A 71,386-nucleotide genomic window follows, 5' to 3' on the forward strand; every position below is an offset into this window, starting at 1 on the left:
TCCTTAGTTTCAGGATGAGGAAATCAAGGCTAGGAGTGGTATTTCTCAACAGGTTTGTTACCAAGAGCCCCTTTTAATATTTTACTACCATGCATTCCCCTGTTTTGCAAGCCGTTGCCAACTAAATACTTGCATTTATCAAGTAGAAATTCATCTCTGTTTTTCTTAAAGTCACCTATGAATGCCAGTTCTGCACAAAAGGACTAGCGCTACCATTAAGCTCACTGCCAAGAATTGCAGAATTTAATGCGGGAGACCTCCTCAAAGATAAAGGCCTCATTTTCACCAGACTTTTTTAAATTTTGAAAAGACCTCCTCTTCATAGTATCTGGGGACCCGGGCTGAGAAGTCCCCAGAGAGATCAAGTGGCTTGTGAAAGATTCTGTGGCTAATGGTGGGGCCAGGACCAGACCCAGGGTCTTGATTCATATAGGCCAGTGCTCCAGCCAACCAGACCACTTGGCAGAAAGGGCTTGTGTACACACTCAGCCATACAGATACATGGCATGCACATGCAAGATGGCAGCCCAGACAAATGTGGGGGTCATGAAACAATGATGCTAAGGGCTCAAACCAGTAATAGGTTCCCCTCAGTACAGGAGGGAGCAGCCAAAACCAAGCCTGAGATTGGCAGAGTGCAACAGTTCGGTTCAGGCTGCTTTTGCAGAGTTGCAAGGGTGGGAGATGTGTTTATTCTGCCACCTGCCTGCACTTTGTGTGACTCTTCTGTAATTTATGCATCATTTATGTAGGCAGAAGCATTTTCATCCACTCTGGGAGCATTCAGACCACTCCCCCGGGCACCTGCCTCTTTAAGAGCATGAGACCGGGGTGGGGAAGCTGAGCCCTTGAAGCTGGGGATGGCAACGGCAAATTGGGCACCCTGGGAGAGTGGAGACAGAGATGGAGAACTCAGGGAGGTCTGGCTTAGTGGCCTGGAATGTAAGTAGGGGAAGAGCTGCAGGACTCCAGGTGCCTCAAAGCTTCCCCCTGGGTCTCCCCCGCCTCTTCCCCAGGGCTCCTGCAAATATGCTCATCTGTTGAGCCCTTGGCTCCATCCCAGTGGATCAGTGCTTTCATCCCATGGCTCAGAGGCATCAAGTCGGCCTGTACCTTTGGAAGAAGGCCGAGGGCTTAGCTTTATGGCTTCAGAATCCGAGGCTCCACCAATCCCCAGCACGGCCAGGGGCCAGGGCAGGGTCTCTGGGGGCCTGTTGCCCAACAGCTGTTCCCTGGGTTATTTTGGTCTAGTGGGAGTCTGTCAGTTCCAGGGCTTTTGGACCAAAATAGCCAACAGCAGGACAATCTCTTGGTAGCTCTGTGGGGACCCCTCTCCATACAGAAGTTTCTAGAATGAGAAGGAAAGGAGTTTGGCATGGGAGTGCTGAAGAGGGAATTTTCCTGCCAGTGTTGGAAACTGATATCAGCAGTTCTTCACTGTCCTTTCATCTCAGCCTTGGCACGTTCCCAACTGCCTCCCTAGGCTATCCAAGGTGGGGTTTTGAGGGGAGAGAGGAAAAGATAATTTTGAACTTTGTTTTGACTTCTTGGTCCTCCCTCAAAGCTGGTGAGATATATATTACCCTTTCCCATTTCACAAATGGAGCTACCAGGTTCAGAGAGGCAGAGGCACTGGTCTGAGGCCACACAGCTTGGAAGCCAGACCTGGTGACTCCAGGCCTCAGAGCCTCAGCGGCTGGACCTGTCAGACCGGCAGCTGATCCTTGCGTGGATGCCGGTTCCATCCAGAAGTTCGGGGCCAGCATGGAAAGTGCTGACTGGCCCTGGCCTTCCTTTGGGCCACAGCGGGGGCCCTGGCAACCACCTGCCTCACTCACCCTCCGGCCTAAGATGGTTCAAGTGCAGGTGGGGCAGGGAAAAGGGAAGACCAGCCACTATCTGTCTCTCCTTGGAACCCCGCCCATATTCAGACCAGCAGCCCCTGGCGCGGCACCCAAGAGACTGCGGGGATTGCCCCCGGAGCAGAGTCAGAGTGACCCAGGTCCCACTCCCTTTGGCGACATGGAGTGGCGTGCAGGGAGCGTGCTTTGGCACCAGGCGGGCGCGAGGGGGCAGGGCGCACGCCCGGGACACGCCTTACAGAAACCGCTCCTGGGCTTGGTAACTGAACTTAGACGTCAAGTGCAGCCGGCCCAGTGCACGCGGCGTCTTACTTCCCGATCTCGGAAATCAGCTGCCAGGGTGGGGCCGCGTTTTGGCGACGGCCCCCGGACCCCTCTACTGCTCCTGCCTCTCCCAAGGGATTTTTCTAGCGGGTTAATTTCCTGTCCGGGGAAATCCTTTGGTGAGTCCCTCGCCCCTCCCTCCCCGCCCCTCCTCTCTCCATCCCTACTGTCCGGGCTCCCACAGTCCTGCGCCGCGCACCATAGCCCTCGCGCGCCCGGGCGCACGCCCTCCCCGCCCGGGCCGCCCTCCGGCTCCTGGCGCCCGCAGCCAGTGCTCACTGCGCCGTCTCGCGCCCGCCCCGGCCAGGACTCGCGTCCGAGAGCGCCTCAGTGTCCGCCGCGGCCGGCGCGGGCCCCCCGGCATGCGCCCCAGCGCCCCAGCCTGCCGCCGCCGCGGCGCTCGGGCTCTGCAGCCTCCTGCTGCTGCTGGCGCCCGGGCACGCGTGCCCCGCAGGCTGCGCCTGCACCGACCCGCACACCGTGGACTGCCGCGACCGCGGGCTGCCCAGCGTGCCCGACCCCTTCCCCCTGGACGTGCGCAAGCTGCTGGTGGCCGGTAACCGCATCCAGCAGATCCCCGAGGACTTCTTCATCTTCTACGGCGACCTGGTCTACCTGGACTTCAGGAACAACTCGCTGCGCTCGCTGGAGGAGGGCACGTTCAGCGGCTCGGCCAAGCTCGTATTCCTCGACCTCAGCTACAACAACCTGACCCAGCTGGGCGCCGGCGCCTTCCGCTCGGCCGGGAGGCTGGTGAAGCTTAGTCTGGCTAACAACAACCTGGCGGGCGTGCACGAGGCCGCCTTCGAGACCCTGGAGTCGCTGCAGGTGCTGGAGCTCAACGACAACAACCTGCGCAGCCTCAGCGTGGCTGCCCTGGCCGCGCTGCCCGCGCTGCGCTCCCTGCGTCTGGACGGGAACCCCTGGCTCTGCGACTGTGACTTCGCCCACCTCTTCTCCTGGATCCAGGAAAACGCATCCAAACTGCCCAAAGGTGAGCCGGGCCGGCTGGGCTGGGGGAGGGAGGGGGCCAGGGAGAGGCCACCCCAGACCCCAGTCTGGGTGCGAGGAGCCTTGGGTTGAGTTTGGAAGAGGAGGCTTGGGGGATCCTGAACTTTTCCTGGGTCTCCGCTGAGGAAGTGGGTGGAGAGGGACACATCTGGAATTCTTTGGAGTTTCTGAACCCCGAGGCTGGACTTCTTCCCCTGTTTCTCCAGTAACTCACTTTCCCAAGTTAGGGACCTTCCCGTTCTCGGGATGCCCCGGATCATCTCCCTGGGCTTTGGGTCCTAGGACTGGCGGGTGTGGATCACTTGTAGGTCTCTGGTAAGCAGAACGCAGCCTACTGTATGGAAAAAGGCCCTATTCTCAGTACCGTGCACAGGGAGTCAGCCAGTTCCAAGGGCTCTCCAGCAGCCTTCCGAGCCTAACCTGGCCTCTCAGCTTCTCTGCTCCAGTTTGCTCTTCTGTCTAATATGGGTGAGGAAGATTTCTGATGAGGAATAATGGCAGCCCATTAAGAGCCAATGATGCAGTAATGATTTGTATTTCTCTGTGGCTTTTCAGCCAGATGTGAAAAAGCTGAACCAAAATGTAGGGGGCTGATGCCCCCTTTGCTTTCCTGGTGCACCCTTCCAATGGCAGCATGGGCATACATACTCGCTTGGCAGACGGGAACACCAGGGCAGAGGGAGTTAAGGGGCCCCATTAAGGCCCAGAGGAAGGAAGCAGGGGTGGAGCTGAGAAGGAGGGGACCCCAGGTCATCCACAGGGATGAGTACCCAGAGTGAGGTGGCAGGTGGGTGTCCTTCCCCCAAGTGGATTCCAGCCTTCCACTTGTGACCCTGTGAGCACCAGTGCCCGCAGTGACCTCTCAGAGCTGAACTCTGTCTCCCACCTTGCTCCCAAGATTTCAGCAGAATTGGAACCACAGCTGCAAGGCACACATCACCAAAGGTGACATACATGCAGATTTAGCTTCAGAATATATTTTTCCCCCATTTATGGAGAAATCAAGGATGCTGTTCATCTGTGTGCTGAACTCCTATCTTCATTCGTATCTTCATTCCCAACTGTCATCAAACACACCCCATGCTTCGGGGTGCTCACTCCTCAGCAAATGCAGGCCCCTGAGCCAGCACTTTCAGCCCAGGCTGGCTGAAATTCCGAAAACGATCTGGCCTGCAGGGTGCAGAGTCCCCACCTTTAAACTGTGTCCTCATCCACTTGTCTGGCTCCCCAGACCCTCCCCACCAGTAGACTCAGTCCTGGAGACAGGAGTGATCGGATGAAGAGCTCATGGTGGGATGGGGTGCACCTCAATTCTGCTTGCTTCTGCCTTTCGTTTTCAGCGGGGTTGGAACCATTCACCCCTGTTGTTGGTTGGGTTGGTTTATCGGCTCCAGTTGTCTTCCAAGTGAAGGCAAGGTGTTATGAAGTCAGGAGCTGTGGGTTTGTCTCAGTTCTGCCATGGTGGCTGTGACCTTGAACAGACTGCTTGTCCCATCTAGGCCTCAGTTTCCTCATCTCTGGAATACTTGAGTTGACCTCTAAGATCTCCAAAGAGCCCTGGATTTGGAGTCTGAAGACATGGGTTTAAGTCCTGGCCTAAAATCTGGGGGACTCTGGGTGGGTCACTCAGTTTTTTTTTTTTTAGACAGAGTCTCGCTCTGTCACTCAGGCTAGAGTGCAGTGGCATGATCTCGGCTCACTGCAAGCTCTGCCTCCCGGGTTCGAGCCATTCTCTTGCCTCAGCCTCCCGAGTAGCTGGGACTACAGGCGTCTGCCACAATGCCCAGCTAATTTTTTGTATTTTCAGTAGAGACGGGGTTTCACCATGTTAGCCAGATGGCCTCGATCTCCTGACCTTGTGATCCACCCACCTCGACTTCCCAAAGTGCTGGGATTTCAGGCGTGAGCCACCGCACCCAGCCGGGTCACTCCACTTTTTTAAGCTTCACCTTCCCTTTGAGTGAAATCAGGATATGGGTAATGCTGTGTAGTCCATCCGACCCAGTGGTTGTTGGGATCCAAACAAGGTGATGTGGGTGAGAGTAATAAGAGCAGTGGAAGCAAAATGTTCCTCCTCTTGCTCTCTGTGATGTGGGGAAGAAACTGGACTAAGATGGGAAAGACTGGAGGAAGGATGGACAGGTTCAGAGCAAGGAGCCGTGTCCAGGGCCCTGGAAACAGGGGTTGGGGGTGTGGCTTTGTCTCAGCCAGTAGGGAGAGGATAGACGCAGCTCCAGGGCACCTCACAGGGTGCAGTGCCACGAGCAGCTCTGGTCTCACTGCCACTGTCCACGCTGTGTGGCCCGAGAGTGTCTCCTAAACTGTGAGCCAGATGCAGGGTGGGTGGTGGAGGTCCCAGCACATACCTTGAAGTGAGACCCACATTCAGGTTTGGACTCAGGTTTATAATCCTAGGCAAGTCCCTGACCTCTCCAAGCCTCAGCTTCTCTGCATCGGGATTCAGAATGTGGTAATGGTGTCCTCTGCCGTGCTTGCTGTGAGATTTAAATGAGATCACCTCTGTAAAGGACACTGTCTTGTTTAGCGTGCAGTAGGTGCTCAATAGGTGTTCATCGCCCCCTCCCTCCTCCTCCTGCATTTGTGCTTTTGCTACTTTTCACAGAGACAGCTCAGAGCCCAGACCGGCGCCAAGCTGCTTGCCTTCAAATCCTGCCTCTACTTCTTACTGATTGTGTGATCTTTTTGTACCCGTTTCCTCACCTGTAAAATGGGGCTGATACAGTACCCACCTTCTAGGCTTGTTAGGAGGGTTAAAAGGGCATTATTTATAAAGGACCGAGAACAGTGCTTGGCTTACAGTGTGCACTATATCAGTGTTTTAATTGGCGCTGTTGTTATTATCCTGTTTTGACTAAAGAAGTGATGTAGTTTGCCTTAGATCACACAGAGAGTTAAACCCAGAGCTGGGGGTGCACCAGGATCTCCTGGCTCAAAGCACCTCCTCCATGAGGACCACCCACTTCCTGACAGAGAAAACCAGGCTCCACTAGGGTACAAGTTCCAGGGCTTTCTAGGCAGGCCTTCTGCCTCTTCCAGGGGAGGAAATTGAAGGAAGGAGCAAAGAAGGGCCTGCCCTTGCTTTCCCTTGCCTCCCTGCCCCCTTGTCCCCCAGATAAGCAAGACAGAGCCCAGAGCGTTCTCCCTGTGACCTTGTCTAGCTGTGACAGTTGCAGACATTGTGCTGTCTGCCAGGTGAGCCTCCCCCTGTGGCCACAGGGCTGATGGGGAGCACTCAGCCCCAGAGCATGCAGCAGAGGGGAGGAAGAAAAGGCTGTCAAGGCCCAGTGGTACCCTCCATCCAGGCTCTTCCATGGTCCAGGGGCTGGGGGAATCTGAGTCTGAGGACTGAGGAGGAACTGCCTTGCTGGTGGGAGGAGGGCCAAGGGATGCCAGAATACCCAGCAGCCAATCAGCAAAAACCAAAACACAACAATGCAACAAACCAAAACACCCAAGATGCCCAATTAATGTTGAATTTCAGATAAATGACAGATAATATTTTAGTATAAGTAGGTCCCATGTAATATTTGGGATGTATCCAAAACATTATTTATTGTTTTTCTGAAATTTAACATGAATTGGGGATCCTGTATTTTATCTGGCAACCCTACCACCCTACCTTATGGGTACAAGCCGCCTTGTAGTTTACAAGTGCTGTCTCTTTTAATACAACAGCAGTGCCTAGCAGATACCTTTACCTACGGCCTACCCAACAAGAAACAAAAGAGGTACAAAGAAGTGAAGAGGTTTGCACAGGTTACATAGTGGCTGAGGTGAGCTTGAATTCAGGAGTGTTGAACCCACACCCAATTCTTTCTGATAGGCATAGAAAACGAGAATGAGGCCAGGCGCAGTGGCTCATGCCTGTAATCTCAACATTTTGGGAGTCCTAGGCACGCAGACCACTTGAGGTCAGGAGTTCGAAATGAGCCTGGCCTACATGATGAGGCCCCCGTCTCTACTAAAAAAATACAAAAAAAGTTAGCTGGGAATGGTGGTGGGCCCGTATAATCCCAGCTATTTGGGAGGCCGAGGCAGGAGAATTGCTTGAACCTGGGAGGCAGAGGTTGCAGTGAGCCGAGATTGTGCCACTACACACCAGCCTGGGTGGCAGAGTGAGACTCTGTCTCAAAAAAAAAAAAAAAAAAAAAAAGAGGGGAAAACAGAGTATCTCCAGCACGCCCTGCCCCCGACATCACTGATCCATTTGGGTGACAGTGGCCTAGTCTGGTGGTTCTCCTGTGAGACAGTGGGGTTCCAGGCAGTTTAGGACAGTGTATCGCCAAAAGGACAGTGATGATCTCTTTTTTTTTTTTTTTTTGAGATGGAGTTTTACTGTTTTTGTCCAGGCTGGAGTACAGTGGCGCAATCTCGGCTCACTGCAACCTCCGCCTCCCAAGTTCAAGCGATTCTCCTGCCTCAGCCTCCCGAGTAGCTGGGATTACAGGCCTGTGTCACCACACCCGGCTAATTTTGTATTTTTAGTAGAAATGGGGTTTCACCACGTTGGTCAGGTTGGTCTCGAACTCCTGACATCAGGTGATCGCGCCTCAGCCTCCCAAAGTGCTGGGATTACAGGCGTGAGCCACCATGCCCGGCTGATCTCTTTTTAAGTATTAGAAAGGGCTCCAGATCTGGAAGCCAAGGCAGAGCAGGAGAGTGAGGAGGGCTCAGAGGAGACCAGGAAGCAGTACAAGGACACTGTCTTCACCTGGCAGTGATCTTCAAAGCCTTTCACGTCGTCACATTATCTTCTCTGCATAGCAGCCCAGCGAAGTGGGCAGGAGATAAAGACACAAAAGTCGGGAGCACCATGGTGTTTCTCAAAGTGTCACCCGAGAACCACCTGCATGAGAATCTCCAGGGGAGCTTGTGTGAAGTACAGATTGATTCACAGGCCCCTAGATCTACGACTGAATGAGGGCTTGGGGGTAGGGGGCTGAGGCCTGGGGATCTGCATTTTAGCAAGCTCCACACCTCCAGGGGATTCCTGTGCATGAGAGAGCGGGGGCTTTTCCCTGGCTCTGTGGTGCAGTAACTCACTCACTGGGGGACTGTGGATAAGCTGCCTGTCCTCTGTGCCTTAGATTTTTCTCTTATAAACAAAGAGTGTAGGTAGGAAGACCATAAGGCTCCTTCCAAGTCTGAAGTTCTACAGTTTTAGGGAAGGGGAGATTGACCTGGTTTTAAAAGTTAGGAAGTCGAGGGCCCCAGGGGAGGTGACCTCAAAGACCCCTCTGCTGGAGTTTAGGGGGCCGTAGTCTCTGTGCATTTGGGAGGGCAGAGCTCTTGGGTGCACTGGGGCTCTGGGCTCCTGGGCCTGAAATGCTGTCACAGTGTGGAAGGACTTTATACATGCTGTCCCTAGCCCTGGTCCTGGGCCATAGGGAGAAAATGCCGCTGGGTTTGAGAAACCGAGGCCAGTGGGCATGAGGCTTGGTAGGGGTCATTAGACTCTGGGCTTGGCTTTGGAGGGGCACAGAGCAGCTGACAAGCCCACAGCATGCCTGGGAGTGTATCACAGGAGGGGCACTTGGCATGTGTCAAGGTGGGAGGCTGCATTCACCCAGGCACCCTCTGGCACCTCCCTTTCTAGCCGCAGCCACGTGTAGCCTGAAGGTCACAGCCTACAGCACTAGGAAAGAGATTCGAGCTGATTCTCTTGCTTTACGACCTTGAAGCATGGAGGTGTAGGGAGGGCAAGGCTGGGAGGAAGGATGGACTGGGGCGGAATTAAACAGAACCACATGTCATGCCTTGGGTCTGTGGTGAACCCTGCCTCCTGGGTGGAGACAGCTTCCCAGAAGAGATCCACTAAAGAGCGTCTGGAGCATCTGAGCATTCAGGGGCTTGGGTGCCCCATGAGGCAGACCCCGAAGGCACCATCCTGTCTAGGAAGGGCATCATGGCAGGCAGGTCACATCATTTAACCCCATCAGCTTACCAGGCCTGACTTGGGGCTTGCTGGGGGAGCCGCTCCCCATCTCCCCGAAGCTCCACTTCTGTTTTCTGATGTCGGACCCTGTGAGGGCCTGGGTTGGTCAGAGGAACGAGGAGTTCTTGTCATACTGACAGCATAAATGGTATTTCAGCCTAAGGGACAAACCCGGTGCTTGCCTGAAGGTCACACTGGTCCTTTCTCCCGGGTGACTCTATTTCTTTTTCTTCTTTGAGAAAATAAAAGCAGCTTTATGTTCCTGTTGATAAAAATAACAGGCTCCTGTTATTAAGCTGGGGAAATGCCAAAAGTATCATGAAGAAAATAAAAGGTATCCAGAATCCCCTTGCTATTAAAATTTTGCTGTATTTTATTCTAGTTGTATTCTTACATAGATGTATATTTAAACAGATTGTTATTATACTATACATTCGCAAAATGATTTTTTTCTGTTACTGGATTGGGAGCATTTCCTGTCCTTAGAGTTGTCGGAGGATCTAACTTGAAATGGCCTTGAGAATAGGTCGTTTGATAGATTTATGAATTGGACCCATCCCCTGTTGCTAGAAGCGTGGGTTGTTGCCTTTTATTTTTGTATGTAGGCGGTGCTGAGCTGAATATCCTTACACACGGAAAGTCTGTGGAAACCTCTGGCTATTTTATTTGGGGTGGAAACACAGGGTATAAGTCTATGCTTTTTTTATATTTTTGAGACGGAGTCTCGCTCTGCTGCCTAGGCTGGAGTGCAGTGGCGCGATCTCAGCTCGCTGCAACCTCCGCCTCCCGGGTTCAAGCTCTTCTCCTGCCTCAGCCTCCACAGTAGCTGGGATGACAGGCGTCTGCCACCACGCCCAGCTGATTTTTGTATTTTTAGTAGAGATGGGGTTTTACCATGTTGGCAAAGCTGATCTTGAGCTCGTGACTTGAGGTGATCTGCCCACCTTGGCCTCCCAAAGTGCTGGTATTACAGGCGTGAGCCGCTGAGCCCAGCCAAGTCTATTCTTTTTTTTTAACCCCCTGAATGCCTTAATGGTGCCAGCTGCCTGGTACCATTAGCAGAGAGGACAGGTGCAGCCACACCTTCCCCATTGCTTTTGTTTGTTTTGAGGTGGAATTTCGCTGTGTCACCCAGGCTGGAGTGCAGTGGCACGATCTCAGCTCACTGCAACCTCCACCTTCAGGTTCAAGTGATTCTCCTGCCTCAGCCTCCCAAGTAGCTGGGATGACAGGTGCATGCTACCACACCCGGCTAATTTTTGTGTTTTTAGTAGAGATGGGGTTTCACCATGTTGGCCAGGCTTGTCTCAAACTCCTGTCCTCAGGTGATCCGCCCACCTCGGCCTGGCAAAGTGCTGGGATTACAGGCGTGAGCCACCGTGCCTGGCCCCCAACATTTTTTATTCTCATTTTAAAAAAAATGTTTTTCAATTTGCTGGGCAAAACAACATCTCCTTATTGCTTTAATTTGCGTTATTTGCTTACCGGTCAAGTGAACATTTTGCGTGTGTTTATACCTGAGAGAGCCGTGTTCCTGGGCAGAGGCTTACTGAGGTCTCAGTTTTCATGCAAGTGAAAACTGTCCTGCTGTTGATGAGTCGGTGCATGTCCTGTGTGCCACAGTTCACTGCATGTTTAACTTGTCTCTTAGAGTTGAGTCACTGGGGTGTCACCTTTCTCACCATTATCAGTGTCCAGGAGCCAGGTGCCAGCTCTTATGGGCACTGTGGTCTGGCTTTCTGGTGCCAAGCCAACTGCAAGTTTCACCTAAGGCAGCCTCACCGAGGGGTCTGCCTTAGGTGCTCCCTGGAGAGCCCCCACAGGGTCATCCTACTCTGGCCTCAAAAACCAGATCTTTCTGAAAATGTTCCACTCGTCCAGTTACTCTATCAATGAACTCAAAGGGAACCCTTTTTGCTGAACAACATAAGACAGTGGACAGATAGCCCCAGGGGGACCCAGGAGGGGATTTGGTTTGGAGAGGACAGTATCACCAGTAGGTACAGCAGGCAAGTTCCAGCCGACTCAGTTACCCAAGGTGTTAAGCCCTTTAAGCCAAGTGGCTGTGTGGTTCCTACTGTCCTAGCATCTTGTGGTCTGGAACACAGTTTGCAGGGATGAGGTGCTTGCCCAGCCTTATCAACCTTTGGGTTGGTGCGGGCTGTGAAAATGCATCAGGGCCAGGCGTGGTGGCTCAAGCCTGTAATCCCAGCACTTTGGGAGGCCGAGGCGGGCGGATCGCCTGAAGTCAGGAGTTCAAGACCAGCCTGGCCAAGATGGTGAAACCCCATCTCTACTAAAAATACAAAAAACTAGCCGGGTACAGTGGCACACGACTGTAATCCCAGCTACTTGGGAGGCTGAGGCAGGAGAATCGCTTGAACCTGGGAGTCGGAGGTTGCAGTGAGCCGAGATCATGCTACTGCACTCCAGCCTGGGCGACTGAGTAAGATTCTGTCTCAAAAAATAAACCAACCAACCAACCAACCAACCAACCATCAAAAGCCTCAGGACCTCCAGCCTGCTGCTGTTAGCCACACCCTGCGTAGGAGATTAGGAGGGTCTCAGTGGGGCTGTGGGAGTGAGTGAGCCAAGGAATGCACATTCCTAAGGGTCATCCAGGGACGGGCCCAAATCACTGGACTTTGTTTTTGTTTTCAGCAAATACCCCTCGGTGACTTCAGTCGGCAAAGCATATCCGGATTGCCTTCAGCCAAGGCAGGGCCCAGAATGCACATTCTCAGGGTTTCTTTCCGAGATTGGGTTGTTGTGATCTTGGTCAAATCCCTGGTAGCCTCCTGCTATGCAGGAGGGAGGGAGCGGCTACTCTGCCCCCATCTGCGGGAGTGGTGCTAGGAGGGGAGAGGAGTCCTGGAGAGGTGCTGCAATGTTCTTCCCTCCTCTGCTAGGCACAGTGGGGAGTGGTGATGGACAGAGTTCAGGATGCCGAGGCCACAGGTCTCAGTTTAACCCCAGCTGAATTGGACAGCTTTGCTTATCAATTCACAGAAACAGAAACCAATGTCATCTGGAGTAAGCAAATAGGAGAGTTACCCTTAAAGACACAGGTTTGGCCAGGAACCCTTGGTCCTCAACAGCCAAACCCCAGGAAGTCGTGGGAGCAGAACTGGGGCACAGGAAACACAGCACCCCCTTTCCTCGCTGATATGCTTGTCTCTGCTTCTCATACTGTTTTTTCTTTCTTTCTTTGTTCCTCTTTTCTTTTCTTCTTTCTTTCTTCTTTTCTTTTTTCTTTCTTCCTTTATTTCCTTTCGTTTCTTTTCCCCTCCCTCCCTCTCTCTCTTTTCTTTCTCTCTCTCCTTCTCTCTTTCTTTTCTTTTTCTTTCTTTCTTCTTTTTCTTCCTTTTCCCCTTCCCCTCCCTTCCTTCCTTCCTTCCTTCCTTCCTTCCTTCCTTCCTTCCTTCCTTCCTTCCTTCCTTCCCTTTCCCCCTCCCTTTCCCTCGCCTCCCCTCCCCCTCTCCTCTGTCTTTTGACAGAGTCTCGCACTGTTGCCCAGGCTGGAGTACAGTGGCACAATCTCGGCTCACTGTAACCTCTGCCTCTCAGGTTCAAGCGATTCTCGTGCCTCAACCTCCTGAGTAGCTGGGATTACAGGTGTGTACACTACCACACCCAGCTTTTTTTTGTATTTTTAGTAGAGAAGGGGTTTTGCCACATTGGCCAGGCTGGTCTCAAGCTCCAGGCCTCAAGTAAACTATCCCCCTTAGCCTCCCAAAGTGCTAGGATTACAGGCGTGAGCCACTGTGCCCAGCCTCATGCTGTTTTCTTAGTTTTCTCTCTGTGTATTGATGGGCTTTCTCTGTTTTCCTATCCGTGTGGCAAAAAATATGTACTGTGGTTACCATGGGTCTGGGGCGGGGCTGGGCAGGCCACCCCCAGGTGTCCATGACTGTCTGTGCTTCCAATGAGCTGTCTGATGGCAGATAAGTCCCCTGATGTTCCTGGTCCTCAGTGTCCCCTGGTCAAATGTAGGTGATAGCGTCTCTCCTTTGACTTCAAATGATAGTCATATAAAGAAGCTTTTGAGCGATTTCCTCCATCACCACATATAGAAGCTGTTATTATTTTGTCTTTGTTTAAAGCTTAGAAATGTGGCCAAATAGACCAGATACGTATACAGACTTACAAAACCCACTGAACTAAGGAATTGCCTGTCAAATCCCAAACGTGTGACAACCCACGCAGACAGCAGGATCTGGGAAAGCACGTCCTCCCCGCGGCTCTCGGCCGGCTCTCGCACTTTGGAGGCTGCCAATCAAGAGTCCCCTGGCGTCCCATCTTCTCCATCCTCCCAGCTGGATATGTGGTAAATGTCAAGGTCAGGTAGTCAGGACTTTGAGGGAGCTGTGGGCCATTCAAGATGAAGGGGCAGCTTCTCAAAGGCCAATAGAAAGCGAACAGACAAGGACCATGGTCCCAATCCCGGCTCCAGCGTTAGCTCCCAGTGGGATCTAAGAGTCACGTGCTTCTCTCGGCTTCACCCTTCTCATCTCCCAGAGAGTGGATTTTCCCAGATAAGGAGTGAAGGAGTGAGACCCCAGATGCCCCTGGGTCAGCTGGGTGAGGTTAGCAGGAGAAGCAGCCGGTTTGGAGTCAGCAGAGAATATAGGTATATAAACAATTCAGAGTGGGCCGGGCGTGGTGGCTCACACCTGTAATCCCAGCACTTTGGGAGGCCGAGGCGGGCAGATCACCTGAGGTCAGGAGATCGAGACCAGCCTGGCTAACATGGTGAAACCCCATCTCTACTAAAAATACAAAAAAAAAAAAACAAAAAAAATTAGCCAGGCGTGGTGGCAGGCGTCTGTAGTCCCAGCTACTTGGGAGACTGAGGCAGGAGAATGGTGTGAACCCAGGAGGCGGAGCTTGCAGTGAGCCGAGATCGCGCCAGTGCACTCCAGCCTGGGCTACAGAGCGAGGCTGTCTCAAAAACAAACAAACAAACAAACAAACAAACAAACAAACAATGTAGAGTGCTGGCTGAACTCCAAAACATGTTCCTCCCACTGTGGTAGATCCCTGCTCTAGGTGACCAAGAAGGCCGCTTTTCGGTCTGATGTAAGCTGAGCTGGGTCCTCTTGTGCAAGCCTCCTGCAGGGCACAGGATGAAAGGGTCTGAGGCTCCCAGCAAAGGTCCCCTGGGTGGGTCCCTGTGGCAATGTCCCACCACCCCAGGACATCTCTTTCAAATCAGGAGGTGCAAGAGTATGTTCCTGTCTTCATATGAAAAAATACCTTCCTCCTTGAGTTATTGGAAAGAATAGCATTGCTTTTTCATAAGACCTCAATGAGATGATGTGTGCTTTTAGATGTTACCATCATAAGTGATCATCTACATCAGAAGTGAAAGTTGAAGGTGGTCGCCTGGAGGGGGCAGAGGGCTTAGAGCCGAGGATCAGGACATCCTTGTTGACTTGACAGGTCACCTAACTTCCCTGGGTTTTTGTTCCCTTGCCTGTCATCCTGAGGTTTGTCAAGAGGATCAAGGAAACACAGATGTGAAGGATCTTTAGAAGAGAATGGAGGAGTGCTTGCAAATGAGGAGGGCTCGTGTTAGCTCAGTAAAATGACAGTGGTTTATAGACTGTTCCTCATCTCGCCTTCCAAGTCACATGGCAAGCCACAGAATAACAACAGGGCAGCCAGACAAGGAGAGAGGGTGATGGTCGAGGCCACAAGAACTGCTTGCTGATGAAAAACCCCGGCTCCAGCGTTCATTTGTGTGTGAGGAGGCGGTGAGGGGGTGAGGAACCCTCTTGGCCAGTGCCTGGGAGCAGCAAGGCTGGGGAAGCAAGTGGGGGCAGGTATGGGAGCCCTGAGGTCAGGGGAAAGAAGTAAGTTCCCTAGAAAACTGACCAGAGGGATAGACAGCCTAGTGTCAACAGTGATTTTCTCTGGCTGAAAAGGTGGTTTTATTTTATTTTTAAAAATAATTAATAGACTTTGGCTGGGTACGGTGGCTCACACCTGTAATCCCAGCACTTTGGGAGGCTGAGGCGGGCAGATCACCTGAGGTCAGGAGATCGAGAGCAGCCTGGCTGACATAGTGAAACCGCGTCTCTACTAAAATACAAAAAAAAAAAAAAATTAGCTGGGCGTGGCAGCATTCACCTGTAGTTCCAGCTGTTGGGGAGGTTGAGGTGGCAGAATGGTGTGAACCCGGGAGGCAGAGCTTGCAGTGAGCTGAGATTGCGCCACTACACTCCAGCCTGGGTAACAGAGCAAGACTCCGTCTCAAAATACATAAATAAATAAATATAACAATTAGCCAGGCATGGTGGTGGGTGCCTGTAGTCCCAGCTACTGGGGAGGCTGAGGCAGAAAAATGGCGTGAACCCGGGAGGTGGAGCTTGCAGTGAGCCGAGATCGTGCCACTGCATTCCAGCCTGGGTGACAGAGCGAGACTCTGTCTCAAAAAACAAACAAACAAAAACAAAAATGAGCCAGGCATGGTGGCTCACACCTGTAATCCCAGCTGCTAGGGAGGCTGAGGCAGGACAATTACTTGAACCCGGGAGTTGGAAGTTGCAGTGAGCCAAGATCGTGCCACTGCACTCCAGACTGGGCAACAGAGCGAGACTCCGTCTCAAAACAAACACACAGAACAACCAAAAAACCCCTAAAAAACCCAAAAATTAGCTGGGCATGGTGGCGCGCACTTGTAATCCCAGCTGGTAGGGAGGCTGAGGCAGGAGAATTGCTTGAACCCAGTAGTTGAAGTTAGAGTGAGCCAAGATCACACTACTGCACCTCAGTCTGGGCAACAGAGTGAGATTCTGTTTCTAAATAAATAAATAATAGACTTTGTTAAGAGCAATTTGAGGTTTATGGAAAATTAAGCAGACAGTAAAGATTTCTCTTTACTCCTGACCCTGCAGTTTCCCCTATTTTAACATCTTACATTAATATGTCACCTCTGTACCGTAAATACCTAAGTACTATCTATAGTATATATACTCTCTATATATGCTGTATATATTCATATATATATATTAGTATGCCACATACTATTTAGTATATACTAATCCATATGCGTATATATATTAGTATGCCACATCCGTACCATATATTGCCTAAACCAATGTGACCGTAATTATTCACTGAAGCCCACAGCAAGTTTACATGAGGGTCCACTCTGTGTTGCATAGTCCATGGGTTTTGACAAGTGGATTATGTCATGTCATCCTTCACGATCATAGAATCACACAGAATAGTTTTACTGCCCCTAAAAATCTCTGTGCCCCGCTTATTCATTCCTCTCCCCTCCCTCCTCCACCCCTGGTGACCACTGATCTTTTCGCTGCCTCTAGCTTTGCCTTTTCCAGAATGTCGTATCATTTAAAATTTCTCTTTCGTATGCCTTCTGGCGTTCACTTTATAACCTTTTATTTTAGTATAACACCGTAACCAAAGGGATCTGAGACAGGTCTCAGTGAATTTAGAAAGTGTATTTTAGCAAGGTTCAGGATGTGTCTGTGACACAGCCTCAGGATGTCCTGATGACATGGGCCTAAGGTGGTTGGGGCACAGCTTGATTTTATACATTTTAGGAAGACATGCGATATCAGTCAATATATGTTAGATGTACACTGGTTCGGTCCGAAAAGGTGGGACAATTTGAAGTGGGGAGGGGGCCTCCAGGTCATAGGTAAGTAAGAGACAAACAGTTTCATTCTTTCAAGTTTCTGCTTAGTCTTTTGCTGAATGCACGATTTATAGGAATAGTCACTTATGCCACAGTCTGTCTGAGTGGAAGAGCAGGTTAAAGGAAGCAATCATATGGGCATTTGTCTCATATGAGCAGAGAGATGACTCTGAGCTCTGCCTGCCCTTTGTCCACAGAGAATTTCCTTGTGGGCAAATTGTGAGGGAGGTATGTAGCTTTTTTCTTTTCTTTTTAAATCTTGTAGATTTTTTTTTTTCCCCCGAGACAGAGTCTCACTCTGTCGCCCAGGCTGGAGTGCAGTGGCATGATCTCAGCTCACTGCAACCTCTGCTTCCCGGGTTCAAGTGATTCTCCTGCTTCAGCTTCCCAAGTAGCTGGGATTATAGACGTGTGCTATCACACCTGGCTAATTTTTGTATTTTTAGTAGAGACGGGGTTTCTCCGTGCTGGCCAGGCTGATCTCCCAACTCCCGCCGTCAGGTGATCCGCCTGCTTCGGCCTCCCAAAGTGCTGGGATTGCAGACATGAGCCACCGAGCCCAGCCAATCTTTGTAGCTATCTTCTTTAGGAACAGAATGGGAGGCAGGTTCACCCTACACGGTTCCCGGCTTGACTTTTCCCTTTGGCTTAGTAATTTGGGTGAGATTTATTTTCCTTTCACAATACACATACAGAAAGCGTGCATACCTGCTGCGAGCAACCTCCCGTGGGTCACACTGTGGTCTGGAAGGCCGCACACAGCTCCAGTCCTGCTGCCTCTCTGCCTTACGTAACTGCCCACTCCCCTTATCTCTTCAGGCTGGGGCTGTAAGACCACCCCTCCCACTAGCCTGAGCCCTGGGGTACCGCAGTATCCCTGTTGACTTTCTAAATCCAGTACATACCTTTGTAACCAACCCCTTTGTTAGACTCTCTTCAAATAATCCTGTTTGAGTGGGCCATGCCGGGATCCTGACAAAGGAAGCAAATTCTTGTAGATTTCTGAGCAAGGAGCAATGGAAAAGGATGCTCTGGGTTGAATTGTGTCTCCTTGTCACCCCTAAGTTCATACATGGAAGTCTTAACCCTAAATACTTCAGAATGTGACCTTGTTTAGAAAATAGGATCTTCCAGCCAGGCGCGGTGGCTCATGCCTGTGATCCCAGCACTTTGGGAGGCCGGGACGGGTGGATCACTTGAGGTCAGGAGTTGGAGACCAGCCTGGCCAACATGTTGAAACCCCATCTCTACTAAATGTACAAAAAGTAGCCGAGTGTGGTGGCGGGCACCTGTAATCCCGGCTACTTGGGAGGTGGAGGCAGGACAATTGCTTGAACTTGCGAGGCGAAGGTTGCATAGTGAGCTGAGATCGTGCCACTGCACTCCAGCCTGGGCGACAGAGTGAGATTAGTGAGACTCTGTCTCAAACAAACAAACAAAAAACGCAATAGGATCATCGTTGCAGATGTTAGCCTGAACTCAGTATCTCAGTATGACTGGTGTCCTTATGAAAAGGGGGGATTTGGACAGACATAGTGACAGACACGCACACCGGGAGAATGCCCTGTGAAGAGGAAGGCAGAGGTGGAGGTGTTGTACCTACAAACTAAGGAAAGCCAGAGATTCCCAGCAAACCACTGGAGCCAGTGGGGAGGCGGGGAACAGATTCTTCCTACAGCCCTTGGAGGGAACCAGCGCTGCCGATGCCTTCATCTCAGATGTTTAACCTGCAGAATTCTGAGATAAGCATTTCTGTTGTATAAGCCACCCAGTTGGTGGTATTGTATTGCAGCCACCCCAGGAAACACCTGCAGGGTGTAATGCTAACAGCTCACTTGTCAGAGGCAGGCAGTGGTTTACAGCCTCCAGAATGGGTCCAGCCCTCAGGTTTTGTTTGTTTGTTTGTTTGTTTTTTGAGACAGAGTCTTGCTTCGTCACCCAAGCTGGAGTGCAGTGGCACAATTTTGGCTCACTGCATCCTCCGCCTCCCAGGTTCAAGGGATTCTCCTGCCTTAGCCTTCCGAATAGCTGAGACTATAGGTGCGCGCCACCGCACCTGGCTAATGTTTGTATTTTTAGTAGAGACATGGTTTCACCATGTTCAGGCTGGTCTTGAACTCCTGACCTTGTGATCTGCCCACCTCGGCCTCCCAAAATGCTGAGATTACAGGTGTGAGCCACCATGCCTGGCCTCTCAGCCCTCAGATTTTATAATATCCAAATAAGTTGCTTTCCTTGGTTTGCATGTGGGGAAATAAGCACTAAAACACAAACTGGGCTCTTTTTTTTTTTTTTTTTTTGGTTGGGGGTCCTTTCCGCTTCCTGCCCCGGAGCAGGCTCCTCCCCTGGTTTCATTTTGTCAATTATCTGCTCGATTCCAGGCGCTGAGCTGAAAACTCTCGGGCTGCGCGGCCTGATAGAAATAGAATGCAAGCTGCAGAGATAATTTCAGATGTTCCAGCAGCCATATTTAAAACAGAAGAATGAGCAGATGAGATGAACTTGGATAATTTATTTAATCCAGCATATCCAAAATGTCTTTGTTGGTGTGTGTGTGATGGAGTTTTGCACTCTTGTTGCCCAGGCTGGAATGCAATGGTGCAATCTCATCTCATGGCAACCTCTGCCTCCAGGCTTCAAGCAATTCTCCTGCCTCAGCCTCCTAAGTAGCTGGGATTGCAGGCAAGTGCCACCACACCCAGCTAATTTTGTAGTTTTAGTAGAGACGGGGTTTCTCTGTGTTGGTCAGGCTGGTCTCAGGTGATCTGCCCTCTTCGGCCTCCCAAAGTGCTGGGATTACAGGCATCAGCCACTGTGCTCGGCCCAAAATGTCATTTCAACTTGTAATCAATAGAAAAATGAATCATGAGCTATTTTTCCTTTTTTTTTTCGTATGAAGTCTTCAGAATCGCTCCAGTTTATGTGGAGCGATTCGCCCAGAGAGGAAGCCAAGGTGGTCACCAGCAAGAAGTGGCAGAGCTGAGGTGTGACTCCAGGATCTTTGTTGCTAACCATTTTGTGGCCCCTGAAATCTCACGTCAGAAACTAGAGTCTCTTAGCCATGAGCTCCCACGCTTGCTTCAGGCTAAGAACCAAACTCAGTGAGTCTTCCTGAGTCAGAACCTTGACTTGGAGGGAGGTAAACCAAAGGTAACTTGACCATATTAGTGGAAACCAGAGTGGATTAAACACGTGTTAAAAACAAATTTGACTTCTACCTTCTTCTATGAGAGCTTTTTCTGGAGCAGTGACCCCTCCCTGCTTGTCAGGTATCAAGTCATGTTCCTCCTCGGCTCAGAGCTCTCCAGGGGCTCCCGTATCGTGAAGAGCAGAAGTAAAAGTCCTTCCAGCGGTTCACAAGGCCTCCTGTGATCTGTCCTCCTCCTAGAGTTCCTTTCTGATCACATTTCTTGCTCTTCTCCCTTCATTCACACTGGCCTGGGCACCCCAGATTTCTTGTCATTCCTGAAGCTCATCAGGTACTTCCTTACCTCAGGGCCTTTGCACCTGCTACTTCCTCTGCCAGGATGACCTCCCTCTGGGTGTCAGCATGACTTGGCCCCTCCCTCCTCTCAGACCCTTTCTCAAATGCCACCTTATCCCTGAGCCGCAGCCGCATTGAACCCTGTACCCCACCGCCTCTGGCTCTCCTTCCCTGTCCCCCTGCTCCTCCTCTTCCTGTTGCACCAGTCCCTGTGGGTCATATTAAACATTTTACTCGTTTACCCATCATCTGTTTCACTCAGTTATAGCCACAAGAGCATGGACTTGTCTGTTCAGTGTTTTAGCCACAGTGCTAGGACCACGCTTACAGGTAATAGGTGTTCCATACGTACGTGTTGAAGGGATGAATGACATGGTGGGTGGATGCTGAGCCAAGGCAAAGGGAGGAGAAACGGAGAGGAATAGGCCTCTAGAACTGTCCCTTGCTGAGAGAAGCCAGTATGGTCAACTGGTTCTTGCTGGAGTGTTAGCAACTTGAGGCTTAACCAGAGATAAATGCAGTAAAGACAGAAGGGGGCTGAGCGAGGTGGCTCACGCCTGTAATCCCAGCACTTGGGAGCCTGAGGCAGGAGGATTGCTTGAGCCCAGGAGTTTGAGACCAGCCTGGGAAACATAGTGAAACCCCATCTCTACAAAAAAAAATTTTTTTTAAATAGCTAGATTTGGTGGCACACACGTGTAGTCCCAGCTACTTGGGAAGCTGAGGCAAGAGGATCACTTGAGGCCAGGATTGTTTGAGGTTACAGTGAGCTAGAATCTTGCCGCTGCACCCCAGCCGGGGTCACAGAACGAGACTCTCTCTTTCTCTTTCTCTCTCTCCGTTATATATAGATATATAGTGTATATAATGTGTATATTATATGTTATGTATAATATGTAATATATAATATATATTATATATAATATAATATATATCTGATAAGCGCTGCTGATCATTGAGGCATGAGTTTGTATAGACTCTCAGACATGGTGATGCTTGGATGGGGTGTTCAGAGAGTAGGAAGGTTCAGGCCCCCAGACCCCTTCTAATCACAATTTGTAAGCCGTTACCTGGGTTTCCTGTTCATTAGAAAATGTCAGACACTCTTTGTATTCGGAGAGTAAGACTGTGCTGATATAGGAAAATTGATGTTCAACTCTCAAGAGTAGAGACTTGGAAGAACATAACGCCTGTCTACAGGCGCCTGAGGGGCTGTCACTGAACACCGGAGACTTGTTCTGACCTCAGAAGATGGGCCCGTGATTGGGAGCTACAGGGAAACAGAATTCGATGTACCATAATGAGAACTGTCTAACCGCATTAGGGCTCTGAAAATGGGCTGCCTTTGGGAGGTAATGAGGTTGCCATCACTAGGGGCATTCGAGCAGAGTCCAGATGACCACTTTTTAGTGGTGCTGCAAGAAGCATCAGGTATCAGGTGGGATTTCTGCCCAGGGTGCTTGAGTCCTGTGATTCTTTCTGGGGTTCCTATTCTGGTTCCGCTGGCCAAAGGAGTAGGTCTTGAAGGAGGGTCCAGGGTGCTTATAAACCAGTGACTGTGCCTCCTTTGATATCCAGAGCAGTCACTCCTCTTCCCTCCCTCCCCGTCTCCACCACGTTCCTTTCTGAACCTAAATAGACAGAGCCCTTAAGCCTGCAGCAGAGGACATGCAAAGCTCCCAGCCTCTTGCACGTCTCAGGTCTCATTCTGCTCACACCGGATCCTTGTCAGAAATTGGATCACCCACCAGCAACCAGAATCGGCTTCTAAATATGTATCACGTACATCTAGTTTATGTTCAGCTCCCCTTGAGCCAGAATACTGACCTTCTACAGCTCTTCCTGTGGGCCCGTGCAGCCTGGGCTCCCAGACACGCTGGGGCTGTCCCACCGTGTATGTCACCAGCTCATCTTCATTCTTTCCTTCATGAATATTTGTCTTGCTTCTGGTCCATGCTCCAGAGAGACTAGTTCCAGGATCTTTGTTCCTGATCCTTCTGTGGTCTCAAATCGCATAGCAGAAACTTGTATCCCCACCCCCTTGTGTCCATGGCTCCTGCTTTAGGCTGAGAGCCAAACTTAGCCTCCCCGCTTCAGAACCTGGCCTCGTAGGGGCTAAACCAAAGGTGACCCGAACATATAAGCAGAAACCAGAGCAGAGCAAACACCTGCCGAAAGCAAATTTAAGTCCAGCTGCCTAGGACATAGCGAGGCTGACCATGGCTCTGCCCTTGTGGAGCCAACGTTCCAGAAGACATATGCGTAGACTGGAGGGTCACGTAACCTGCCTTTCTTCATTTTCAGGTAGGAAACCACAGCTCAGAGAGACCAAGTGACTTGCACAAAGTCACACAGCGAACTAGCGAGAAGCCGAGGCAAGAGCCAAGCCCCCCAGTTCCTGGTTCAGCACTGCTCCCCTCATATTGCATGGCACCCCTTAGAGGGGGATAGATACATCACAGTGGCTAGGAACACAGACTTTTGATTTCGATCCACCATCGTTTAAATTCAGTGCCTTTATTTACCAGCTGTGTGAGCCTGGGCAAACTGCTTCACTGCTATGTGCTTCAGTTTTCTTATGTATAAAAAGTGGACAAAAATAGTCACAAGGCCAGGCGCAGTGGCTCACGCCTGTAATCCCAGCACTTTGGGAGGCCGAGGTGGGCAGATTACGAGGTCAGGAGATCGAGACCATCCTGGCTAACACAGTGAAACCCTGTCTCTACTAAAAATATAAAAAAATTAGCTGCGTGTAGTGGCTAGTGCCTATAGTCCCAGCTACTTGGGAGGCTGAGGCAGGAGAATGGCGTGAACCCAGGAGGCAGAGCTTGCAGTGAGCCGAGATGGCGCCACTGCACTCCAGCCTGGGCGACAGAGCGAGACTCCGTCTCAAAAAAAAAAAAATTCACAAATCTACCATGAGGGCCAGAGAGAGAATCCCTGTAAAAAGCCTACCACGTTATACAGCAAGGAAGAAATGAAAAATAAATAAATAAATAAATAAAGTCTAGCACAGTGCCTGGCACACAGAGCATGTCAATGCCACTGTTAATGTCACTGAAGTCAGTCAGTGTTAACACTCAAAGGACCCAGTTCCTGAGGCTCACATTGAGCCACAGATGTGTCTCAGTGACGAACTGCTGAACACGGGTGGAACTGAGAGTGCGGACACCTGGCTCCCGGGCTCAGCTCTGCCACTGACTCACTGTGTGACCTAGGGGTATGTGTGAGTTTCTTATTACTGCTGGAACAAACTACCACGTTGTAGGGCTTATAATGACACAAATCTGTTATCTTCCAGTTCTGGAGGTCAGATGTCCAAAGTGCGTCTTTTTTTTTTCTTTTTTTTTTTTTTGGGATGGAGTCTCCCTCTGTTGCTCAGGCTGGAGTGCAGTGGTGCCATCTCGGCTCACTGCAACCTCTGCCTCCTGGGTTCAAGTGATTCTCCTGCCTCAACTTCCTGATTAGCTGGGATTACAGGAGCGTGCCACCACACCTAGCTAATTTTTGTATTTTTAGTAGATACGGGGTTTCACCATGTTGGGCAGGCTAGTCTCAAAGTCCTGACCTTGTGGTCCACCCACCTCAGCCTCCCAAAGTGCAGGGATTACAGGCGTGAGCCACCGTGCCCAGCCCAAAATGTGTTTTATAGGCTAAAATCACGATGTCTGTGTCCTTTTGCCTTTCCAGGTTACAGGGTGCCCGCACCCCCCGGCTCTCGGGCACCTCCCCGTGACCTCTCTTTGCATCGGCATATCTCTTTCTCCCACTCTGATCCTCCTGCCTCCCTCTTATAAGGACCCTCGTGATTCTATCAGGACTGCCCACAAATCCAGGATAATCCCCCAATCCCAAGAACCTTAATCTAATCACATCGGCAAAACCTCTTCCACCTTACAAGGCAGCATATTCACAGATTCTGAGGATTAGCATGTGGACGACTTAGAGGGTCGGTGTGTATCTCCTCCAGGGAAGTAACCTCACTGCTGTGTCCCCACTGTGACAGTAGAAGGTCAGATAATGGCGAAGTCTTCTCCACCTGTGTAGGCGCATTTCTCATGAAACCTCCCCTCGTCCACCCCAAAGGCCCCACCTCGAGGTCACTTCCCTTACCACAACTCTGGCCCTGGTGACAGCAGTTGCTGCAGTATTGAACCCCGCTGAAGACCACCAGGTGCAGATATCTGCTGCTGGGAACCTAGGTCTACCATGGCCCTTGCTGTTAGAAAAACTATAAATACAAAAACAAAACAAAAAAGCAACTTGATTTCCGACTTGCCAAGAAAATCAGAATTACTTTTTTTCTTTGAAACGGAGTCTCGCTGTGTCGCCCAGGCTGGAGTGCAGTGGCCAGATCTCGGCTCACTGCAAGCTCCGCCTCCCGGGTTTACGCCATTCTCCTGCCTCAGCCTCCCGAGTAGCTGGGACTACAGGCGCCCGCCACCTCGCCCGGCTAGTTTTTTGTATTTTTTAGTAGAGATGGGGTTTCACCGTGTTAGCCAGGATGGTCTCAATCTCCTGACCTCGTGATCCGCCCGTCTCGGCCTCCCAAAGTGCTGGGATTACAGGCTTGAGCCACCGCGCCCGGCCCAGAATTCCTTTTACTGGTAAATTGTTTTGCAGCTATTTGAAGCATAGAGAGCACTTCGTGAGCTGAGGGTGAGATGCCTGCATTCACAGGAAGATATCTGTGGAATAACTCACACACAGCACAGAGACAGAGGGAGAATCCCCATCCCAGGGACAGCGTGGCTCCCAGGGAACTCTCAAGAGAGACAGGCCTCACGTGGTCAGAGGATAGGCCTGGGTCAGAGGAGAGAGGGGAGTGGCAGAGCAAAGATGCGTTACATCTTTTATGATACAATTGTGAACGCTATGTTATGTTGGCTTGTCTGCACTTTGAGATCTGCTGGGTCTACAGAGGTGCCAGTCAAACAGGTCCTGGATGAGTAAGAGAAGAATTCATAGAGTTTCAGGGCTGGGTAATGGTATGTTTTTTTAAAGTCCCTCCCTCATTTTTTTTTTTTTTTTTTTTTGAGATGGAGTCTCGCTCTGTCGGCCAGGCTGGAGTGTAGTGGTGCGATCTCTGCTCACTGCAACCTCCGCCTTTCAGGTTCAAGCGATTCTCCTGCCTTAGCTTCCCGAACAGCTGGGATTACAGGCACCTGCCACCACCACGCCCGGCTAATTTTTGTATTTTTAGTAGAGATGGGGTTTCGCCATGTTGGCCAGTCTGGTCTTGAACTCCTGACTTCAAGTGATCCACCTGCCTCGGCCTCCCAAAGTGCTGGGATTGCAAGCGTGAGCCACCGCACCCGGCCAAAAGTGCTTTTTTTAAGAATGAAAATTTTCTCTATTTTTTACATTATATTTTCCTCCAATTAAATGTAAAAACAACATATTGTCTATCCATGAAATGGATTATTGTACAGCCTTAAAAAGCAAGGGAATTCTGACATGCACTACAACATGGATGAACCTTGAGGACAATATTCTACGTGAAATTAATCACAAAAGGACAAATATTGTATGATTTCACTTCTATGCAGTACCTAGAGTAGTCAAGCTCATAGAAGATAAAGTAGAATAATATTTGCCTGTGCCTGGGAGGAGGGGGAATGGGGAGTTAGTATTTAATGTGGACAGACTTTCAGTTTGGGAAGATGGAAGGAGTTCTGGAGGTGGATGGTGGTGATGATTGCACAACGATGTGAATGTAACAACGCTAGAGAAACTCTCCACCTGAAAATGGCTAAGATTTGGCTGGGTGCTGGGGCTCACGCCTGTAATCCCAGCACTTTAGGAGGCTGAGGCAGGTGGATCACCTGAGGTCAGGAGTTCGAGACCAGCCTGGCCAGCATGATGAAACTCCGTCTCTGCTAAAAATACAAAAATTAGCTGGGCATGGTGGCACACACCTGTAATCTCAGCTACTCTGGAGGCTGAGGCAGGAGAATCACTTGAACCTGGGAGGCAGAGGTTGCAGTGAGCCAAAATATCACCACTGCACTCCAGCCTGAGTGATAGAGCGAGACTCCATCTAAAAAAAAAAAAAAAAAGAAAATAGTTAAGATTTAAATATATCATCTTTGCCATTTTCAAGTGGACAGTTTGTTTCTCTAGCATGAAGCTACCTTCACATTGTTGTGTTATAAATTTTACCACAATTAAAATTATTTTTGGGGCCAGGCATGGTGGCTCATGCCTATAATCCCAGCACTTTGAGAGGCCGAGGCAGGCAGTTCACGAGGTCAGGAGATCGAGACCATCCTGGTTAACACGGTGAAACCCTGTCTCTACTAAAAATACAAAAAATTAGCTGGGCGTGGTGGCAGGCGCCTGTAGTCCCAGCTACTCGGGAGGCTGAGGCAGGAGAATGGCATGAACCCGGGAGGTGGAGCTTGCAGTGAGCCGAGATTGCGCCACTGCACTCCAGCCTGGGCGACAAAACAAGACTCTTCTCTCAAAAAAAAAAAAAAAAAAAAATTTGTTTTGGCCAACCTGGGCAACATGGCTAAACCCTCTCTCTACAAATAAATACAAAAAATTAGCCAGGAGTGGGGTCACACATGACTGTCATCCCAGTCACTCGGGAGGCTGAGGTGGGAGGATCGCCTGAGCCCAAGAGGTCGAGGCTGCAGTGAGCTGAGATCATGCCACTGCACTCCAGCCTGGGCGACAGAGGAAGACCCTGTCTAAAAAATGAAAAATAAAAATTGTTGAACTGGATTTAAAAAATACCCCAAGGCAGGGCATCTCACACTCAGCACAGCTGCTATGTGAGTGAGGCTGGCTACTTCCGTGTTGTGGGTGCTGTCTTGTGCAGTATGGGATGTTCCATGGCATCCTTGTCTTCCACCTTCCAGATGCTACTGGCGCCCCACCCAGGGTGACACCAAAAATGTCTCCAGACATTGACAAATCCCCCTGATGGGCAAGATCACCCCCAGCGGAGAACCAATGCCCTGCAGGGTTGTTGGGCAAGGGGGTTAAATGGTAACTGGGAAGTCCTCATTGTAGTTCCTGGTAAATAGCAGGAGTTTCTAGAAATGTTACTTCCCATTAGGATGCCTGCTTGACAGTGTCATGGGAGGGAACACACACCCCTGCATATCCTGAGACACACAACACATGTCTGCTTCCAGCATGCCGGTGAGCCCACCATTACAGATGAACTTGGGACAATGGAGACTTTAGAAGGGCAGGCCTGGGAGGGAGCCACAGTGGGTGCCTGACCACCCAGAGGCCGTGTGGAGCTCTGAGCACCATGACAACCTATGGGAGGTATGAGACTCATGGACCATTCCTGGATTTCCTCACACTGCCTAACCAGAAGGTTCTCTCTAGCCAGATCATCTGTAGTCACCAGACACAGGTTAGTATCCCTAGTACTCAGCCTAGGGCTCAACTCATAGGAAGTGTTTATTTTGGATGATGGAGTGGGTGGGGGTGGGGGTGGACATGGGGAGGTGATAGGAGCAGCAGTGGCAGGGATGGTTGAGATGACAGGGGTGATGGTGACATCAGTGGGAATGGTGGAAACTCTTGCTTCCTTCCCAAGAGTATAATTATCTATAAGGCCGGGCACAGTGGCTCATGCCTATAATCCCAGCACTTTAGGAGGTTGAGGCAGGCAGATCACTTGAGGTCAGGAGTTCAAGACCAGCCTGGCCAACATGGTGAAATCCCGTCTCTACTAAAAATACAAAAATTAGCCAGGCATGGTGGCAGGTGCCTGTAATTCCAGCTACTCAGGAGGTTGAGGCAGGAGAATCGCTTTAATCCGAGAGGCAGAGGTTACGGTGAGCCAAGGTTGCACCAATGCATGCCAGCCTGGGCGACAGAGCGAGACTCTGTCTCAAAAACAAACAAAGAAAATTCTATGATCATCCTCTGCTCGTTTCTTACCAGGGGAAGGATGGATTACAAAAATCACATGAACAGTCAGTCGGTTTTCCTTGCTTATGTGTGTGACTGATGTCAGTGTTTTAAGATGAGGGGTGGGACTCAGGCTAGCGTGTGGCATTCAGACACAGGTCACACCCCTGGTGCAGGGTCCCTGTTACTGCACTGCCCCTTCTACAGGACACACTCTGTGGAGCCAGGACAAGCCAGGGTGAGCCCTTGACCCAAAGCTGCAGATGCAGCTTCCTCTTAGCAAAATCAGCTTATTACTCAATCAGATAAAGTGTCTGCGGTGGAGACAAGATGGGAGTTTAATTGGGAATTTTTCCCCTGTGCAACTGTCGATATTTAATGAAAGTGGTGGTGGAGAACACAGGTCAGCACTATCAGAAATTAGAGCTGGTGTTCCTGGCACCCGTGTCCCCAGGAGAGGAACAAAGCCCTGCGGTCCCCTCTCAGCTGCCTCCTTACAAATAACATTTTTCTGTGGCTTGAAGCAGCTGCAGCAGCGACTGTAGCACGTGCAGCTTCCCCAGATGCTCAGGGCGAATTAAGGACCTGGTGCCTGGGCAGAGCACCACACAGGGAGTCAGGAGACCTGTGTTCCAGTCTAGACTCCAAGTGACCTTAGACAAATTGCCCAGGTTCTCTGGGCCTCTCATCTGTAAAATGAGGGAGAGGGGTAGGGAGGGAGGGGAAGTGAGAGATACCAAAGGTGGCTTCAGATCCTCTATGATACTGTGAAACCAAGGCTGCCTGTGGCCTGAAAGGCCAAAAAGCTGCTGTTATTTCCTGGGCCTTTGGGATTGGAGTTCCTGGAAGCTGGCAGGGAGGGCAGGGGAAGGTATTCTACCAGCATAGGCTGGGCTCTCTTAGCCAGGGAGGGGAAGGCAGAAGAGAGTGACGGGGAGTAGTAAGCTCTTGCCAAGAGCAGAGGGACCAATGCCCAGTGGTCCCTGGAGAACCTTCCATGTTGGCCCTTCCTCTAGGCCATGGGAGGAAGAACCTGCCTTCCCTGGAAGTTATAGCTGCAGTAATGGCTGCAGGGTATTTTATTGTGTAGATGAGCCACGATTTACTTTCTCAGCCCCTGGAGGTTTCCAGTCTTCTCTCCTAGAAGCAATGCTGCTGTGAACAGCCTTGCCCACGTTCTTCATGATTTCCCCAAGACACATTCCCACAAGTTGAAGTTTGTGGAAATGGGTGGGGTTGGGTGGGCTGGATCCACCATATTTCTCTCCAATTCCCCCTTTGCACGACAGCCTCTCACCTTGGGAAGACTTGCAAAGCTCATGTCACAGCTCCTGGGCAGGCAGTTCACAGAAGGACACATCCAAGTTTCCAGTAAGCACGTAATACAATGTTCAGCTCTCCCGATAATCAGATAAATGCAAACCAAATCAACAATATACCCTTTCATGGCTTATCAGATTGATAAAGATGAAAGAGTGACAAAATCCAGTGTTGGCACAAGTTCAAGGACTCACCCACAACCTTCAACTTGTGGGAATGTATCCTAGGGAAATAATTAAGAATGTGTTCGGCCAGGCGCGGTGGCTCATGCCTGTAATCCCAGCACTTTGGGAGGCCGAGGCGGGCGGATCACGAGGTCAGGAGTTCAAGACCAGCCTGGCCAACATGGTAAAACCCCGTCTCTACTAAACATACAAAAATTAGCCAGGCATGGTGGCAACTGCCTATAATTCCAGCTGCTCAGGAGCTGAGGGAGGAGAATTGCTTGAACCAGGGAGGCGGAGGTTGCAGTGAGCTGAGATCCCACCACCACTGCACTCCAGCCTAGGTGACAGAGCAGGATCCGTCTCAGAAAAAAGAAAAAAAATGTGTGCAAGGCTGTTCATAGCAGCATTAGTTCTAAGAGAAAACAGCATTAGTTCTAAGAGGAAACATCCTGGGGTTGGGTAAGTAAATCATGGCTCGTCTACACAGTAAAATACCCTGCAGCCATTAAAAATGATATATTTGTTGAATGGAAAGATGTTCCCAGTATGGTTATCTGACAGAGTGGTGGAGTATATTTCTACTTGGTAATTTTATGTACATACATCCATGCACACACCACACACACACACACACACACACACAGAGTCTAGAAAGGTATAAGCCAAGTGTTAACTGTTTTTTTTTTAAATTCTACCTTCTCTTTGATTATTTTTATTGTCTCAGTATATATGTGAGCTTTGCCTAATAAGTGGAGTTAGGAAAACAAAAAAATTTTTAATGACAAAAAGTGCTTACCAGAGCCTGTTGTTAATCTGAGTTACGCAGTTCCCAGGAGGCCAGATGAGGGGAAAGGCCCTGAGAGATCCTCTGGCTGCAGGCCTGTTTGTTGGCAAGGGGCTGGTCCGGTGTAAGAGATTAATCTCAATCTAACATCCGCTGTGTCACTGTCTATTTCTGGAGAATGGCAGCTCCTCACCCTCTCCAGCTCAGGTATCAGCTGCTGGGGAGAAGTCATCACTCAAGGGGAGGGAGTCCAGACAGGTGGTGACAGGCAGGCCACCGAGCCGCCCTGCACAAGGGAGATGCCTATCTCTTCTGAATGTGCCCTGGAAGAGAAGGAAGTCGTGGTTATAAGGGGAGGGCGCTGCGGACCCTGTTCTGCCTAGGCCAGAATGAGATGGAGCCCACTTGGGTTTCAGTGGGTTGGAGGTAGACCCATCACAAGATGAAAGGTAGGAAGTCAACTTCCCACTAGTTGAGCCTGCCCATTGTGGGGAGGTGAGCTGCATGACTCCCGCTGCCTCCTGAAGCCCTCGTGCCACCACGCACGTGGTTTTATAGAACAACAGGACCCAGTTAAATGCTCTGTGGCTGTGGGACAAAGGCTGACAGTTAGGACAGGAGCCCAATTCGTTCTTGAATTCCATTATCCTAGAATCCATCGGTTGGGTGTCTTGAGCATAAAGAGAAGCCAACTCTGTCTAATGGAGGGAGGGAAGGAATTTGTTGCAGGGATGTCAGATAGTTCACAGAACTGAAGAGAAGCCTGGAGAGGCAGGCTTAGAAGAGAATGGGGTAGCTCTGCAGGTGGAGAACGCAGAACGAATGGACAGTTTCTCCAGGGCGGGGATGCTGGCTGGACTGAACAGGTTCCAGCCTTCTATTCAGTCAGTCCACCCAAGACTCAGTGTCCTGGGACAGACAGACTCTGGCTCAGTGTGGGTTGGGTACCAACCTCTATGCCAGGAGAGCGCCACACATTTTAAGAAAGTTAGGCTAGGTGCAGTGGCTCACATCTGTAATCCCAGCACTTTAGGAGGTTGAGGCAGGTGGATCACTTGAGTCCGGGAGTTCAAGACCAGCCTGGGCAACATGGTGAAATCTCGTCTCTACTAAAAATACAAAAATTAGCCCGGTGTGGTGGTGCGTGCCTGTAGCCCCAGTTGCTTGAGAGGCTGAGGTGGGAAGATTGGCTGAACCCAGGAGGTGGAGGTTGCAGTGAGCCATGCCCATGCCACTGCACTCCAGCCTGGGTGATAGAGTGAGACCCTGTCTCAAAACAAACAAAAAACAAAAAAAAATGCTGCACCAAGACATATTTAATGGGTGAGAAGTGATTGCCCCAAAAGAATTTGCCTCAGGAGAGATGAAGGGGGAGAAGCCAGGGGGCAGCAGGTGGCTATGAAATATGTGATACCTATAGTGGGTTGAACTGCATCCCCTGAAAAGGCTTGTCCAAGTCCTAAGCCTTGGCGCCTCTGAATGTGACCTGTTTTTGGAAAAAGGGTCTTTGCAAATGTAATTAAATGAAGGATCTGGAGATGAGGTCATCCTGGATTGAGGGTAGGACTGTCCCAAATCCAATGGCAGATGTCCTTGTAAGGGAAAGGCAGAGGGAGACTTGCGAATTGGAGACTCAGAGCAGAGGCCGTATGGAGACAGAGGGAGAGGCAGGCATAAGCCAAAGGATGTCAAGAACCACCAGAAGAGTTTGAGACCAGCCTGGCCAACATGTTGAAACCCCATCTCTACTAAAAATACAAAAATTAGCTGGGCGTGGTGGCGGGCACCTGTAGTCCTACCTACTCGGGAGGCTGAGGCAGGAGAATCGCTTGAACCCGGGAGGCAGAGGTTGCAGTGAGCTGAGATTGCACCACTGCACTCCAGCCTGGGGACAGAGCGAGACTCCATCTCAAAAAAACAAAACAAAACAAAACAAAACAAAACAACCACCAGAAGCTGGAGGAGGCCAGGAAGGATTCTCCCCAGAGCCTTTGGAGGGAGCCCAGCCTGGCTGACACCTTGATTTCAGAATCCTGGCCTCCGAAACTATGAGATAATAAATTTGTTTTAAGCCCCTCAGTTTGTGGTAATTTGTAACAGCAGCCCAAAAAACAAATACAGCATTCAACCCTCCTAGAATGACCTTTTAGTGCTCTTTGCCCTGAGTACTCCAGGCTCAGGCCACCAATGGAGGTAGCATGGGCCCCAAACCAGGTTGACAAGACATTGTGCAGATTTGGCATAATTATAGGACCCTCTGGTTCTTAGTGTCCTGGCAATAACTTGTGCAAGCATTCTTCTTCTTCTTCTTCTTTTTTTTTTTAAGACAAGGTTTTGCTTTTGTTGCCTAGGCTGGAGTACAATGGCGCAATCTCGGCTCATCACAACCTCTGCCTCTCGGGTTCAAGCAATTCTCCTGTCTCAGCCATCTGAGTAGTTGGGATCACAGGCATGCACCATCACGCCTGGCTAATTTTGTATTTTTGGTAGAGACGGGGTTTCTCTATGTTGGTCAGGCTGGTCTTGAACTCCCGACCTCAAGTGATCCGCCTGCCTCAGCCTCCCAAAGTGCTGGGATTCCAGGTGTGAGCCACTGCGCCCGGCCTGTGCAAACATTCTTAAGGCAACAGGAAAGGGTACTGGCTAACTGCATAGGCACTAGGGTGAGATCACCTGATTCTAGATCCTGGCTCTTCCATTCTTAGCTGGATAACCTCAAGCAGGTAACATAACTGTTCAGTTTGCTTATCTGTGAACCAGGATCATCCCAGGACCAGCCGCAGAATTTGTTTCGTAGACTAAAGGCGTGCAGGCAATGCAGAGTGCTTAGAAGAATATTTGGCATGTGGTGAGGCTGCAGGAGAGGTTGGCTGATGCATCTCCACTCTGTTTCCAAAGATCAATGAGAATTTCTGCCTCCCAAGAGAGGAAAGCATGAAAACATACACAGCTTCTCTCTCCTCCAGAGAGTTGCAAGTTACCTGCTGGTGAATTTGGGGGAAAGAACTTTCGTCCTGGAAGGCAGGGGCCTGTGCCGGTCCAGCACCACCGGCCACTGGGGATCTGTCTGTCTGATAGGGGAGCTGGCTTCAGGACTCCTTTGTGGCCACACATCTAAGCCATGTTCTCTGATCCTGTCTTTATTCATATGTTGATTCAAAAATATCATTTACAAGTTCTAGTCCTAGGTATACAGCAGGGAACAAAACAAAATGCTGGACCTCACATAGCCGACATGGGGGTGGGGGAGGAACAGGGAGGCAGAAAATAAATACCTGCGCAGAGAAAACTAAAGAGGGAAGGGGGAGATGGAGGATGACGGGGTGGGGAGAGCACCTGCTTTGAATGAAGGCAAGGAGGCCTCTTTGAGAAGGTGACTGCCTAGAGTCACCTGAAGAAAGGGAAGGAGTGAGCCAGGCAGAGCAGGCAGGTGCAGAGGCCCTGAGGGTGGCCTCTGCTGGGGTGTTTGAGGAACAGAAAGCAAGGCAGAGTGGAGGGGTTTAGCAGGGGTGATACGGACTGTGGATTTCATTTTAAGTGAGATGGGGAGCCACTGAGGGTTGTTGAGCAGAGGAATGACTAGAGGTATTTATAATAAATCTCTCTACACACACACACGCACGCACGCACCCACACGCACGCACACCTGCTCGCTCCCTCTCCCCTCCCCTCTCCTCCCCTCGCCTCCCCACTCCTCCCTGCTCCTCCACTCCCCGCTCCTCTCCTCTCTGTTGGTTCTGTTTCTCTGGAGCACCCTAATATGGGCACCCTCCTCATATATCTGGAGTCAGATGCAGGCTCAGTCTGCAACTTCAAAAATCTGAACGATGCTAACCACACGGTTCTTAAGTACGTGTGTGGCCAGGTACTGTGGTGAGAGCTTTTCAGATATTCCCTTGTTTCATGTTCACAGTGTCATCTCCAGGTGGCACTCAGGGTGGCTGGGCCTGTCCCAGGGTCACACAGGCACCAGGTGGTAGAGTGGCCCTGCCTGGGGTCCGTCCTAACCCTAACATGGGCAGCATCTCTCCATTCTGTTTTTCAGGGCATCCAGGAAGCCCTTCTGACCAGGGTTTCCAGAAACTCTGCTCTCTGGATGCTCAGTGGCTTCACCCAGCACTTTGGGCGGCTGAGGCAGGTGGATCACCTGAGGTCAGGAGTTCAAGACCAGCCTGGCCAACATGGTGAAACCCCATCTCTACTAAAATACAAAAATTAGCTGGGGGTGGTGGCATGCACCTGTAATCCCAGTTACTCGGGAGGCTGAGGCAGGAGAATTGCCTGAGCTCGGGAGGCAGAGGTTCCAGTGAGCCGAGATCACACCACTGCACTCCAGCCTGGGCTACAGAGCAAGACTCTGTCTCAAAATTAAATAAATTAATTAATAAAATTAAAAAAAAAGATACTGTGCCTCAAAGGGGCTTGTTGGGAGGGGCTGGGCCAGGCTGGTGCAGCCCTGGGTCTCGTGCCTGGGAGAGTGGGAGGCACGATGCAGTGGCCAAGCTGCAGAGCCAGACCAGCTGGGGTCAGGCCCAGCTCTGGCATTTCCCTGCTGCGTGGCCCCGGGCAAGTGACTTGCCCTCTCTGTGCCTCAGTTTGGTCAGCTGTAAGATGAGGATACTTGCAGTGGCCTTCCGATCGGGTTGGCCTGAGGCATAAACAAGGCGAGTACGTTCTGTGAAGTTTCAAGTGTGCCAGGCACACACCAGGTGCTGTGAAGTATTGGCTTTCCTTCGCTATTCTTAACTTAGACAGCTGAAGGGATGTGTCAGGAAAAGAACATTCCAAGGTCAAGCAGGAACATTGCAGGGGTCCCATCCTTACCTCCACATGCCGCCTGCCAGCCCATCCTTCCACTGTCCTGCTGATCCAGCCCCCAAAGCCCCCTCTGGGCTTGCCCTTGACCTCTCCTGTGGGGCTTTGCACTTTCTTTTTTTCTGAGACAGAGTCTTACTTGGTAGCCCAAGCTGGAGTGCAGTGGCGTGATCTCGGCTCCCTGCAATCTTTGCCTCTGGGGCTCAAGAGATTCTCCTGTCTCAGCCTCCCAAGCAGCTGGGACTAGAGGTGTGCGCCACCATACCTGGTTAGTTTTTTCGGTATTTTTAGTAGAGACAGGGTTTCACCATGTTGTCCAGGGTGTCTCGCACTCCTGAGTTCAAGCTATCCACTGGCCTCGGCCTCCCAAAGTGCTGGGATCACAGGCGTGAACCACTGTGCCTGGCAGGGCTTTGCACTTTCTACTTTAAATGTTCTCTTTTGTGCCTGTGTCCTGATGCCTCTTCTGTAAGACCTAAGCTCCATGAGGCCAGGGCCACCTCTCTCTGTCTCTCTCTCTTCCTCCCTCGCTCCCTGCCTCCCTTCCATCCTCCCTTCCTTCCTTGTGTATCCTGAATGGCATGTAGCATGAAGCGTCACCTGTTTCGCTAAATGCATGAATTAAAGGAAGCCATTTAATAACTAAATGTCTATTTATTGATTAAAAATAGGTCTGTCTTAGAAGGTTACTATCTTAGTCTTCTCAGGCTGCCATAAGAAAACACCATAGATTGGTGGCTTAACAAGCAGGCATTTATTTCCTCACAGTTACGGAGGGTGGAAGTCTGAGATCAGGGTGCCAGCAGGGCTGGGAGAGGGCCCTCTTCCTGGCTTGCAGATGGTCGCCTTCTTGCTGGGTCCTCACATGGCAGAGAGAGAGAGAGAGAGAGAGAGAAAGAAAGTGAGAGACAGATACATATTGGGAGAGCTCTCTAGTGTCTCTTCTTATAAGAATACATTAGCCGGGGCCGGGCGCGGTGGCTCACGCCTGTAATCCCAGCACTTTGGGAGGCCGAGGCGGGCGGATCACGAGGTCAGGAGATCAAGACCATCCTGGCTAACCACGGTGAAACCCCGTCTCTACCAAAAAATACAAAAAACTAGCCGGGCGAGGTGGCAGGCGCCTGTAGTCCCAGCTACTCTGGAGGCTGAGGCAGGAGAATGGCGTGAACCCGGGAGGTGGAGCTTGCAGTGAGCCAAGATTGCGCCACTGCACTCCAGCCTGGGTGACAGAGTGAGACTCCATCTCAAAAAAAAAACAACCATAAGAATACTAATCCCTGGGCAGACGTGGTGTCTCACATCTGTAGTCCCAGCACTTTGGGAGGCCAAGGTGGGTGGATCATTTGAGAGCAGGAGTTTGAGACCAGTCTGGCCAACATGGTGAAACCCTGTCTCTACTAAAAATACAAAAAAAAAATGAACAGGGCCTTGTGGCACACACCTGTAATCCCAGCTACTCGGGAGGCTGAGGCAAGACAGTCACTTGAACCCAGGAAGCAGAGGTTGTGGTGAGTCGAGATCGCGCCGCTGCACTCCAGAGTGAGAGTCCATCTTTTGGGGGGGGTGGGGAGGAAGAACACTAATCCCCTCAGGACATCCACACCCTAATTACCTAATCTCATGTAACCCTCACTGCCTCCCAGAGGCTATACCTTCAACTACCATCACACTGGGGGCTAGGACTTCCACATCTGCATTTTGGGGATCTAAATGTTTAGTCCATAATAGCCACCTAATGGCTGGGCCTGGTGGCTCACGCCTTTAATCTCAGAGCTTTGGGAAGCTGAGGTGGGAGGATTGCTTGAGAACAGCAGTTCGAGACCAGCCTGGGTGTATTAGTCCGTTCTCATGCTGCTGATAAAGACATACCTGAGACTGGGTAATTTATAAAGGAAAGAGGTTTAATGGACTCACAGTTCCACATGGCTGCGGAGGCCTCACAATCATGGTGGAAGACGAATGAGGAGCAAACTCATGTCTTAACGTGGTGGCAGGCAAGAGCGCAGGTAGAGGGGAGCTCCCCTTTATAGAAACGTCACGGTAGTGAGACTTATTCACTACCAGGAGAACAGTCTGAGGGAAACCTACCGACCCCATGATTCAGTTATCTCCACCGTAACAGTTGGGGATTATTATAATTCAAGGTGAGATGTGGGTAAGGACGCAGCCAAACCATATCACTGGGCAACATAGCGAGACCCCATCTTTACAAAAAAATTTAAAAGTCTACATAATAGCTGTATACTTAGTAGAGCATTTCCGTCTAAAGCAGTGGTCCTCAACTGAGGTGACTTTGTCCTTCCCAATCCAGGAGACATGTAGCAGTGTCTGGAGACAGTTTTTTTTTTTTTTTTTTTTGAGATAGAGTTTCGCTCTTGTTATCCAGACTGGAGTGCAGTGGTATGATCTCAGCTCACTGCAGGCTCCACCTCCTGGGTTCAAGCAATTCTCCTGCCTCAGCCTCCCAAATAGTTGGGATTACAAGCATGTGCCACCATGCCTGGCTAATTTTTCTATTTTTAGTACAGACAGGGTTTCGCCATGTTGGCCAGAATGGTCTCGAACTCCTGACCTCAGGTGATCCACTTGCTTCGGCCTCCCAAAGTGCTGGGATTACAGGCATGAGCCACTGCATCCGGACTGGAGACAGTTTTGATTGTCACACTGGGTGGGGTGTGCTGCTGGCATCTGGTGGGTGGAGGCCAGCAGGGATGCTGCTAAACGTCCTACAGGACACAGGACAGCCCCTATGTCAAAAAATGATCCTGTCCCAAATGTCAGTAATGGCCAAGTTGAGAAACCTTGGTCTAAACAAGGGTCCGCTAGGGGAGAAGATGGGACCCTGGAATCTGCCTATGCCAAGTCCAGAGTTGTGCTGTTGGCTTCACAGCCTTTGTAGACAGCTTTTGTAGCAATACCCTCAGCCTTGTGCTGGGCCCTGTCTGCCTGGCAGACTCTCTTTGTCCAACTCTTCATATTTCTCTGCCCTTTGTGAGCTGTGAAAGCTCATCAAGTCAGTGGATCTTATCAAGAAAGCTCCACTAAGCACTGCCATTCCAAAGTCCCCACCCCTGGTGGGCTTGTGTGCACCATTTTCCAAACAAGTCCATTTCTTCTAGCCACACAGAAATGTGAGATGACATTTTCTAAAACTGTCACTTTGCAAAGATGCCAAGATGAATCTCAAGGCACCAGAACTGACTTGGGAAGTCGTGGCTTGCAAAGGTTGGATTTAAACGGCAGGCGCTGTGGGCTTACGTTGTTGGGTTGTGGTTGTTTTCCGGTTGATACCGCTTCCTGAAGATGAGGATTTGTAGAAAATTTCTCCAGCTAAATAATGATCTGTCACTTGTTTGGAGGCTGCAAATAATCTGCTGGCTTTAGAAACTGTCTGTGCTTCACACAGTCTGTTGATGTCCATCTTATTTATTTTCATAACGTTTTTGGCTGGGGTGGGCTGTTAGGAGGCAGGTTGATTGATGTTTTTCCGTTTTTTTCATTGAAGACATCAGTGTCTGAAAAAAAAAAAAAAGCCCAGTATAACTTTGTTTTAAAGTGCTCCCGTTTTATTTTTTTGAAAAGATAAAGCTCTCCTGTTTTATTCAAATACATTTAAAATTCTCAGAAGTAGACAGAAGTTTAGTCTCTTTAAGAAAAAGAACCAGTCAAAAACAGTAATCAAGTGTAAATTGAGGAGGCCTGCAGAGCTCTGGTCCAGCTAATTCCGTGGGTATATAAAGCAGACACTGATTCCAGGAAAGGAGGGAACAGCAGAGTCTTGTTGCTAGGCAATGGTTCCCATGGGACAGAAGCATTGATGGGTTGGCTGTAAACTACATAAAAGATGGGGCAGGACAGAAGGAAGGAGGATGCTCAGACACTATTCCTCTATCTTCAGTTTCTGAGATGGAGAAGAAAAGACACACAAAACCCCCCAGGGTGGTTGCAGGGTTGCTGTGTAATTAGCAGGGCTGCTTTTTGCAGGACAGAAGCCTGCTAATTAGTGAGGTGTGAAGACATCATTTCAATTTTCACATGATGCTGGAAATGGGTTAAGGGTCAGCTTTTTGAAACCTGGAAGCACTAAAAAAGAGAGTAGGTGAAGGTTTTCCTGAGAGTTGAACGAAGACAGAGACACGCAGTGGCTGAAGGCAGTTGAGCTTCATGTCAACATGGCGTCCTTGCATCTCTCTGGCTATTCTCACTGGGAAAAGGGCACCTTGTTAATCAAAGGATAAGAGTAAGCTTCCACAGCCAAATGGCTGGGTTCAAATCCTGGCTTCATCACTGTGAAGCTGTATTGCTAAAGTCAAGCTATGCAAATGCTCTCAGTTTTCTCATTCATGAAATGGGCATAATAACAGTACTTAACCTCATAAGATTGTTGTGAGTAAAAACATGTAGCGATTAGAACAAGATCTGCACATAGTAAGTGCAACATGACTATTAGTTACTACTACTTTATTTTTCTCTCCTCTTCCAGATCAGAAACAAAAGATCTGAGCTCTTTATGCATTCTAATACCATTCATTCTCTTATTACTGAGGTTTGTAAAATCATGGTCATCATTTGAATTTGAACATAGCTTGTATTGTGTATCAGTCAGGATGATTATGCTTGGTAACAAACAGTCTTCAGCAGCTCTGTACCACATAAGCTATTTCTCTGGTTCATGTCCAAGGAGGGCTGGTAATGGGGATGGGTAGGGGTGCTCTGTTCATAATATTTATTCAGAGACCTTAACCATCAGGAGCTTCATCTCGACACATGCTGTGTTTCTCACCTAAGCTAACGCTAAATTATCCTGTGTTCACTAAGCTACCCCTGGCTACATTGTGTTCCCCGAATGCTGAGCTGTTTCCCAACTTTTTTTTTTTTTTTTTGACACAGAGTCTCACTGTGTTGTCTGGGCTAGAGTGCAGTGGCGTGATCATAGCCTCAGTCTTCCAGGCTCAAATGATCCTCCTGCCTCAGCCTCCTGAGTAGCTTGAACTACAGGTGTGTACCACCACACCTGGCTGAATTTTAAATTTTTTGTGGAGACAGGGTCTTGCTGTGCTGCCCAGGCTGGTCTCGAACTCCTGAGCTCAAGTGAGTCTCTCATCTTGGCCTCCCAAAGTGCTGGGATTGTAGACATGAGCCACCACACCCGGCCTCTTTCCCAGCTTCTTGTCTCTGCCTTGTTCTTCTCATGGCTGGTTCATCTCATCCTTTCAACCTTAACTGAAATAATACCTCCTGACTATCCCTTCTAAAGACAATTATTTGTCCCAGACTTTCTTTATCATTCTACTCTGATGTTTCATCCTAAACATTTTACATATGTCTTGAACTATTCATTTATTGTCTAAAATGTAAGCCGCATGAAGGCTTTGTTTTGTGTCCCGCTGTATCCCCAGGGCCTAGTACATGGCAAATACTCAAAAACATCGGTGGCATAAATGAATATCTATCTTGTTGAACTAGAATTTACACTCTCTGAGGGTAGAGGACTTAATGGCCTTGTATATCACCAACCCCTTGGCCCAGGAAAAGTACAAGTTCAAGCCTGGGCAACATGGTGAAACCCCATCTTCAATACTTCTTTTTTTTTTGAGATGGAGTCTCACTCTGTCACCGAGGCTGGAGTGCAGTGGCGCGATCTCGGCTCAGTGCAACCTCCGCCTCCCGGCTTCAAGTGATTCTCGTCCCTCAGCCTCCTGAGTAGCTGGAATTACAGCCACACACCACCATGCCTGGCTAATTTTTATATTTTTAGTAGAAACAGGGTTTCACCACGTTGGCCAGGCTGGTCCCAAACTCCTGACCTTAAGTGATCCATCCACCTCGGCCTCCCAAAGTGCTGAGATTACCGGCATGAGCCTCCACGCCCGGCCAGTACATTTCATTAAATGAATACATGAGCATATGGAGAGCCACCTCTCATGGTGCCCAGTTTCTCACATCTCAGGCAGGTCTCTCTTTTGATTCATATGAGTAGACGGAGGGTACAGAATCCACCTGTCTGTAATTCTCAAAGCTGCCTTCTACCGCACTTGATGGCTGGTGGGATTCCCCAAAAGCAGCGGTAGTTTAGTGGTAAGGGAACCGTCCTCGGGAGGTGTCTCTAAAATGTTACAAGCCCATTGTGCTAGGACACCACCAGCTGACTGGCAGCTTCTGTCACTGGCATGTGATGGCAGCCACGGGAAGAAAGCATCAGTTTCCTGTGTCTGCATCACCTGCATCCCTGGCGCTTCTCTTCTTGGCTTTCTTCCCCTTTCTCTTCCTTTTGGAGACATAGTGGCTACAGGCCAGGTCTCTGGAGACAGATTGCTTGACTTGTAATCCAGGCTCAGCCACTTACTAGCTGTACAGCTTTGGGCAAGTTACATTCCCACTCTGAGCCTGTTCCCCCGTCTGTAAAATGGGGATGATAATGGAACGTACCGCCATGGAGTGGTTGTAAGGATTAAATGAATCAATATAGCCAGATGCTTAGAGCAGTGCCTGGCCTGTGGTAAGGTCTACGTAGCGTGTATATGTTAGTAATTATAAAGTTCTTGCTCAGCACACACTCACTTGTGGTCTTTTTCTAGGCTGGAGAGTTTGAAACGTCTTCATAAATTAGTCAAACACTCTTCAAGTGAAGTTGGGAAGACAATCCTAACACACAAAACACAGTTTTAAAGGGCTCCTCTAAGGCCAGGTGCGGTGGCTCACACCTGTCATTCCAGCACTTTGGGAGGCCGAGGTGGGCAGATCACTTGAGGTCAGGAGTTTGAGACCAGCCTGGCCTACATGGTGAAACTTCATCTCTACTAACAATACAAAAATCAGCTGGGTATGGTGGCGCACGCCTGTGATCCCAGCTACTCGGGAGGCTGAGGCACAAGAATCACTTGAATCCAGGAGGTGGAGGTTGTGGTGAGCCCTGATCGTGCCACTGCACTCCAGCCTGGGCAACAGAGTGAGACTCTGTCTCAAAAATAAGTAAGTACATAAATTTAAAAAAAAAAAAAGGGCTTCTCTGGTCCTAGTGGAAGTGAGTGTCCTGGAAGTTCTCAAATCCCTTCCCATCCTCCTCTTGACAAGTAGAAAATAATGCTTCTTGAAGTGGGCCTCAGGATTCACACTGCATCAGAAACACCTGGTTATTAAAAATACCTATTAAACGTACAGTTTGGAGCCCCACCCCAGACCTACTGAATCAGATTCCCCATGGGTGGTGCCTCGGAACCTGCGTTTTAACAGTTTTTAGATGATTCCGAAGCACATGGAAGCTTTCTCCAAGCTTCCAAGCACCAAGTACTATTTGAAGGCCACCTTCAGATACATCCTTATGTTTTCCACCCCTGTCAAGGGAGAATCCTTTCGGGGTTGTGGGGTTCCCACAATGCCATGCTAACTCTCCTTTCACTTCCACTCAGAGGACAGTGAAAAGGAGGACAGTATCTAACTTGGAAAATGGCACTACCAAGTGGAGGGTCCATCCACTAATTGGCACTGACCTATCCCACTGTATCTGCCCCAACCTCCACTCCCTGCTACTAGCCGGGTCTGGATTAGGGTCTACAGAGGTCCTAAACCTGAAACAGATAATGGTGCCCTTCCATCCCCGCACTGAGTAATTCAAAATCAAAAGAGTACTAAACCTGACTGGGCGCGGTGGCTCAGGCCTGTAATTCCAGCACTTTCGGAGGCCGAGGTGAGTGGATCACCTGAGGTCAGGAGTTCAAGACCAGCCTGGCCAACGTTGTGAAACCCTGTCTTTACTAAAAATACTAAAATTAGGTGTGGTGGTGCATGCCTGTAATCCCAGCTACTCGGGAGGCTGAGGCAGGAGAATCACTTGAACCCAGGAGGTGGAGGTTGAGGTGAGCCAAGATCGTGCCATTGCACTCCGGCCTGGGCGACAGAGACTCCATCTCATAAAAACAAAACAAAACAAAACAAAAAGAGGCCAGGCGCGGTGGCTCACACCTGTAATCCCAGAACTTTGGGAGGCCGAGGCGGGCAGATCACAAGGTCAGGAGATTGAGACCATCCTGGTGAACACGGTAAAACCCTGTCTCTACGAAAAATACCAAAAATTAGCCGGTCGTGGCGGCAGGTGCCTATAGTCCCAGCTACTCGGGAGGCTGAGGCAGGAGAATGGCGTGAACCCGGGAGGCGGAGCTTGCAGTGAGGCGAGATGGCGCCACTGCACTCCAGCCTGGACGACAGAGCCAGACTCCGTCTCATAAAAAAAAAAAAAAAAACCCTGAAAATAGGTCAGTGAAGACCAGCACGTTCCAGTTTTTCCCATGGTGATCACTCTATGGCTTTTTTTTTTTTTTTGAAGTTTAAATTCCATTTAAATTAGTCTTTTTCCCCTTTTATTTTTGGGAGGATGCTTGCATATTGCTAGCTTTGTAAGCACCTGCCTTGTCAACTTTTAGGCAACCTTGAGCTGCAGTCTAAACCCGTCTCTTCTCTGCCTGCCTTTTCTCAGGCCTTGATGAAATCCAGTGCTCCCTGCCCATGGAGAGCAGGAGGATATCCCTGCGCGACCTATCGGAGGCCAGCTTCAGCGAGTGTAGGTTCAGCCTGTCGCTCACAGACCTCTTCATCATCATCTTCTCCGGCGTGGCTGTGTCCATTGCGGCCATCATCTCCAGCTTCTTCCTGGCCACCGTGGTGCAGTGCTTCCAGAGATGTGCACCCAACAAAGATGCGGAGGATGAAGATGAGGACGAGGATGAGTGAGCCACCTCCTCCCTCCCGCTCCTTACTCTCCAGCACCGAACCAGAAGCTCTCTCCAAGAAGAGAGGGAAATGCCGAAAATGGAAAAGCACTGGCCACTGTCCGTGAACGGAACAGAGCCTGTTCCATGTCTTGGCCCCTGGGTACATCTGCTGGGACCACCAATCTCAGAGTTTAGAATCAGCAGAGCAGGGAAGTCCAGGAAGGATGGAGGGAATTATTCCTGGAGCATAACCTGCCTCTCAGATTGAGGTGTGTGTTGGGGGAGAGGATGACCGAGTTGGGCTTCATAGCTGATGACTAAAATCCTCCCCCAGGAGATATGAAGACTGGTAGCTTTTCAATGGCAAAGACGATTTTGCGCCACTCTTTTTCTGACCTGTACTGGGAGATCATGAAGCATCTGCCTTCCTTCCAAGAAACAGCAGCTCAAACAGTGGAGATTCAAATTCAGGTCATTCACCACAAGAGCGAGAACTTTGATCTTTATATAATAGGCCTCAGCAACCTTGGGATGTTATACTGAGAACTAATAAACTCAAGTGCAATAGACACAATGTTTATTTCCCCCCAAATTTTATATGTTGAAACCTAATCCCCAATGTGATGGTATTTGGAGGTGGGGCTTTGGGGAGGTGATTAGGTTTAGATGATGTCATGAGGATGGGGCCCAAATGATGGGATTAGTGCCCTCATGAAAGGTGGCCCCAGAGAGCTCCTTCACCCCTCCAGCACTTGAGGATGCAGCAAGAAATCAGCTGCCTGTGAACTGAGAAGCAGGCCCTCACCAGAACCCAACCATGCTGGCACCCAGATCTCAGACTTCCAGCCTCCAGAACTGGGAGAAATAAATAAATATCTGTTGTTTGTAAGTCACTCAATCTCTGGTATTCTGTTATAGTGGCTGAAATGGACCCATGAAGAAGCTAAGAACTGGGAAGAGGGTGTCTGTTGTTAATTTTGGTAAGTTTGTCGGGAAAACTTAGAGTTGACATAACTCAGACCCTGATCTTTATCCTAAGCAGTAGCGACTTGTAGAGGAAGGATTAGTTGCTTTGTACCATTGTAATGATCTCTCTGCTCAGCATCATTTTTCCTTCTGAAGTACAGACAGGTTGTTCTCCATCACCTGCTTCCTGAGTCCCTTCCCAGCTGCTGTCTATGTTGGCACAGTTCTGGACTCATCATCTCCAGAGCTTTGGGTAAACTTGCCTGGAGGCCAGTATTCCACGCAGCATGTTGCATTGGATCAACCAAATGGTTAAAAAAACAAACAAAACAAAACAAAACAAAACACTGGGACTTAGCCTCTGAAAAACTCCCATCAGTGGCCCTTAGGGTGTATGTAACATTGCTTTGGTGCCCAGGCTGTGACAGGCAGTGTTTTCCAGCATGTGGAATGCAGCACTTTGGTTCAGAGACAATACGAAACAAACAAGTCTTACACCCCAGTGGATTAATACAAGATAGCTTGTGTTAGCAGCATTGGATGAGGCTGGGGGCTAAGACTTGGATGAGGGGCTCACACCAACTCTCAAGATATTTTTGAGAATCATTTCTCCATTGTTTCCTATCATATATTCCTGTTTCTTTCCTCCATTGCTCCCTTCCGTCTTTGCCCTCATAAATAGCTATTGAGTGCTTGCTAAGTGCCAGGTACTGGTGCAGGCACTGTGGCTATGCATTGGATAGGAAACACAGGTTCCCTGCTCTCTCGTGCTTTACATTCTTATGGGTGGAACATAAAAAAAAACCAGGGAAACAAAACTACCATTGCAGGTCGAGTTAAGTATCATGAAGGAAATAAACGAGGTCCGTTGACAGAGAGTCACTGGGAGAAGACACTCCAGCGGAGGCTGTGGGGTGTGTTAGGGTTCTCCAGAGAAACAGAACCAACAGCAGACAGACAAAGGGATTTATTGTAAGGAATTGGCTCAGGAGATGATGGAGGCTGAGAAGTCCATGATCTGCAGTTGGTGAGCTGGAGACAGGAGAGCTGATGGTGTAGTCCCAGGCCAAGGGCAGGAGAAGACTCAGCTGAACAGTCAGGTAGAAAAACAGTGGAGTCTTCCTTCCTCCACCTTTTTGTTGTATTCAGGCCCTTATTGGATTAGATGAGATCTGCTTTACTCAGTCCACCTGTTCGAATGTTAATCCCATCCAAAAACACACAGACACACTTGGAAATAGTTTAACCAAATATCTGGGCACCCCATGGCCCAGTCAGATTGACACAAAATTAACCATCACATCGTAGAAGGCCTATGATTGGGTGGCTTTTGGGCTGAGTCCTGCTTCCCCCTTCTCCCGCCTCCTAACCTCCTCCTTTCTTTCCTACTCTCCCACTGTCTTTCTCCGCTCTTCTCCCCTTCAGCCTAGAGGAGACTCTGGGTCACCCCTCTGCTCCCCAGCATTGCAGTCTCCAGTGGAAGAGACCCCTGACTCAGGAGGGCTGCCTTCTCACCCTGGGCCAGCGGAGAAGTGAATGGCATCTTCCAGGACGCCATGGTAACCTCAGCTCCTGCGAGAGCCCCATCTATGGTCTGTGACCCTCGGTGCACATACTGCTCCCCCTGGGAGTTTTAGATGCAAGACATACAATCTAAAGTCAGCACCTCCCCAGCCTGGCCACAGATTCAGCTGAGACCTACGTGGGGTTGGAATTGCTGCCATGGCCCGCTCCCCACCCCAGGAACATCACTACCTGAGACTCAAAGGTCTGAACCCAACTGGGTTTTGGCCCCCACCAAGGTCATAATATGTACCTCCAAGAGTCCTGGGGATGTGGTACCCTAAGCTGGGGAAATAGCACTAGACCCTTGTTCTAGTAGGTTCTAGTGGATGAATTCCCATTTAACTCCCAAGGGCAGAGACTTGGGCAGCTCATGTGCCCAGCATTTAGAACCATGCCCAGCATGGTCGGGTGTGGTGGCTCACCCCTGTAATCCCAGCACTTCGGGAGGCTGAGGCGGGCGGATCATGAGGTCAGGAGATTGAGACTATCCTGGCCAACATGGTGAAACCCCGTCTCTAGTAAAAATACAAAAATTACCTGGGTGTGGTGGCTCATGCCTGTAATCCCAGCTACTCAGGAGACTGAGGCAGGAGCATTGCTTGAACCCAGGAGGCAGAGGTTGCAGTGAGCCGAGATCATGCCACTGCACTCCAGCCTGGGTGACAGAGCGAGACTCTCTCTCAAAAAAAAAAAAAAAAAAAAAAAAAAAAAAGAACCATACCCGGCACATAGCAGTGGCACAGCCAGCATAGATATTGGTTGAAAGAACAAGCAAATGGTTTGCCACACTAGCTACCCCACAAACCTGAGGTCTATGTACGCATCCTTACAACTCCAGGTAAGAACCACTATCGTCCCAGTTTTGTAGATAAGGAAACTGAGGCTCAGAGAAAGCAGGTAGATTACAGGAAGCAACTGCGTCCAAAAAGACGTGTGGCTATTGGACTCCAAAGCCTGTGCTCTTGGTTCTGCTCATAGTTCATGTGTATTAGAGGCATTCTCTGTATGAGATGCTGGACCAAGCCTTTAGGCGGATTTCCTCCTGTAAACCACTCGAATTGTATGAGGCAGGTACCATGACTACCTAGTCTTTGCGATTCCATCACTTCCATTTTGCCATTGAGAGAGCTGGTTTGGGTCTGGGAGTAACTTGCCGGGGGGGATGCAGTCTGTCAGTGACGGAGTGGGATTTGGCCACAGGTGCTCTGACCCCTGCATGCACTGCCTCTCTTAGCCACCTGCATTCCCTTCTTAGGTCAGCAGGTGCAGGCCTGGCAAGAGCAGCGTGGAGGGACATGTTTCTTGAGGCTGCATGCTGAGCTTCTGGAAAAGCAGCCTGCAGTTGCCATATGCACCCAAGATGAGCCTCAAATCCAACATCTCAGATCCCCCCAGTGAAGAGGCAAAACCACCAAAATGTCTGTCTTGCTCTCAAGACCTTATGACTAGAGGATTCCAGCATCACAATCAAATTCATCAGTAATGAATGCTGTGATGACAGCGGATACCACTAGTACAGCCCTTGGACCTGGGCAAGAGGGGCGCTATCTTGGGTCCAGTGCTTTAGGGGGCCCTGCTCCAGTCCTCCTCCAGGCTTTAGGGGGCCCGGCTCCAGTCCTCCAACTGTGCTCTTCCCTAGGGAGCAAGGAATCCATGGCCACCCACACATGTCCCTTTCTAGAACATTTTCTGGGTACGTGGGGCCCCCGATTTCTGGCAAAAATGATTGCAAGCTTGGATGTGGGCATCTTCCCAGCATCCCTACTTTAGAGCAGGCTGAGTGGCCACACAGGATGGTGGCGGGGAATGTGAATAGAGGTTGGATGTGAGGGTGGGATGTCCACACAGGTGTGCATAGACTCCTAAGGTGCAGCATGGAGCTGGGGGTGGGAAGAGAAAGGGAGCAGGTTCCAATCAGCTCAGCTGTCCCCACAATGCCGTATTCTGCAGCAGATTTCCAAGAATTTAATAATTTACCATTTAAACCTGGTCTTCGAAGTCCTTAAGAGTTACTTTTGTCGGCCGGGCGTGGTGGCTCATGCCTGTAATCCCAGCATTGTGGGATGCTGAGGTGAGCGGATCACCAGAGGTCGGGAGTTTGAGACCAGCCTGACCAACATGGAGAAACGCCATCTCTACTAAAAATACAAAATTAGCTGGATGTAATGGCGCATGCCTGTAATCCCAGCTACTTGGGAGACTAAGGCAGGAGAATCGCTTGAACCTAGGAGGCGAAGGTTGTGGTGAGCTGAGATCGCACCATTGCACACCAGCCTGGGCAGCATGAGCGAAACTCTGTCTCAAAAAAAAAAAAAAAAAAAAAAAAAAGCAGGTACTTTTGTCAAGGTAACTGGATAGAACATTTTTTTTTTAACAGTTTATCTGCATTTGTGACTTGTAAAGATTTAGATATCAGCATCTGGAGGGTATTTGCACTCTCATACTGGCTTCACAGATGTTCCAGGTGACTCTGGGTACCACAGCAGGGACCAAAGGGGTGGCCACATGCCCTGGCTCTTGCCCCAGGATGCAGTAACACTTCAACCTTGCAGTGCTGGTCCAAACTAGGCTTTATCCTGGAAGAGGGGCTAAGAAATGCATGTGCTCAGACTGCTTTCCCTGGTGACAGAGAAGCACCAGCATGGAACATCCATGCTGCTGTTGCCACTGCCTCCTTTCACCCTCCCTCTCCTCCCCAATGTCACTACAGGCTCAGATGCTCAAAGTGACAGGCACCAATCTTAGGTGCAGTCACTGGCTGGGGGCAGGTGGTTTTCCAACTCTATTACATTTAACTGGACCCAGAGCACATCCAGGCTCTGAGTCTCATTAATATCCTGCTACTGCTCAGAGCCAGCCACCAGCCCTGTGCCTTGGCCATAAACTCCTTTTTAGTGGCCTCTAGCGGCCTTGAGTGTTAAGTAATTTATTATTTGCAAAGTGGTCTATTCAAACACCTGTATGGTGAAACCTACCCAAAGCAAACCTCTGTGGGTTTCATTTGCCTGCAATCCACAAGGTATCTTTTTGTTCTTTAAGTCCCCAGACCAATAAACACACATGCAAACTTTACATTGTTTTTACATGGAAAAGATTTTTTTTTTTAAATAAAAGGAGCAGTGTTCTCTACTGTTTGCAAATGCAATCTATTTTTTTTAATAAACGTAACTTTCCAGGGAGCAGTGAGTTATATTTTAGCTGGAAAAAAAAATACAAGGTACTTTTAGGGTAAAACTTTATACCCACATTCAGGACCAGTAGTCATGAACTCATTTGCTCTCTGTTGTTCCACTGGAACCCAAGCTGGGAGTTGGTTTTCCGAGAATCATTCTCTCAGAGTTTGACACTCAGCACAGAGCTCTCATCCCTGTCTGAGTCTCTGATTGTGAATAACCACAGCAGGAAGCAATCGCCTGTTAACTGGTCTCCTACAGAGCCCTTCAGTGTAGTGTCCCCTCTGTCCTCACAGCCGAGTGGCCTTGGACATGCTATGGATTCTCTTAGGGCCACAGGTCCTCCTCTGGTAAACAGTCACACTGATTGCTTGGCAGTCAGTGAGAGCCCAATGAGGTAATGAGAGGGACTTCCCTGCAAACGTGGGTTCCCTTCTCTCCTCCTCCAGAATCCTGGTGGTGCCTCTTTAGAATTCACAGGTGGATGGAAGAGGATGCAGTGGCAAGAGGACCCTAGCCTCAGAGCCCAGGCCCAGATCCCAGCATCAGATAACAGAACGGACAGCTAGCAGCCTGAAGACCTTAGTTCTCATTTGTACTGTTTCATAATTAGTCCCCAGGCCCCCCTGCTGTTGGCTTAATGACCCAGCTGCACTTCAGTGCTTGAGCATCTGCATAAATGTCAGAGGCGGCTTTTACACATGTGACCCACACGTCCCCAGAGTCCACTCACCTGGGCATACAAATGAGGCCACATGAATGTCCAAATTATGCTGTCCTGGTCATTCAACCACCTGAATGCAAGATTTCACCCCAGTGAAAGTGCACCTTCCCATGCTCCATGCTCCAGCCCGTGGGCACTAAGGACTTCTGGGGATGGGGAGGCTTTCTTGGGCTTGAAGCCAAGCCTAACTCGTGTGCAGGGTATCTGCTGAGAGCTCACCCTTACCCTGGGGCAGTATGGCCTCCACCGGCCCTCTTGAGGTCCCCTTCCTGAAACTGTCCACCCTGCCCAGGTATTTATTTACTTATTTATTTTTGAGGCAGAGTCTTGCTCTGTTGCCCAGCCTGCAGTGCAATGGTACAATCTCGGCTCACTACAACCTCTGCCTCCCGGGTCCAAGCGATTCTCCTGCCTCAGCCTCCCCAGTGGCTGGGATTACAGGCACGTGCCATCACACCTGGCTAATTTTTATATTTTTAGTAGAGACGGGGTTTCACCATGTGGGCCAGGCTGCTCTCAAACTCCTGACCTCAGGTGATCCACGTGCCTTGGCCTCCCAACGTGCTGGGATTACAAGCGTGAGCCACCGCACCTGGCCCCTGCCCAGGTGTTTAATCCCAAACTGCCAATCCCTGGAGGTGCCCTCATAGAATGAGCTTCCTTTTGATTCGTACTCATCCCACAGGACCACAGTGTTTCTCCCGGAAACAAGGACAGTGTCCCCTCCGCGAGGTCAGACCTACTCCCTAGGTCAACCTCAGGGCCAGATTTCCTCCTATCACCCCAGTTTCCCCATCGCTCCAGTCTCTTCTCTGGACATCAAAACCTCCCTTTCATCAGCCTCCTCCACTCAGGTTAATCAATGTAAGAAATTAGGTTCCCCGGGGCAGGGAAGATCCTGAAGCCACAGCAGCTGGCCAGCTTCCTAACTCCAGAGCAGGCTCAGGTGGGACAGTGCATGGCTGTGAGCCTGCACCTCTGCTCCTTCCTGATCGCCAGGGAGGCTGCAGGGTTCTTTCTGCTGGTGACCAGAAAGCCGTGGACTCCACACATCCTTAGGAGCTGCTGCCTGAAACGGCGAGGAACGCAGGGACTGGGGCACCACGGGACATCTCCCCTCCTCCCCATGGAATCCTCTGTCCCCAGAGATGCCCTAGACTGTGAGCTCCATGAGGTCAGGACTAATGGGTGTCACTCATCAGTAAATACCAAGCCTTGATGCAGGCTTGGCAGACAGGAACCCTCGATTATAGCATGAACTGAGGAACACGGACGCAGCTGCTAACCTGCAGAGGGCCATACCGTGTGGCCTGCCTTAAGGAAGTAAGTCCAAGGTGGGTTGAGGAGGCATGGCAGAGTCCAAGCTGGGGCCCAAGCTAGAGTTGATTGCAGTTGATCTTTTCAGAAACCCACAACTATTGAAGTGGTTCTAATAGAATATTTGGAAGTAGTGTTACCCAAGTATTAGAATAGCAGAGTTCAAAGGATTCAAGCCGAATATCAGAGTATTCACATTCTACCTGAGTATTTAGGGGGCAGCTGAGCTGAGCCCGCTGCTCACCCAGCCGGCCCTTAGGTTCTGTAGTGCTGTCATGAGAGGTCCCAGACTTTGCCAGCCTGCCCTGTCCCTGTCCCCATCACTTATGTCCTTCAGCCCCTCAGTCCTCCTTCGGTTTCTGACCCAGGCCTAGTTTGCTCCAGCCAGAGGGTCCTTGCACCTGGACATCCCCTTGCATGGGATGCTTTCCCCAGAGATCTTTGCTCCTTCTAGGCCTCCAGGTCACTGTCTTGGCTTGAAGAGGCCTTCCCTGCCCGTCCCTGCCAAAGAAACCCTCATTTGTTGCCACTCTCTGTAATGGTTAATTTTAGGTGTCAACTTGGCCGGATTAAGGGATACCCTGGTAGCTGGTCAAGCATTACTTCTGGGTGTGCCTGTGGGTGTTTCCAGAGAGACTGGCATTCGAGTGAGTGGGCTGAGTAAGGAAGATCAGCCCTCAGCCAGTGTGGGCAGGCACCACCAATCAATTGAGGGCTGGGACATGACAAAAAGGCAGAGAAAAGGCAAATTCACTTCTCCCTCTGGCTTCTGGAGCTAAGATGCTTTTTTTTTTTTTTTTGAGACAGAGTCTTGCTCTGTTGCCCAGGCTAGAGTGCAGTGGCGCAGTCTCGGCTCACTGCAAGCTCCGCCTCCTGAGTTCACACCATTCTCCTGCCTCAGCCTCCCAAGTAGCTGGGACTACTTGGACTACTGGGACTAGGCGCCTGTCACCACGCCCTGCTAATTTTTTGTATTTTTTAGTAGAGACGGGGTTTCACCGTGTTAGCCAGGATGGTCTGGATCTCCTGACCTCATGATCTGCCTGCCTCGGCCTCCCAAAGTGCTGGGATTACAGGTGTGAGCCACTGCGCCTGGCCGCTAGGATGCCTTCTTATTCTACTCTTAGATATCAGAACTCCAGGTCTCTGGCCTTTGGAGTCCATGCCTGTCTTGCTTACTCTGTATGCCCAGAGCCTAGACCTGCCTTGAGCTTGGCAGGAGCCTGATTAATATTTGTGAAGTGGATAGTGAGTGCGTGGATGAATGGATGGATGGGTAGGTGACTGACCTGTGGAGGGGTGGGTGGGTGGATGAGTGGGTGGGTAGATAGATGGGTGAATGGGTGGATGGGTAGGTCATAAATGTCCTATCCTTTCCAAAGATGTGAAAGTCACACATAATGTATGAGAAATATGACCAAGGAAGGATTTACAAGACTCATACTGAGCTCGTTAAAGAAAAATTCCTCCTCTTCATCTTCCCTAGGGCACAGTTCTGAACCCAGGGCTGTAGCAACAGCAGGAGCCATTTGTGGTGTTTCCTTTCTTGGCAGTTGCCTATTCCTGTTGTACCTTGGGCTGCTGGTTACAGACACAAACCCCCAGACTTCACAGCCTGCCTTTCCTGTGAGAGGCCGGGAAAATAAGCCCCTCAGTTGGATCACCATGTCTGGTCAGGCTGCCCTCTCCTTTCTGAGCCCTCCCGCCTCCTTGGCACCGCCAGCCTTGGCATCGGTGGCTGGGTACTGAGTGATTTCCATTTGTGACCATCTGACCTCTAATTACTTCTGTTAATTACTTGGACAGGCTTTCTGTGCCAAAAGGGCTTAAAACCCAGGGACAGCGGGAAGGGGATGTCCTTCATCTGTCCTTGTCCACCACCTGTCCCTGGAGGAAGGAGGCGGTACACGGTGCAGGTTATTCAATTTCCCAACGATCTGTTCTCTCTCAGATTCTGAGCCATGACTGAGGTCCGTCTGTCATTCTGATAGGTTCCCTTGAAGAGCTTATTCTTTGACTAATCCTGAATCTTCTGGTGACTGATTGCCTGATGGGGGAAACAAGTGTGGGAGCAGGAGGAGGGAGGGGGGATGCGCCTCGTCATCTGTGCCATGCGGAATTAACCACTTCTGTTGTTTTGGGGTCCCCTCTCTGGTTCTTACATCCAAGGGAAGGCCAGCGTGGAGCAACCCAGCCCACGGTACAGAAGTTCAAGCGTGGCATAAAAACCTACAGCTTCCACTACCAGGCCCAGTGGCTCACGCCTGGAATCCCAGCACTTTGTGGGGGCGGAGGCTGGTGGATCACTTGAGGTCAGGAGTTCGAGATCAGTCTGGCCAACATGGCAAAACCCTGTCTCTACTAAAAATACAAAAATTAGCTGGGCGTGGTGGCACACGCCTGCAATCCCAGCTACTCGGGAGGCTGAGGCAGGAGAATTGCTTAAACCCAGGAGGCGGAGGCTACAGTGAGCCGCAATCACGCCACTCGGGAGGTTGTGACCGGAGAATTGCTTGAACCCAGGAGACGGAGATTGCAGTGAGCCAAGATTGCCCTGCTGTACTCCAGCCTGGGCGACAGAGCGAGACTCTCTCAAAAAACAAAACAAAACAAAACAAAAAACCCACAGCTCCCACTGCCCCTCAAACCATCACCTGATGCCCACGGTACCTGTCCCCAGCCCTCCAGTGCTTCAAGGGAGGGTGTAACAGGCACCCATGTTATTTGAGTCTTCATTTTCCCCCCATTTCCCCCATTTGTCCTGGCTAAATCCTCCTTATCCCAGATGCTTCTGACTTGAGACTCATTCATTCATTCATTCATTTGTGATTTATTAAGTATTAACCCATGCAAGGGACTGGTCACAGAGCAGCAAACAGGACACACAGTTTCTAACCACAAGCATCTTTCTATCAGAGAAGACAAATAAGTGCTCGCAACAAATGTAATGAGTTTCCATAGGAAACATGGGCTGCTTGGGGAGCCTAGAACTGGGACCATCTCAGGGTCAGGGATCAGGAAAAGGCTTCCTGGCAAGAACTGCAGAACTCTCGGCACATAACAACTCCATCCAAACACCTGCACTCAGAGACAGCTGAACTATAGCATGACGCCAGCACCTCCTTGAGATGCCTGCCTAGGAAAGCCCAGGGTTGCCAGTCCAGCAACTGACATAGGACCCTGGCCTCCCTTTCTTAGAGCATTTACTGAAAGGGGCTAATGATAAACTCTTTATTTTGTCCCTTTGAGATGCATTTGTATCTCCTGCAACTCAGAAGTGTCTTTCTCCAGGACTTACAGCCATTTCTTGAAATGTAATCAGGAAGGATGGTACCTCCAATTCCCAGACCCTGTAGGAATTAGAATCCTGACTTTAGTCATTGCCATCCTGAAGACACTGGCCTTGTCACATTCACATCGACCAACCTTTTGTGATTTTTTACTTCTAGGCTCTACTAAGCCCATCTTTCCCTCCCTCACTCTGCCTTCGGAGCACCGGGTCCCGTCTGCACAAATCAGGATGGAGCTCAGCCCTTTCGGCCACGGTTTGGATATCATCCATTTTCACTGCTTTAACTCACACCTGGCTTTGTTTCTTTTTGGTGCTGTGGGAGGGGCATTGTGTCTGAAGCTGGAAAGCTGAGCAGCAGTTAGTCCGGCTTCGTGGGTGAGTGTGAGGCACAGAGGCAGGGCAGGCAAGAATGTTCCAAACAGAATAAGGGAGAAGTCAAAAGAGGCTTGGACAAGCTGGAGTCAGAAAGGGGAGGAGGTCTTTGGTCCACCCTGTCGGCCCAAGGCTGTCCTAGCCCTTTTTATCCCCAGTGACCGCCTCTCACCGAGGTGTCAGGAGCCTTTGGCCTCACTGGAGCTGCTCCCAACCCATCCAGCCTCCTTCCCTCTTCCCGATCAGGTCTACCCAGCAGGCTGTCAGCCTGCCCTGCCCTGTCCCTGAGGGGCTGCTTTGGGGCTGTCCCAGCATCCACGAGGATGCTGCTGACGCATTCCCCCAGCCCCCATTTAAAAACAGAGTTAGGCTGGGCACGATGGGTCACACCTGTCATCCCAGAACTTTGGAAAGCTGAGCTGGGTGGACTGCTTGAGCTCAGGAGTTTGAGATCAGCCTGGGCAACACGGCAAAACCCCATCTCTACAAAAAATACCAAAATTAGCTGGGTGTGGTGGCATGCGCCCATAGTCCCAGTTATTCGGGAGGGTGAGGCGGGAGGATGGCTTGAGCCCAGGAGGTTGAAGCTGCAATGAACCGTGATCGTGCCCCTGCACACCAGCCTGGGCAATGGAGCAAGACACTGTCTCAACCAACCAACCAACCAAACAAACAAAAACCACTCCTTTGGAGCACTAGGAAGACTAAAAAAACTCCAAATCTAGTTATGATTCACATACCATAAAGTTCATCCTTTTAAAGTGTACAGTCAATGGTTCTTAGTATTCACAAGGTTGTGCAACCATCACCACTCTCTGATTCCAGAACATTTCATCACCTCAAAAGAAACTCCTACCCGTTAGCAGTCACCCCCATTCCCCGCTTTCCCCAGCCCCTGACAGCCACTAATCTATGGCAACCACTGTGTCTGTGGACTTGCCTATCCTGGACATCTATGAACGGAATCATACAGTACACGGCCTTGGGTGTCTGGCGTCTTTCAATGAGCATCACTTTTTCAAGGTTTATCCATGTTGCAGCATGGATCAGTGCTTCCTTTTAACCAAAATTTATTTTTAAATTTTTATTTGTTTACTTTGAGACTGGGTTATAACACTAGCTAATTTTTGTATTTTTGTTAGGAAAGGAGTTTCACTGTGTTGCCAAGGTTGGTCTTGAACTCCTGGGCTCAAACCATCTGCCCACCTCGGCTTCCCAAAGTGCTGGGATTATAGGCACTGCCTTCTTATGGTTGAATAATACTCCATTGTGTGGATAGACCCCATTCTGATTGCCCATTCATTAGCTGATGGGCGCTTGGATTGTTTCTGCTCTTTGGTTTGTGAATAATGCTGTTGTGAACATTTGTATATATTTATTTTTATTTTTGAGACAGGGTCTCACTCTGTTACCTAGGCTGAAGTGCAGTGGCATAGTCTTGGCTCGCTGCAGCTCCAATCTCCCAGGCTCAAGTGATCCTCCCACCTCAGCCTCCCAAAAAGCTGGGATTACAGGTGTGCCCCACCATGCCCTGCTAATTTTTGTATTTTTGGTAGAGTCGAGGTTTCACCATTTTGTCCAGGCTGGTCTTGAACTCCTGACCTCAAGCGATCCACCTGCCTCAGTCTCCTAAAGTGCTGGGATTACAGGTGGGAGCCACCCCACCTGGCCCACTTATGTACATATTGTTATTATGAACATATGTTTTCAGTTATCTTGGGTGTACATGTGGGAGTGGAATTGCTGGATCACGCGGTAACTGTTTAATGCTTTGAGGAACTACCTGTTTCCCAAAGTGACATCACCGTTTTCCATTCTCATCAGCAATATTCGAAGGTTCCAGTTTCTCCACATCTTCGACCCCATTGACTATGGTCCATCTTTTTGACTCCAGCCATCCTGGGGGTGTGAAGTGGCACATGGCTACTTTTCCCTTCATCCTCATTCACCCCTCCCTGCTTCTGGCTTTGTGTACAGAGTGGTACCAGACTCCTCTCCAGCTCCTCCTGGAGGCTGGTAAGAAAACGTCATAAGTTGAGGAGACCGCCTCAACCTCAGGGGCTCAGATTGCAACCCCCGCTCTTCTTGAAGCACCACTGAGAAACACTTCACCAGGGCAGGTAACCCAGAGCTGTGAGGCTGTGGGTCCAGGTTCTTTCAGGTGAAACAGGCCCAATCATTTCAGGTGAAATGAGGCCCAGGTAAAGAACCTTCTGGCTGCAGCATTTCCTGTCCTCATCGTCACAACCTCTCTTTAGTGGAGAGTCTGGTCCTGAACCATGCCCCAACAGGGAGGCCAGCACCCTGGGGAAAGGAAGCAGGTCTTAGAACACCTACTTTGACCCAGCTGGGGTGAAGATGGCTTGTTTTTAGGAGGGCAAGGCTTGGGGCAAGGGGGAGCCTGGTCTCAACCAGGAGACCCACGGAAGGGATGCAGCTCCTTCCCCTCGGCTTTCTATACTCTTACCTGATGGCACAGGCATGCATTAGCATGTAACTCCAACTGCAGGCGTTGCAGCAAATGGTTGCTCCAATTCACAGTCCCTGCTGGCAAGGTGTACACTTGCCCTGCGAAAGGGCTACCTCTGCTCATCACTGACTCTTCACATTTTGCTTCTAAATTGAGTTCCTTGATGCTGTTTCCTGGGCTGCAGTCAAGACTCCTTATTTGCAAACTCCAGCCATGCTTGTGGCTCCTCAAAATTGGCCATTTGTGTCATTGGTCTCCAGAAAAGTGACTATGTTCCCCAGTATGGTTTCAGCTTTGACGTGTTCCCTAGGTCTTGTCACCTCCTGCTGTCTAGGTAGGCACTCTTGGCTACTCCAAGCCAGCAGAGGGGCCTGAGATCCCTCAAAAGATGGGGGTATTCTTTAATGCAATACAGTAGGTCCCCCTTATTCAAGGTGGATGCATTCCAAGACTCCCAGTGGATGCTTGAAATTGTGGATAGTCGGCCAGGCACCGTGGCTCACGCCTGTAATCCCAGCACTTTGGAAGGCTGAGGCGGATGGATCACCTGAGGTCAGGAGTTCGAGACCAGCCTGGCCAACATGATGAAATCCCTTCTCTACTAAAAATACAAAAAATTAGCTGGGCATGGTGGCGGACACCTGTAGTCCCAGCTACTCAGGAGGCTGAGGCAGGAGAATCGCTTGCACCTGGGAGGCAGAGGTTGCAGTGAGCCTAGATCATGCCATTGCACTCCAGCCTGGGCAACAGAGCGAAATTCTGTCTCAAAAAGAAAAAAAATTGTGGATGGTGCCAAACCCTAATATACTAGGTTTTTCCCTACACATACATATCTATGATAAAGTTTAATTTGTAAGTTAGGCACAGTAAGAGATGAACAATGATAATAAAGTAGATCAATTATAACAATATATTATAGTAAAAGTCATATGAATGTGGCCTCTTCCCTCTCAAAATATCTTAATATTTTCAGACTATGGTTGACTTCGGGTAACTGGAACCCCAGAAAGCTAACTCACAGGTGAGGGAGACACTGTAGCTTATTATAACTCAGAACCAAGAAAGAAATGAAGGAGGGTAAGCAGTGAGTTGACAGTGCCACCAGAGCGGGAATCCAAGCTACTTTGCTCTTCTTTCTGAAGTGGTGTATGTAAGGTTTTATTTACTTACTTGTTTACTTGTATGTTACCAGAGACAGAGTGCTAGAATCGCAGGGAGGCATAATTCTTTTTTTTTTTTTTTTTTTCTTTTGAAGGAGTCTTGCTCTGTCGCCCAGGCTGGAGTGCAGTGGTGTGATCTTGGCTCACTGCAAGCTCCGCCACAGGGAGGCAGAATTCTAAGACCATCCCCAAGATTCAGCCCCTGGTGTGTACACCCTGCCTAATCCCCTCCCCTTGAGTGTGGGTGGGACAGACGATATGATGGATTTCACGCTCTGGATAAGGATGTAGGATGTGGCCAAAGGTGAAGGGATTTTGCAGCTGAAGACTTTGGGTCAATCCAAGAGAAGTTCTCCTGGGTGAGTCTGAACTATAGGGTGAGCTCTGTAAAGGAAGATCTTGAAGAGAGACTCTGTCTCCTGCTAGCCTTGACGAAGCAAGCTGCCTTAAGTTGTACAGCTTCGAGGAAGTGAATTCTGCCACTGCAAGCCTCAGATGAGATCCCAGCCCCGGCTTACCCATCAGTTGCAGCCTGGTGAGACCTTGAGCAGAGGGCATGGTTAAATTCTGCTGAGACTCCCCACCCTCTAAAACCAGGAGACGATACTTTGGTGTTGTTTTTTAAGCTGCAAAATGTGTAGTAATTTCATTAGAGCACGTTAATAGATAGGGGGGTGGGAGGAGAAAGGCGTCTTGGTCAGAAGCCAGTGAGTATCAGGAGATTGGAATCAAAGACATTATCTGTTCTCTGAATGCTATTTGAAAGGATGAGGAGAGAGTGGATTAAGGAAGACTGACTGGGGCAGATTTTTGTTGTTGTTGTTGTTTTTGAGACGGAGTTTTGCTCTTGTTGCCCAGGCTGGAGTGTAATGGTGTGATCTCGGCTCACCACAACCTCCACCTCCTGGGTTCAAGTAATTCTTCTGCCTCAGCCTCCTGAGTAGCCGGGATTATCACCACGCCCAGCTAATTTGGTATTTTTAGTAGAGATGGGGTTTCTCCATGTTGGTCAGGCTGGTCTTGAACTCCTGACCTCAGGTGATCCATCTGCCTCGGCCTCCCAAAGTGCTGGGATTACAGGTGTGAGCCACTAAGCCCAACCTTTTTTTTTTTTTTTTTTTTTAAGAGGCAGGGTCTTACTCTATCACCCAGGCTGGAGTGCAGTGGTGTGATCATAGCTCACTGCAACCTTGAACTCCTGGGCTCAAGCGATCCTCTTGCCTCAGCCTCCCAAGCAGCTGGAACTACAGGAGCATGCCACCATGCTGCACAGCTAATTTTATTTTTTTGTAGACATAGGGTCTCGCTATGTTGCCTAGGCGGGTGCCAAACTCCTGAGCACAAGCAATCCTTCTGCCTCCGCCTCCCAAAGTGCTGGGATTATAGGTGTGAGCCACCTCGCCTAGCCTTTAACAGCTTTATTAAGATATATTTGACATGTAAAAATGTTTAAAGAATATAATTCTATATCTATCTATCTATCTATCTATCTATCTATCTATCTATCAATCAATCATCTATCTATCCCTGTGAAATCATCACCACAGTCAAGATCATGACCATAGTCCCCATCCAAAAGGCTTTCCTCCTTCCACCCTGGAATCCTTCCCTCTTCCCCATCCCATCCCCAGACAAATGCTGATCTGCTTTCTGTCCCTATAGGGGATTTTAGATTTGTATTTTCTAAAATTTTTATAATGGACTCATAGAGTACGTTCTCCCCTTTGGGCCAACTTCTTTCACCCAGTGTGACTACTTTGCGATTCATCCGTGTTGCTGCGTGTATCAACAGTTCATTCCTTTTTATTGCTGAGTGGTCTGGAATGCTCTTTGACCTTAAGAAGGTCACTCGATCTCTCTGGGCCTCAGTTTCCTCAGTGGTAAATAGACACCAGATTCCTGAGGAACCACTACCTGCCTAACTGTCTTTCTTCCTGAGATTCAGAACACTGTGCACGTCTTCCAGGACCTTCCTGTCCAGCCTGGGATTTCTCCCTGTGCAGTTACTGCCTCAGAGTCTGAAAAAAATCTCCTTGAGATCTTAATTTGTGGAGAGAGAGAACGTCGGAAAGCCCAAGGTTCTGGGGCCCTCTGTGCTGGTCGTGACCTCACAGGCGGCAGCAGCTCTATCGCCCTGAGCGGTCGGGGTGCTGGGAGGAGAACTCAGCTCCGGTGTTGCAGACACAGAGGATCAGTTGCAATTGCAGGGTCGACTGCTGTCAGCCCTGCCCTCCTTTCTGCTGGGATCCTGCATGAGGACTATAAATAGTGCAGTGGGTGATTAGGGCTGAGAGTGGGGAGGCAGTGGGGGAGCAGCCCCTGCCCTAGAAAAGAATGGAAATACGTTGTTTTTAAAGAAAAGAAGGAGAAACAGAAACAAGAAGCACTTCTGTATCTCCTTGGCCAGCTTAACCCCAAGTCTTGTTTCCAATAGTTCCATGCAATTCCCATATGGAAAGGGAAGATAGCAATTCTTTTTTTTTTTTTTTGAGACAGAGTCTCACTTTGTCACTCAGGCTGGAGTGCAGGGTCTCGATCACAGCTCACTGCAGCCCTCACTTCCTGAGCTCATGTGATCCTCCCACCTCTGCCTCCCAAGTAGCTGGGACTACAGGCACGTGCTGCCATGCCTCGCTATTTTTTTCTATATTTTGTAGAGATGGGTTTTGCCATGTTGCTCGGGCTGGTCTTGAACTCCTGGGCTCAAGCAATCTGCCTGCCTTGACCTCCCAAATTGTTGGGATTACAAGCATAAGCGCCTCACCCTGCCAAGTCTTGAATAAACATTCTTAAAAAAAAAATACAGCAATTAGCTGGGCACAGTGGGGCATGACTGTAATCCCAGCTACTCCGGAGGCTGAGGCAGGAGAATCGCTTGAACGTGGGAGGCGGAGGTTGCGGTGAGCTGAGATTGCACCACCGCACTCCAGCCTGGATGACAGAGTAAGACTTCGTCTCAAAAAATAAAATAAAATAAAATGAACAGCTAGAACTTCCAAAACAGAGAGGACACCTATTGATGGAGGCAGCCCCTGGCCCTAGAGTCACCTGGGCAAGGAAGCCCTTCCCTTGAGCTGAAACCCCACCCCTTTCTGGGCTACATCCCTCCCCCTATCAGGGAAGCCGCACCTGCTGCTGGGAGTGGGGGCATTGGACGGGCTGTACCTCTAAGGTCCATTTTTCAAGGTGTCCTGGAACTCCCTCCTCTGGGCATCTAGGCCTGTGGTCTAGTTTGAGCAATCTCTGGCTTTCTTGCATAAGAAACCTTCACTTTTAACAGTTACCCTGCTCCATCCCTGGGTTCCTGAGGCAAGAACAATGGCTTTCTTTGGCCAGGACAAAGGCTGTCATCCTTCTGATTCATCATAAAGCCCACTAGTGGCTTTCTGACCACACGCTGGCACAAGGTCCTTCCGTTTGTCCAGCAAACAGGCATTGAGCATCTTCTCTGCTACAACTGGCACTGAGCAACATCCCTGGGGCATCTCCGTGACAACCACATCTTACTTTCCATCTACCTTAAGAAAATGACCCTATGAATACATGCTATGGAAGGCTTATGTCTCAGACTGATTGGAATTAGGATTTTAGAACAAGAAAGTTACTTCATTTCTACTAATTTATTCCCACATTGTTTTGCTGATGTGCACATTGAACATAAAGAGGTAAAATGACTGCAGTAAAGTTATAAAGCTGGTTAATGGTGGCCGAGTGCAGTGGCTCACGCCTGTAATCCCAACCCTTTGGGAGGCCGAAGCGGGTGGATCACTTGAGGCCAGGAGTTTGAGACCAGCCTGGCCAACATGATGAAACCTTGTGTCTACCAAAAATACAAAAATTAGCTGGGCGTGGTGGCACGTGCCTGTAATCACAGCTACTCGGGAGCTTGAGGTGGGAGAATCACTTGAACCCGGGAGGCAGAGGATGCAGTGGGCCAAGATTGCACCACTGCACTGCAGCCTGAGTGACAGAGTGAGACCTTGTCTCAAAAATAAATAAAGAAATAAATAAAGCTGGTTGATGGTGAAGCAGGAGGAAAATCCCCGTGTATTACTCAGGATTGAGTCTGGCTACAAATAGTAATAGACAAGCAAACAACAACAAAAAATGTAACAGTGGCTTGAATGAGACAGAAGCTTATTTCCCTCTCAGATTGGGTGGTCAGTAGAGGACTTCTTGGCCACTCCACAATTCCAGGAGCCCAGGCTTTTTTTCACTGTGGCTCTGGCTTCCAGGAACCTCATGGTCCAAGATGGCTGCTTGTACTACAGTCATCACTTCACCATTCTAGTCAGCAAGAAGAAAGAACTGAAGGGAAAGAGGGGGAGGGAACCCCACTCCCTTTTAAGAGGACCTCCAGTGGCTCACGCCTGTAATCCCAGCACTTTGGGAGGCTGAGGTGGGTGGATCACCTGAGGTCAGGAGTTGGAGACCAGCCTGGCCAACATGGTGAAACCCTGTCTCTATTAAAGACACAAAAATTAGCTGGGCATGGTGGCAGGCACCTGTAATCCCAGCTACTAGGGAGGCTGAGGCAGGAGAATCGCTTGAACCCAGGAGGCAGGGGTTGCAGCGGGCCGAGATCACGCCACTGCACTCCAGCCTGGGTGACACAGTGAGACTCCATCCCCCCTAAAAAATAATTAATAAATAAATTAATTAATTAAAAATTTTTAAAAAGAGGACTTCCCCAAAGTCTCACACAACAGCTGGGTTTCTTACTGTTTTGAACGTGGCCTTCAGGCCACAACTCCTTTAAGGGAGGCTGGGAAATGTCATTTAGCTGGGGAGTTACGTGACTGGCTGAAATGTTACTGTTGTTTTTCAACTGAGAAGCGGGGAGACTGGGTATTGAGAGGCATCCAGAACTCTCTTCTGAGGTCTCCCATCTGCTAGCCCCGAGCTGCTTTTGTTAATCCAAGATGGTATGGGGTTTAGCATTTATACACAGAGGTGTTCAGTCTTTTGGCTTCCTTGGGCTGCAATAGAAGAAGAATTATCTTGGGCCACATATAAAATACACTAATGGCTAGGCGCAGTGGCTCATGACTGTAATCCTAGTACTTTCGGAGGCCGAGGCAAGTGAATCACTTGAGGTCAGGAGTTTGAGACCAGCCTGGCCAACCTGGTAAAACCCCATCTCTACTAAAAACACAAAAATTAGCCGGAAATTGCTTGAACCCAGGAGGCAGATGTTGCAGTGTGCCGAGGTCGTGCCACTACAATTCAGTCTGGGCAACAGCATGGGACTCTGTCTCAAAAAAATAAATTAATTAGTTGAATTAAATTAGATACACTAACGATAGCTGATGAGCTAAAAAAAAAAAAAGTCACAAAAAAACTCATAATATTTTAAGAAAGTTTACAAATTTGTGTTGGGCCACATTCAAAGCCATCCTGAACCCCAAGTGGTCTGTGGGCCATAAGTTGGACAAGCTTGATTTAGGACATTATGGAACATTGTCCTAATGAGGTCACTGCCCACGGTGCCTGCGTGTGAAGAAGGGTCTGGGATTGTCAGCAAACGACAATGAAAACTAAGGGAAGACTGGAAGTGAAGCTGAACCCCAGGCATAGTTACATAATATCCTAGCTTGCCCAATACTATAAATAATAATATCACCTGTCGAGTGCCTACTATATGCATTATGGGTACTATTTAATTTGCCACAAAGCCCTGAGAGTACAATTATTATTTCCATTTTACACAAGAGACACAGAGAGGGTACACAGCTCATCCAGTGTCACAGAGCTAGAAAAGGGTAAATCTAGATTTTTTTTTTTTTTTTTTTGATACAGAGTCTTGCTCTGTTCCCCAGGCTGGAGCACAGGGGTACAATCTTGATTCACTACAATCTCTGCCTCCCAGGTTCAAGTGATTCTACTGCCTCAGCCTCCCAAGTAGCTGGGATTACAGGCACCTGCCACCATGCCCGGCCAAATTTTGTATTTTTAGTAGAGGCGGGGTTTTGCCACGTTGGCCGGACTGGTCTCGAACTCCTGACCTCAAGTGATCCACTTGCCTCAGCCTCCCAAAGTGCTGGGATTACAGGCGTGAGCCACCATCCCCAGCTATAGGTCTAGAATTTAAACCCAGGTAGATTAAGCTCAGAGCTCACACACTGGCCTAGCACCTTTTAGTATCTTTCTTTTTGTTCTATTGCCTAAAACAACCAGCTTAATGGAGGTACAAGCAGACGTAGAGTTTCCAGATAAAAGACACAACTCTCAGTGGAATTCAAATTTTAGTTAAAGAATTACCGGCCTGGTGCAGTGATTCACACCTGTAGTCCCAGCTACTTGGGAGGCTGAGGCAGAAGAATGGCACGAACCTGGGAGGCAGAGCTTGCAGTGAGCTGAGATGGTGCCATCGCACTCCAGCCTGGGTGACAGAGTGAGACTCCGTCTCAAAAAAAAAAAAAAAAATCACTAACTTTTTTAGTATATCTCTTCCAAAATTTAAGACATACTTATACTCATTGTGGCTTTACTGGATATGAAGTGAATCAAATTTGGAAGTAATATTTTGAATTTGAATTTGGTAACCCTGATCAGATTGAAAAGCAAAGTTACGAGGCCGGGTGCGGTGGCTCACGCCTGTAATTCCAGCACTTTGGGAGGCCGAGGCGGGCGGATCACAAGGTCAGGAGATTTGAGACCATCCTGGCTAATATGGTGAAACCTTGTCTCTACTAAAAATAAAAAAAAATTAGCTGGGCGTGGTGGCAGGCGCCTGTAGTTCCAGCTGCTGGGGAGGCTGAGGCAGGAAAATGGTATGAACCCGGGAGGCAGAGCTTGCAGTGAGCAGACATCACACCACTGCACTCCAGCCTGGGCGACAGAGCGAGACTCCATCTCAAAATAAAATAAAATAAAATAAAATAAAATAAAAGGAAAGAAAAGAAAAAAGAAAAGCAAAGTTGTCTGGCCTTCATCGCACCAGGCCTCAATGTGGCCATCTGAAAGATGGGAGCTAAGGCTTACTTAGTCAATGCACAGAAAAAGAATCGTCACCCATTAATTCTGTGGAGTAAGGGCAAGGTCACTGAGTTCACACTTACTCATTAGGAACATTGCCAATAGGAGGAACTGTCTGAGCCAGCTCCCTGTCTGAGTTGCTGGAGGAGCCTAGGGGTTTATACTCTTGGATAATCTCAGATTGGAAAACTGCCACCACCATCTGGCCCCGAAAGCGTTAGCACTAGGATTTCTTTCTTTGGTTCTTTGGTAGCCAACTTGGAGATTTCTTTGCTGGACATTGAATTTCTTTTTCTTCTTAGTGAGATCACTGCCTCCCAGAGGTCGGCAGCAGGGAGAACACCAAGAGAATTTTGCAGACACTGTGGCTCCAGACAAACCCCTTGAGAGGCGGGGAGGGGAGGAACAGGCGATACCGATGACACCAATATAGCCACTTTCCTCAACTGTGAAGAAAAGATCACGCATTCTTCCCACTCTGCCTAACTCAGCAAGATGGCTGTAAAATGATAGGGAACCACAAGGCTCTGTCCTGAACCTCAAAACAGAAATAATATTATAATATGAGTGAGGCAGGGTGGCACACCTGTAGTCCTAGCTACTTGGGAGGCTGAGGCAGGAGGATCGCTTGAGCCTGGGAGGTTGAGACTGCAGTAAATCGTGTTTGTGCCATTGCACTCTAGCCTGGGTGTCAAAGGGATATCCTGTCTCATAATAATAATTGTGTTCCAATTTTTTCTGTACGCACACACAAATAACAACAACAGATAACACCTACTGTGCATTGAGCATGCATTGCTGTAAGTGCTGTGTGCACATTTGTTCATTTAATCCTCACAACAACCCTACAAAGTGGATTACTCTATTTTCCATATTTTCCTGTTTGAGGAAACAGGCAGAGAGAGGTTGAGAAACTTGCTCAAGGCAAGAACGCCAAATCCTTTCTTCCTTAGAAATAACTGTTTAGAGGCCAGACGCGGTGGCTCACACCTGTAATCCCAGCACTTTGGGAGGCTGAGGTGGGTGGATCACCTGAGGTCAGGAGTTCGAGTCCAGCCTGACCAACATGGAGAAACCTTGTCTCTACAAAAAATACAAAATTAGCCAGGTGTGGTGGCACATGCCTGTGATCCCAGCTACTCAGGAGACTGAGGCAGGAGAATCACTTGAACCCGGGAGGCGGAGGTTTCAGTGAGCCGAGATCGTACCATTGCACTCCAGCCTGGGCAACAAGAGTGAAATTCCGTCTCAAAAAAAAGAAAAAAAAAGAAATAACTGCTTAGATATTAAATATTATTGTTACAATCAGATCTACAATCCCCTTTTGGGGGTTAGGGTATCTTCAGAAGAGTCTACAGAGGTCCAAACCTTGCAGTCGGTCAAAGGGCAAAGGGTGTTTTGTGATCACTGACTTCTGTTGCTCTGGCTTTGAGCCCTGTGGGTAGCTCCTTTTGCATTGCCTCTTCTCTGGCTCTTGCTGAAAGCCATGCCTCATCCTGGGGGGTTTGTTACACCTGAGAATGTGGTCATGCCTGAGTCACGCTGGCCGGCAGTTATGACAGTTCCGAGCACCGGGGTGACAAATGTGATGTTAGTGGCTTCTTTGCTCTCTGTTCAGAGGGTGACCAGAGCTCTGATTTATGACGCCTAGCAGATATAGGGCCAATATCTAGCCCAGATACTCGGGGTGACCCCTGCATCTTGCTCTGAGATGAAAGTGAAGGTCTTGAAAGTATATGTTCACCTAAGGCAGTCACAAGAATGAACGGTGATAGGCACCGAATACTCTTCAAACGCTTTGTACAAAAGAGATCCCGGCTCCGAAAATCCAAGATGCTGGATCAGGGGTGTATTCATTGGACCAGGCTAGCCCTTAAAATCAATAGTCCTTTTCCTCTTTGCAAAAAGCTTTCAAATTCCCTTCTGCAAGCTTTAGTCTAAACTACCCCTCAATTCTCATGTGTTCATTCATTCAACCACTCATTGATTTAGTCCAAAATATTTATTAAATGTCCACCATGCAACTGTCTTGAAATAGTCATTTGCCTAAACTAGTAAAAAAGAAAGTTTGGGCCAGGTGCAGTGGCTCACACCTGTAATTCCAGCACTCTGGGAGGCCGAGGCGAGTGGATCACCCGAGGTCAGGAGTTAGAGACCAGCCTGGCCAACATGGTGAAACCCCATCTCTACTAAAAATGCAAAAACTAGCCAGGTGTGGTGGCGGGCGCCTGTAATCCTAGTTACTTGGGAGGCTGAGGCAGAAGAATCGCTTGAACCCAGGAGGTGGAGGTTGCAGTGAGCCAAGAGCCAAGATGGCGCCACTGCACTTCCGCCTGGGCGACAGAGAGAGACTTCGTCTCAGAAAAGAAAAAATAGAAAAGAAAAAGAAAAGGCCAGGCATGGTGGCTCACACTTGTAATCCTAGCACTTTGGGAGGCTGAGGTGGGCAGATCACCTGAGGTCAGGAGTTCGAGACCAGCCTGGCCAACATGGCAAAACCCCATCTCTAATAAAAATACAAAAAATTAGCTGGGCTTGGTGGCAGGTGCCTGTAATCCCAGCTACTCGGGAGGCTGAGGCAGGGAGAATTGCTTAAACCTGGGAGGCAGGGGTTGCAGTGAGCTGAGATCGCATCACTACACTCCAGCCTGGGGAACACAGCAAGACTCTGTCTCAAAAACAAACAAACAAACAAAAAAACCGGGGTGTGCTTTGCACTATAGAATTAAACATGACAAGCCCTATGTATCTTGAATTTAGCCTGAATATAAATTATGATTAGAGGTTACTATAGCAGGACACTCAAGAGAACATAACACTCTGATTTTGAGAATGCAAACGACTCGGTGAACAGTTTGCTTTTGTGGAGATCAGCAAGTCCGTGCTTTCCAGTTACCATTTCGTATTTATGTTAAATTTAAGTGTGCTCTGTATGTTGTCTGTTCACCAAGAAAGGAGCCTCCTCCTTGCAATAGGGACAATGTGTTATGATAGATGTAAGGACTGTGACTTACAACCTAGGAATGTTTGTTATAGGAAACTACATGTTATAGATTTTTTTTTTTTTTTTTTTTGAGATGGAATTTTGCTCTTGTTGCCCAGGCTGGAGTACAATGGTGTAATCTCAGTTCACTGCAACTTCCGCCTCCCGGGTTCAAGCGATTCTCGCTGCCTCAGCTCTACCTGGATTACAGGCGTGCCACACCGACAACCGGGCTAATTTTTTTTTTTTTTTTTTTGAGACGGAGAATCTTCTCTCTGTCGCCAGGCTTGGAGTGCAGCTAGCCGCGATCTCGCGCTCACTGCAAGCTCCGCCTCGCTGGGGTTCTCTGCCATGTCTCCTGCCTCAGCCTCGCTGAGTAGCTGGAACTACAGGCGCCCACCACTATCGCCTGGCTACATTTTTGATATTTTTAGCTAGAGATGGCCGGTTTCACTGTATTAGCCAGGATGTGGTCTCGATTCTTCTCTGAGCCTCGTGATCCCTCCCGCCTCAGCCTTCCAAAGTGCTGCGGGATACAGGCGTGAGCACAGGCTGGGCGCGCCTGAATTTTTGTGTATTTTTGAGATGGGTTTCTCCATGTTGGTCAGGCTGGCCTCAAACTCCAGACCTCAGGTGATCGCGCCGCTGTCTTGGCCTCCCAGAAAGTGCTTGCGCGGGGCGATTTACAGCATGAGTCACGCCCCGCCCAGAGCTATGTTAAAGATTTGTTTTTGTAAACCTGTTATGTGCGTTAGAGGTGTAAGACATAATTTATTCTAGAAGATTCTAAGAAGCTTGACCTTGAGTCATCACAGTTGATGATATAATGAAGCCACTGACTGGTATCCTCCCTGCGGTTCAGTTTTAAGTCACTAGGATTAAATGTACTACATTGCGCCAGGCATGTTGGGCGCAAGATGTGCTGTAATGCACATTTTGGGACGGTTCGAGGCAGCACGCGATCACTTGAGGCTCCAGAAGTTCAGACCAGCCTGCCCAACATGGTGTGTGCAACCCCGTCGGTCTACTAAAACAAAAAAAAAAACAAAAAACAAAAATTAGCCAAGTGTGGGTGCGTGTGCACTGTAGATCCCAAGCACTACTAGGGGAGCTGCAACAGGAGCCAATCATTTGTAACCCAGGATACAGATGTGCAGTAAGCCAAGATCGTGCCCACTGCCGCCTCCTCAAGCGCTAGGCCAACAGAGCCAGACATGGTCTCAAAAAAATTGAATTTAAAATGATACCTGTGTAGGCTGGGCCGTGTGGGCTCGAGCACGCTCTGGAATCCCCAGGCACTTGGGAGGCCCAAGCGCGGGGGTGGATCACCTGAGGTGTGGGAGTTTGCAGCCCAGCCCAGACCAACATAGCGAGAAACCTTGTCCGCGGCTACTAAAAATACAAACCAGCGCGCGCGGTGTGGTAGGGCACCTGGGATACCTGTAATCCCAGCGAGCGCGGGAGCGCCCTGAGCAGGAGAAACTGCTTGAAGCCCGCGGCGACGGTGGAGGTTGCGGTTGCAGGCCGAGATCTGGTCCACCCTGCGACGTCAGGGCCTCGGTAACGAAGAGCGCAAACTCCATTCTCAAAGAAAAAAAAAAAAAAAAAAAAAAAAAAAGTGCATGACTACATAGACTCCCAGACAGTAGAAATCGAGTACGCTAGAGCACATATTTTCATTAGCAATTTTTTTTGGTTTGTATTTATTTATTTATTTATTTATTTATTTATTTATTTATATTTGAGACGGAGTCTTGCTCTGTTGCCTAGGCAGGAGTGCAATGGTGCAATATCGGCCATTTTGGGTAGAGACGGGGTTTTGCCATGTTGGCCAGGCTGGTCTCGAACTCCTGACCTCAAGTGATCCACTCACCTCACTACTGTGCCTAATCAATGCCATATCATTTGTTGAACATCCCTCCTCCCTGCAGGAGGAGTACTGAAGACAGAACTAGGTCTGTCTTGTCCACTGTGCTGACTTTTTTTGTTTGTTTTTTGTATTTAAGATGGAGTCTTGCTTTGTCACCCAGGCTGGAGGAGTGCAGTGGTGCAATCTCAGCTCACTGTAACCTCCACCTCCTGGATTCAAGTGATTCAGGTACCTCAGCCACCTGAGTTGCTGGGGCTATAGGTGCGTGCCACCATGCCTGGCTAATTTTTTTGTATTTCTAGTAGAGACAGGGTTGAGAACCATGTTGGCCAGGTGGTTCTCAAACTCCTGACCTCAGGTGATCCACCCGCCTCGGCCTCCCAAAGTGCTGGGATTACAGGCGTGAGCCACCGCACCCGGCTTTGTTTTGTTTTTGAGACAAGAGTCTCACTCCGTGGCCCAGGCTGGAGTGCAGTGGTGTGATCACGGCTAACTACAACCTCCGCCTCCTGGGTTCAAATGATTCTCATGCCTCAG

The 71,386-nt window shown here is 49.5% G+C and overlaps 1 protein-coding gene across 1 annotated transcript; it reads left to right on the forward strand.

Annotated features, from left to right (window-relative positions):
• Positions 1-2,548: 2,548 nt before the first annotated feature.
• On the forward strand, positions 2,549-44,868 carry LRRC38 (leucine rich repeat containing 38). The gene is given in 3 exon segments (XM_017870443.1): positions 2,549-2,572; positions 2,574-3,180; positions 43,744-44,868. Coding segments are annotated over 3 exon segments (885 nt in total). The 3' UTR covers positions 43,998-44,868.
• Positions 44,869-71,386: the final 26,518 nt, after the last annotated feature.

This window comes from Rhinopithecus bieti, unplaced genomic scaffold, assembly GCF_001698545.2.
Source record: "Rhinopithecus bieti isolate Rb0 unplaced genomic scaffold, ASM169854v2 scaffold_5710, whole genome shotgun sequence".
NCBI classification, from domain to species: Eukaryota; Metazoa; Chordata; class Mammalia; order Primates; family Cercopithecidae; genus Rhinopithecus; species Rhinopithecus bieti.